This window comes from Rhagoletis zephyria, unplaced genomic scaffold (assembly GCF_001687245.7).
Source record: "Rhagoletis zephyria isolate East Lansing unplaced genomic scaffold, Rhagoletis_zephyria_1.1 Rzeph_scaffold_00299, whole genome shotgun sequence".
NCBI lineage: Eukaryota > Metazoa > Arthropoda > Insecta > Diptera > Tephritidae > Rhagoletis > Rhagoletis zephyria.
In genome coordinates, this window is record NW_016157383.1 from 105628 (window position 1) to 177716 (window position 72089).

A 72089-nucleotide genomic window follows, 5' to 3' on the forward strand; every position below is an offset into this window, starting at 1 on the left:
TTTGGCTGCCAAAACTTGTGGCCAACTTGAATTTGAGAGTCCTGTTTGAAAGGGCCCGGATGGCTGCTTGGCTATCTGAAGAGAATTTCGCGCAGTTTAAGATTGAGGATATTTCAGCCTGAAACACCGTGGGCCATTTGCCCATGGGAATTGCAAATTTGGTGTTAGGTCCAAAGATGCCTGCACCCGCTCTGTCCGCCATCCTTGAACCGTCTGTGTACCAGTGTAAATATCTGTGATCAAGGGCAGGGAGCCCGTTTCCCCAATCTTCGCGATCGGGGATTATGACTTGGAATTTTTTTGCCAAAACAGGCCTCCTTAGTCATGGAATCAGAGATTCCGCATGTTTCCAATCCTGGTATCTTCCCCAGAATGCCTGCATGAAGCTTCTTTACAAAGAAGCCGTCGTTAGATATTCAAAGTTGCAGTTCCCCGTGGCTGCTGTTTCCTGGATAAAAATATGGAGAGGATGGTGACGTATAGACATGCCAATCTTTGCAATTTGTTAAGGCGAAGTATGGCAGTTTTTTGCATTGTCTTTTGCCACCACGCTATGGATGCATAGGACACAATGGGACGGATGATCATACGGTAGAACCACTCAATCAGCCTTGAGCTCAAGCCCCATTTCCTACCAAAAAGTCTTCTGCAGGCCCACATGAGTCGTGTGGCTTTGGCAACCGTTCTGTCAAGATGGGAGTTCCAATTAAGTCTCTTATCTAGCGATATCCCCAGATATTTGACCTCATCGGAGTATTCGAGCACTGTACCTCCAAGAGTGACCCAACCAAGGTTCGGTTTATACCTTTTGTAAACGGTACCAGAACAGCCTTCCGAGAAACCGAGGTAGAATCCGTTGATTTCGCTTTAACATTCGCGAATTGTGCGTGATGTAAAGGAGTGAAAGTGTTAAGTCCCTCCCTAATATGGAGGTCTAAGGGTCTCTCTAAAGTTTTGAGAGTGAAGGAAGTTAGGCTAATAGGTCTGTATAATTTAGCCAACCCCCCTACTTATTATGAATTTGTACGATGCACGATAGACGCTTGCATTATGTTATTCTCTATTACGAATCGATGTGGTCATATGAAATCCGATTATTAGCTTAGCTGATTTATGCTGGTTCACAATAAGAAGTGAACAAAACCACAGCCATTCACAACAATACATCTGTCGGGCGTATGAATACGATGATATGAGAACTGATTTCATACGATACGCTTGCACGCGTTTATCGTCTATCGTATGAAAATTCATAATAGGGGGTTAAGTCAAGGTGCCTGTTGCCCGATTTTGGAATAAATAAACGGACACCTGCCTCCAAGCATACGGTATGTATTCCCAGCAATAACTAGCCCTGAATATACAGATCAGGGGATCAATTATATCCTCAATACTTTTTTGCAGTAGTGCTGTGAAGATCCCATCACCACCCGCAGCTTTGAAAGATTCAAAAGACTCTACCACCCACCGTACCATATCCCTGTCAAAGATGGAGCCAGATCATGCTCCACCAATGAGCCTGGGAAATGCACTTGGAGTAGTTGATTTAGAGTCTCCCTGTTATTATTTGTAAAGGTGCCATCTTGCCTCCTTAGCAGGCCTATCCCATTGGAAGACGCCTTTGATAAAATTTTATGCAGACGCGAGGCTTCAGGCAACGTTTATACTGTTTCACAATGTCGTCTCCATGAATCCCTCTTCAAGCGCCTCATAATCTTTTTATAGTAAGTGAGACAAGCCTTATACTCGTCCCACCGATGTGTCCTTTTGGCCTTGTTGAAAAGATTCCTGACAGGTTTGCGCTTGGCATCCATTTCCCCGTTCCACCAGGGAACCTTACGTTTCATCGAGGTGGAACAAGTAACTGTGCAGTTATGGAAGGATTCCAATAGAACTCTGTTAAGCAGATCCGCTGCGACCTCCATTTCGTCGATTGAGTCAATGGTGGTTAGCAACGAGTCTGCCCTAATGTTTACTAAGGTTTTGGAAAGGGCCCATTCAGTTTTCCTGGGCTGAAAAGTCAGGCCTCGAAGCTTAGATCACCCTGGGATCTCGAAGACTATGTGTTGATGACCCGAGAGCGATGCTTCTTCCGAGACTTGCCAATTCGAAATACAATCGGAAATTGATCTGCTGCAGAGAATGAGACGTCCCTGACGTCAGTAATAAATGTGGGTTTGCAACCCATTTTCGCAAAATCTATGTTATTTTGTAAAAGATATTCTAAAAGGTACTCACCCCATTCGTTGATATCGGAGCTGCCCCACACCATGGGGTGGGCATTCGCATCGCAACAAATAATGTACTGGCAATTTGTACGTCGACAGAATTCGACGAGCTGCTGCACCTCCAATGGTCCTCCAATGGTGGTATAGTGGGGACGTCACCAGAAAAGTAGGCGGATGCGAGGACAATTGCCTGCACCCCACCCATCGTCGACACCTCGACTACAGCCGCTGAAAGGGTATGGAAATAAAAGGAGTAAGAGGTGTGTTATTGACTTTGTCGTTAATTGAAATGGCGGCGCAGGGAGTAACCCCAAGCCGGTCGTAGATTGACCTACCTGAACTACCCTGTCATCTTACTTGGCCTCCGCTAAACCAAGGTTCTTGCAGCAGACCTATTGCGAATTTCCGTTCGCTGGCTAACCTATCAATTATGGCCCCCTTGGCATGATGTAGGTTAGCCTGTAGCACCCTTAAGATGCTAATTTCTTCCGCTGAAGCGACGCTTTAACGAGACACTCCTCTTTGTCTCGTCGGGACCCCTTTTCCCTGGCATCGCAGGTCCGTTTTGGTCGTACGGTAGTGGTGGGTTTGTTGATCCCTGAGCTGGTGGTTGTGGTATTCTACCACCTGAGTATGCTGAGGTGACACTCAGCAGAAATGGCTGGTGGGCTAATGCTGCAACTGCCCCCGTCCCGTTAAAACCCTGGCAGGCCTCAGAGTACGTTCCAACTCCCGTCGCCGTTAAGTTGGTGGTGTAGGTGCGGTTGAGATGGCTCCCGTCTTTGCGCTGGTCGGCTCTGAACACATGACCCCATAAGGGCATGTGTCAACCCTCGCCATAGTCTTGTCAGAGGTAGCTATGGGACCATTTTAAGGCGACTACACGCTCGGGTTTTGGATAGCGGCTCTGAGTGGGGACCCAGTGAAAAATGAAAAATGAAAACGCAAACACAAACAAAAACAAAAATAGCAATAAAATAAAAAAGAGTTCGAGCGGTGGCGGGGAGTCCAAACCGACCCCCAAAGCTGGCTCATCAGGGGGGGTTTCCGCACCACCCACGGTAGGCGAGGCGAAACCGCCCCGTCCTATCTATCGTATTTTTGGGGGGTCCTTAACGGAAAGTCCTTCGGGAGGCAATAGCGCGTCGGAGCCGACGCATGCAACTGTTTCTGGGGGGCAGGTGCTGTCACAAATGGGAGGGCAGAAGTGCCGGAACCGGCTTCTGCGCGGGTCTTTAGGCAGGGGGCAGGGGTGAGTGAGCGGGTAAGGGGGGTGCTTGGCGGAATCGCCAACACCAGTTCGGGCTCCTCACCTAGGGTCTTTACACAGGGGGCAGGGTTGAGTGAGCAGTTGAGTGGGGTGCTCGACGGAATCGCCAGCACCAGTTCGGGCTCCTCACCTAGCTTTCCTGGTGCGTCCTCGAAGGCTCCCCAAAAGCAGCCTACTGAAAATCCCAAACGGCAGGCTTCCTCGGGTCGAAAGGCGTACTCAGACAGACGCATGGCAACCAAGATTTTGGCACGCTACGGCGGTCAGGATGTTTCTCAGTTGTCTGAGAAATATGCTAAAACGCTCGAGTGGGCCAAAGGGGTGCTACGTGGTCTGGATGGCTGTACAAAGGGTTCGACCAAAGGAGATGCGAGTGCATCTCGTGCAGCCCCTAAGAGACAGAGGTCTCAAGAGGGAGAAAAATCAGGGGCAAAGAGACCTAGGACTGGGGGTGCACCTGTCCTGTTTAGCGAAATCGCTAAGCAGGCGGGATCAATTACCCTGGGGGTCATTGATAGAAGCAGGGAAGATGGCGCCATATCCAGGGAAAACTGGAGGCGCGTGGCAACAGCCATCTCCTCTGTCTTCTTAAGGGTGGTTAGAGGAAGCTCTGGACCACCTCCAAGATGCGAGAATGCTGGATGGCATCACGGCATCCATAAGAAAATTGTTTGTGCCGACGAACGGTCGGCTTCAATGTATAATTTTACCTAATTTCAGCAATGAGGACATTGTGACGGTTAGCTTGGAGGACGGCGCCAGAGAGCTCTGGCTTGTTTCCGCATATATGGCGCATGAGGACGAGGTGGAACCACCTCCACTATTGCTGCGTGAGACCATAGCCGAAGCGAGGAGACGAAAAGTCGATATTATCATTGGATCCGACGCAAACTCGAGGCACTCGTGCTGGGGAAGCTCAACAACAACGCAAGAGGTGAGTCTCTTTTTGATTATATTCTAAGTGAGGACTTAGGTATTTGTAATAGAGGTAACGAACCGACCTTTATCATTGCGGCCAGAGGTCCTCGACCTTACCCTTGCTTCGTCTTCTTTACTATCCCGTATTTCCGATTGGAGGGTTCTTCAGGATCACTCCTTCTCGGACCATAGATATATTCAGTTTTATCTGGACGAAGAACAAATTGGGACCTCTACAGCCAAAAATTGTGGGAACTACTCCCAGAGGCCCCTCCGGTAAACTTAAGCACTGAAATCTCGAATGAGGACTCGGTAGAGAAATTTACATCAGCCTGTAGGTGTGCCATTGAAAGCTCATGCCCGCTGAGCAGGCCCTTGGGCAAAGTCCGACCGAAATGGTAGACGATGGAGGTCTCGGAACTTAGGGCGTCGAGCAGGCGCCTTTTCAACAAAGCCAGGAAGAGTGGACAACACTCCGACTGGGAACTCTACAAGGTCGGACTGGGTATATATAAGTCCGAGATAAGAAAGGCCAAAACTGAGTCGTGGAGAAATTTCTGCGAAGTAGTAGAAGGTTGTCACGAATCATCTCGATTTAGGTGAATCCTTGCGAGGAGTCCTGTACCTTTGGGATTCTTGAGGGACGAAGAGGGAAACTGGGCCATGAGCGGAGGTGAGTCGCTTAAGCTACTCCTTGACACTCATTTCCCAGCAAACCCCACACCGTGTGAGCCTACCGGTTTCGGTACGGTTGGCTGCCCAACATTCTCCGGTGAACTACTGGAGAAACGCCGACTGCTTTGGGCGATTGACTGTTTCACGCCCTTCAAGTCCCCCGGACCGGATGGCATTATTCCTGCGCAGCTGCAAAATGCTGTCGAGGTCTCGTGTCGCTGGCTCACCCCAATCTATGCGAGCTGCCTAGAAAGGGGGTACATCCCGGGGGCCTGGAGGAAGGTGAGGGTCACCTTTATCCCCAAAGCAGGAAAAAGCTCTCATGTGTCTCCGAGGCACTTCAGGCCAATCAGCCTCTCCTCCTTCTTACTGAAGACTTTTGAGAGGCTCATTGACCTGTATATATGAAACAGGATTCCTCGAGAGCGATTGAGCCTCTCTCAGCATGCGTACATAAAAGGTAGATCCGTGGAATCTGCCTTGCACTCAATTGTTAAAGTCATAGAGGAGTATCTTAGGAACAAAGACTTTGTAGTCGGGGCCTTCCTTGATATCGAGGGGGCTTTTAATAATGTATTACCTGGGGCGATAGTAAGAGCGCTAACTAAGCTTGGAGTCGAGAGCCACTTAGTTGGGCTCATCTCTCGCATGTTGTACGACAGAACTGTCATAGCGGAATGGGGAAATGCCTCTGACCAGCGTAAAGTGAGCAGAGGCACCCCGCAGGGAGGCGTCCTTTCCTCCTTTCTCTGGATAGTCGTAATAAACGACATCTTGGAGGAGTTGAAAAGGAGAGGATACCGGGTTATTGCCTACGCGGATGATGTGGCCCTCATCGTCAGGGGAAAGTTCCTGGACACTCTGTATGATCTCATGAAAGGGTATCTGAATTTGGTCACAAACTGTTCTTCTAGCTGTGGACTTGCTATAAATCCTGGAAAGACGGAGCTCGTACTATTCACCAGGAGGTATAAAGTGCCTCATGCCCTCGATATGAGGTGTTTCCCTTGTTCTTTCTGACAGGGTCAAGTTCCTGGGCGTGATCCTGGACAGGAAGTTATCATGGAAGCCTAACAATAATAATAATAATAAAAAAAGGCATCAGTGGCTCTCTCCAAAAGTGATATATTGGCTGTATGAAACCATAGTGAAGCCAATCATGTTATATGGGGCCATTGTCTGGTGGAATTCACTGGAAAAGTCTACTCTTGTTAGGAAGCTAGAGCGCGTGCAAAGGGCGGCCCTCGTTGGAAACAGCGGGGCGCTCCGGACCACTCCAACTCTAGCACTAAACGCTATGCTCAGCGTCGCACCTGTTGACATCGCGGGAAGAGTAACGGCGGTCCGCTCGGCCATCAGGCTCAAAAACTCTGGGTTCTGTTTGAACACAGCACACGGCCACTCGACGATTATCAAAAGTTTCGATTTCCTTCCGGAAGAATTGGACTGGCGTGTTCCGAGGCTGGCCCCAAACGGATCCTTCTCCACGCACATTCCTCCAAGGAGCGAATGGGAGAATGGCAGTCTCTGGAACAGGAGTCCAATTAACCTTAGGATTACCAATACCCACCCGGGTGACCTTTCAGAATTTCATTTCTTGATTATCCAGCAAATTTTTTTTTTTAAATTTAATTTTTTTTTAAACTCGAAATGTGTATTTTTATTGACTTTTTCATTTTATGAACGCCGTTTACCGATACCCACCCGGGTTACCACCGTATATTTCTCCATATGCATACATACATATGTACATACNTCTCGTATTATGTTATGAGCTGCTTGGCGATTAATTAGAGGAGGGTGCTTGGACCACTTCGTACCGTCTTTAGAAGAGAAAAAACGTTCATCATCGGAAAGAGCTGATATTTGTTCATTTGTGGTTTCCTCCTCATCGCTGTTTGTCTCGTCATTTATTTCTACTTCAAACGGTCCCACTTCCATATCTGAGTATGCATTTGATTCAATATGTACACTATCCTCCCTATCATCATTTTCAAGGATTGTATGTGCTTCATCCGGCTCAGAGTCAGCATCAACCAAATGACGATAATATGCTTCCCTATCTTCGTACGAAAGCCTATGATCAAAGAAAACAAAAATGTTCACTTACCTTGCAATAGATATATTCGCTTACCTTGCAACAGCTGCTGCAGAAAGATATTTAAATATAATTCCACTCATAATAAATATTTATAAATCACTTTCAAATGTACTATATTTTTATTAGCATATATAAACTCACTGAAAATAACGGCTTCGAGTAATTTTGCTCATTCGGCCACTTTGAATCACTTTCATAAATAATAAGGAAAATAAGGAGAGCGAAGTTAAGACAATAGCTGATTAAATCGCCGTGGCCTTATGAGTCGTTTCCATTGACCAACTTTAGCCTTAGCATAAACAATATCAAATTTTTCTGATAGGTTTCCTTTGGCGTTAAGTCCGCTAAATACCTTGAAATTTTTTTGTTTTTGTAGGCTTAAATTCTGCAATATAGTTTCGACTTACAGGAAAATAATATAAAATCCACTTCATTACTAATCGAAGCTTTCAGTATATAATGAAATTATATATTTCAGCGATTTCAAATCAAATAAATAGTCATAATAATAAAAAAATTTCCGCAATAATAAGCTATAGCACATAAGTATAGTCCGGAACACGAGCAAAAGTGTATGGGTCACCCGGGTGGGTATTGGTAAACTTCGTACAAATAATCTTTGGTAATCCTAAGGTTAACATATTCACGGACGGATCGAAGCTGGACGGGAGAGTCGGTAGAGGGGTCTACTGTCGGGAACTCTCGATAGATCTTATGTTCAGACTGCCGGACCTCTGCAGCGTCTTTCAAGCTAAGGTGGCCGCTATAAAAGAGGCAGCCGATTGGCTACGCACCAACCCCCTGCCAACAAGGAGGGTGAATATCTACTCTGATAGCCAAGCGGCAATTAAAGCGCTGGGATCGCTTATGGTGCGATCGAAACTGGTCGGCGAATGCCTGACCTCTCTCTCAAGTGCCTCGAAATACTTCCAAATCAAGCTGATTTGGGTACCGGGACACAGTGACATCACTGGAAACTGCAGGGCTGATGAATTGGCTAGGCAGGGCACCCTCGAGGCCATTGCCCCGGATAGGAGGGCGTAAGAGTTCCGTTGGCAACCTGTGGCCTGCTTCTGGATAGATGGGCTCACAGTCGGCTCAGCGAGCGCTGGGCAAAAACCCCGACATGCAAAGTTGCAAGGTTGTTGTTGTAACAGCATACAAATTCCCCAAAGAGATTTTGGGGAGTGTTGCTGGAGTGACAGTCCTTGGCCAGATATAAATCTGGGTCGTTCCGGTTACGTAGACCCGACTGTCGTGGGAACGCAAAGTTGCAAGGTCCTTCTGGCCGGTTGTCGACCGCGGGCGATCAAGGGAGCTTCTGCAGCTGGCTAAGCGCCACCTCTCACAGGTGTACTGACCGGACATTGTCCTATAGGAACCCACGCGGTGCGACTTAACATCGTCACAGATCCCTACTGTCGCAGCTGTTTGGAAGATGAGGTGGAATCATCTGAGCACTTCCTTCTCAGCTGCCTGGCATTCGCAAGACTAAGGTTTAAGCACCTCGGTGCTCATTTCTTCAATACTCCAGGAAACATCTCCGGAGTGGACATCAGCTGCCTGCGGAACTTTGTTCTGAACACCCAGCGCTTCTCTTATTTTCTAACACAGAATATCTTAGTTGCCGTTCAAAGAACTCGTGTAAATGTGGTAACGCAATGGACAACCCAATTAATGTCTAAGTGAGACCCCTGGTGGGGTCTGCCACAATCAACCTAACCTAACCTAGTGGTGGGTTTTACTGGCTTGGAAGCCACGTCTTCTTGTCGCCCAATGGTGGCAATCAACGTGGGCTGTCGAGTCACACTCGAGGCCACGGATCCAGTAACTGTTGAGGTAACACTGTTGCTTGAAAGTGATTTGGATCCTTGTCTCTAAGGTACCTCCCCAGCACAGGTCTCCGTCTGCGAAATTGGTTGGGGAGCTCTCACCCCGGCTGCTTTCTCTACTGTCATGGCCGAGTGCCAGCTGCCAGCATGCCCGGCGGCCCCGCTGGTAGATGGCAGCACGTCCAGCTCGGGTTCAGCCTGGGCAGAAGCTTCCCCAGCCTCCTCCGCAGGCTCTGTGACATCCGCCTCTTTCGGTTTCTGGTATTTAGCTCGCAACAGCAATTTAACGTGCCCATATCTGTAGGCGATCCTACCTTTAGCCGCAGTAAGCTTTACCATGATACGATTCGATGACCAAGTGCAGAAATTTCTCCTACGCCTGTATTCATGAAACCTTCCAGCACGCCGTTGAGAGATGGTTCTGGGCTGCGATGGTGGCCAGAACCTTTTCGTCGGTTAGCTACTTTCCTCAACGAGTGAAATATCAAGACCACTCTTGGCCTTGATATGTTCGGCGTGTAGCCCTAGCTATGTCGCGGTTTGTGCGTTCGAGCAGACGACAGGAAGCCACCCAGCTCGAGGGACGCATCTCTCAAACTCTGGCTTTATATCAGTGCCCGATCGCTCAATCACGACATCTATTATCCAAGTTGTTTGTTGGCGGGGTCAACGGGAATGAAGCCCAGTTCGACGCTACTCGCCACCTTACTGTAGGCAGCTTTCATTGGCCCCATATGAGCCTGTCGGGGCTTCTGGCTCCTCGGAGTGCACCCGTTTCAGCTTCCCGTCAGAAGTTGAGATGTTTTTGGCTATTTGTAGAGCCTACTCCCTAGACTTGCCACGGTCTAGAGCTCACTTAAAAACTCTCCTTTCTCGAGAGTTGAAGAGTACGAAGCCAGATTAGAGTTACTCCTTGCACCAATGTGCCGACTTCGGTTAGCCCTGAGGCAGCAGAGCATACACTGATGTCGTCGAGGATAACAGTGCTGTCAGTCTCTGAGTCCGAAGAAGCTTCGGTCACCAGACTTCCAGCAGTAGAGTTCGACAAAGGTCCGGCTACCAATTCCGGAACTCCTGTTAGATAGGAGGAATTAATAATCCCAATGGCTTCCGAAGACACCTCTGAGCCTCCATTTGCGTTCCCAATGGCTCCGCCGGAGGTAGCCACTGACCTAGCCGGACCGACCTCAGCCGTGCAGGCTTGGTTCGGAAGTGATGGTATTGGAGCTCCATCTGGCTCATTATTTGGGTTTTTCTTATTTTGTTTTAACATGTGATTCCCACGAGTAAACGGGAAATGGGAAAAGTACACCGCGGTAATCCCGATCCCACGGCAAGTCTGGTTATAACTGGATGACGACCGGTATCCAGAGTCCGCATACTAGGAACCAGGCACCCGCTTGGCCATGCATCCTTCGGCATATGCTGTTCCACCTTGGAGTTGGGGTAATTTATGGGAAAGAGAGGCATCTCAGAAGGCGATACGAGCAATGGTGTGAGACCAATGTCAGACGCATCACCCCGACTGTCATCTAATATCAGCCTCTCCTCCCCAAGAGTTTTCTTCTCTCCGCCCGACTACCACTAGCACCAGCACTATAGCCATAGACATGACGGTAGCTATTGCCTGTTTTCAGCCGCCCCCGCGTGGAGAGTGTAGCCTCACTTCCGGCCGTGCATGCGGCCGACAGACACCCCCAAAGAGGGACGACCTTTCGTACACCTGTCGGCTGACGGCCAACATATAAGTGGGCACAATAGGCCTTTTTAGAGGCGTCGCAGAATCCATGTAGTACGACTTTTTGCTCCGGGATATATTTAATCCATCGTGGAATTTGGATGGCCGATATTTTTGGTAGATTTTTGGAAACTGCAACCATTTGGTGAGGCGTATGGGTTTGACCTGCTCATCCCAATCGGTTCCACAGGTCTTGCATAAAGCTCTGAACACATCAAAAACGACATCACCTCACGACACGACATTAAGGTTTTATCTATATAATCTAAACGCCTTGTCGACAGCGACATGATTTTTTTGAACGCGTCAGCGAAACATGCATTTTTTTGAGTTTGACATAAAGAAAGAGGAATAATCTTATCTGTCGCTAGAAAAATAGAAATAGATCCAATCTGGCCATAGTTACATTTTTGGCTAGTCGCAGTGTTGTCGTGTCGTCGCCAAAATAATTATCTACATAAGAGTACGTGTTAAAATAATTTGATAGCTGTGGTCCGTAGCCCGTCGTTTCCAATGTGTTTCAAGCTTAAGGATTTTGGCTTGCGACAGACGACAAAATCCGCTTCACTAATATTATGAAGGATGTTTGGGTGGTTTGCCGTAATTTTTTTTCAAGGGGAAATCCGCAAAGCGGAAGGCCTGAATGACCTGGGATAAAGATCTGATAAGATATCGTCAACATACGTTTCGATTTTCAATATGGGTGTTGCTTTTGGATGGGTGGCGTATACGTCTTTGGCGAGCTCGTGAAGAGTACGTATAGCCAAGAAAGGTGCACAATTTACACCAAAAGTGACAGTTTTCAACTTGAAGTCCTTTACTGGACTGTTTTCGGAGGAGCGAAAAATGATTCTCTGGTAGTCTTAATCATCAGACTGTAAGAGTATTTGGCGGTACATTTTTTCAACGTCGCCATTGAAAACGTATTTGTAGGTGCGCCAGTTTAATAACAAAATTATCGGTGCATAATATATCGTTAAGTGAGTGGCCGGAACCTGATTTTTTTCATGCATTGAATAAAACCTGACAGAGTGTTCAGGGAGGTAAAGGAATAGTATTTTGTGCCAGCAAAGTGTGGAATATTTTTTCGATGCTATCTAGCATTATTTGAGCTATGAGATCACTGCCTAATACGATATCAATTCGTCAGAGAGAACGGCAGTTTTGATCCGCTAATTTTAGATGAGACCATTTTTCTCTTTGTTCGTTATTCAACTGGAACTTTGGGAGTAATCTTGTGAGTCGTGGTAATACCTGCCCAGCCTGTTCTGCAATCCGATTCGAATCGGAATCGGATTTATTTCCGATTGTTGGGTGTTCTACATTCCGACAATTCGATATTATTTCACTCCGAATCGGAATTCTATCGGGAGGTTGATGTTGTGCATTCCGAGTATCAGAAATTTTTTTCGTAAATATTCCGATCAAGTAAAAGCCAGTGGAATAGAAAAAGAACAAAACTAAAACCAAAAACATAAATGTAAATGATCAAAGGATCATTTTAAACTTTGGCGAACAACGAAAAATGTAAGTAAACGAATTAAAATTGACAATAGTTATAATGAAAAAAATATTTTAAAAAAACTATACTGCGACAACAGCTTGAGTTGCAGCTAGAGCGTTTCGAATTTGAAAATAGTAAATAGTCCTCAAATGTTTTTTTTTGCGTAAATTGTTTATTGTTTAATTACAAAACTCGTTTTAATTAAATAAGGGTAATTTTATTCGCAACTTCGTTTCCAATTATTTGTGCTTCACTTTTCAAATAAATTTCTGTTGGTGCTTCACTATCTACATACTTCGCTATCTTTTTCTTCAACTTCTTCATAGTCAAATTCAGAACTGTAGTGGCGAAAAATGTTATGCAGGCCAAGGCATATTTAATAAGGGAGAAGTGAAAACTAGCTCGAACTCTCTTGTAGCTAGTTATAATGTGAAAAAACTGTAAACAAACAAATTAACCGTTTGAGGTTCGAATGCTATGTTTGGTACACACTAGCATCAATTGGAAAATATCAGCATAAATACATACATATGTATGTACGTATACTAACTTTAAGAATTCTTTCAATATTACCTTCAAAGAATTTTGATTGCATTTGCATCTTATATGCACATATGTATACATATAGACAGAAACGAATAACTCGTAAATAAAATGAAAGAAATCTTTTATGGAACTGTTTAAACATTTTTTTTGTGTTTATTCGCCCAATGTTTTTGCGCGTTTAGTTTCTTATTTAAATATTTAATTCTAAAAAACATCCGGCAGCTATAAAAAACTTATTTAATATTTTCTTCTAAATTTATATGAAGACTTAACTCTTAACAATTTCTTGATAGTTTTTTTAACTGCCCTTTAGTAAAAATTTTTTCAAGGGAGGCTTGTAAAGACTTAGCCGATATAGTGTCTTCCATTGTCTTAATTTGTTCAGGTATATTTCCGTTTTGAAACTTCATTGTATGGAATCATTGCATTGAATTCATGTACACATACCCATGAATGTATGTATATTAGTGTAAATCTAGGTCCTGACGTGCTTTTGTGAGGATCATTTTGTAAGAAACTATTTATTTCTTGCAGTTTAGGTCTCACTTCTGAACTTTCGTGTACTTCAGGAATTTCAGGCAGCTTGGTATAAAGCAGCGATGGGCAGAGAGAGCTTTTACTCAGAACGCGCCTATACAAAATGTATAAAACGCTTAAAAGAGGTTTTCCTGGGGGGGGAAGGCAGCGCCCATAACTGCTATAAAGGCATACGCTTAAAGATATTTGCCTGCAATGGGCAAGTAATAAAATCATTCGCGTTGAAATGGTTTTCACAGACATGGAAAGAATCTTCCAATTGAACACCGCAGCTGTTCTCCCATCGAAGCTGTTCTAACTTCGCAACAAGCCGCCTTAAAGTACAACACCACTTTAACTTCTTGGCTCTTGCCACACACAGCCCAACGCTGCCAGTTCCTGCTCCTTTCCATTTTTGTATAAATATGTATCTATAAATGGATGTGGTCGAAGAACAAAAAAATTCACAGAAGTCACAGCACGCATTTTGAATTTTTGATGAAAAATAGAAAATGCCAACTTGAAATGGGTTAAAAGTTATTCATCATTTGACATTATAGTCGGTGTTCAAAAGAGAGATGGCAAAATCACGTCTACCTCATTTAATATGCCTCCATGCAGGCAACACATTTATTAACTATATTCACAACCTCTCATAGTTTGTACTGCAAGGTTACTAATAAGCACTGAAAACGACTTTTAAGAACTCCAATATTACGTGCCGAAGAATGTGTTTGATTAAATGCGCGTTGGCTAGACCGTGGCTATGGATTTATATACGGTGTCAACAGACAAGGTTCCAGAGCATACCCGCCATCGCCCAATAACCACGAATGGTGATCACCATCTCGATCCTTAATCCACAGATAAACATCCTTATACTATGTCTCCACTGTGAGATTTGATGAAGATTTAGCCCTCTGAGGAGATTAAACCTTGAATCTTTTGGGATTTACCATATCAATTTACATCTCGAAAGGCAGTAGATTTAATTTAAATCTTCGTCAAATCTTCAATAATATTGAACAATAAATGCATTTGTTGGGTGTGGCAACCACAAATTCACATGCCATAAGTCAAATGACGTTGTTATTTTCAGTATACAGTTGCGGACATTGAAATCTAGCCTACTAAAAAAAACATGAATTTTCATAATTTTAAGCGTGTTTTTATATTTTGAATGAGTTTAAAGGCAAATGTTAATATTTACATAACTGTGGTTGTAATAAATTAAGAAGATATTATTTTAAAAACAACAAATCAGAATATATATTTTATGATAATATGCTTTCTATAAATCTTTTACGTACTGCGACATAAAATTTATAAAATTTGGTAATGGTTCTGCTTCGATAACATTACACCAAATATCCTCTAGAACTCAATCCGACTCCTGAAATGCATTGGCAGTCATATTTGCTAGCTCATGATATGCCAATGGTCAACGATTGGATTTTCGGTTCCCTCTTATGAAGAAGAGAGTTTATTTCCTCAACAACTCTTTAACAATTTTTATTTCTGCAAATGTTTTTCTATTCCGTTTTGATATTTTTTCTTAAATTCAGGAAAATGATTCGGAATTACGTACCATTCGTTACATTTCCCAAACTATATATTATACATATTTACCACGAATAAGAATCCAATAATATTATAAATTCACATAATGAAATTCCGCTCCTGGTATCTTCCTTTTATATGTCTGTATTTCCATTTCCGCAACTGTATTATAAAATCGTACGTAAGCAAACGTCAATTATTTAAAAATGTGAACGTCAAACATATCTCGTTGTGACAATGGAGACGGTTGTGATTTAGTAAGGGGATTTATCAAATCTTAACGGGTAGATCTCTCAGTGGAGACAAAGCATTACCTACATCACTGACTCCATGTACACAACATTGTGTCGGTAACGTCGGCAATGGTACGGTGCTCCCTCCCAAAGCGATGTTGATCCATTCGCTTTGCTCCCAGGAATGGAACTTTTTGCGTAGTCACCCAAAATCTTGAGGAGAGCAATAGAGGTGTAAAATATAAATTTATACTTTGAAATAGAAAAAGAGAAAACAGTTATTTGCAGACTACTTACGCAGAGTCCGATAATTATATGGGATTGCTGCGATCGCGCAAAATTGTTTCTCACTTTTTCATTTGTTTGCTGCTCATTATTGAGCAAAACAGCTAATAAACCATTGAAATCATTTTAGTTTTCACTTTTTAATTTCTTCAAATGAATTTTGACACTTCAGAACGCAATTGACAAGTAGGAGATTTGTTCCTTTTTTTCTACAATCGGATTCGATATTAAGTTCGAAACAAAAGTTCCGATCGGATTGTGGAACACTATTGAATTCCGATTCCGATGCGATTCGGACTCGGATTGCAGAACAGGGCTGTATAGCTTTGGCTCTAATTTTTATATTGTGGTCGTTAGAGATTAGTATCAGTGAGCAGTTTGTGCGAAGTTTGAACAACTCCTTCTCCCACGCCCGAGATTTCAAAGCTGGAATGCTGACATAGAAGTCCCAGCTTGGTCTGGGCTCTGACTGAGATGAAGCTGCGTTCAGACCCTTGGTCAATTAGCGCCCTTAGCTTGAAGAGGTCACCTCTATGCTCTACTGATACAATGGCGCTGCGAAGGAGTATTTTGCTTATTTTGCTTTCATTTTCAGCAAGAAATGATTATATGTGCGTTTTACCTGAGGAAGAGGGCTGGCCATTAAAATTTGCACTTCACTAGAGGGCTGCATACATGGAATGCTAGAAGAAATTGTTGCTACCTGGGACGTCGTTCTTTGTGTTCTGGAACTCTGGGCCGGATGTTCACTATTGTGAAGCGTTGTTTTGTGACGCTCTTGGCAGTGGAAGCACGTTCTTGTACTGGGGCAATCATTAAGCATGTGGGCCTGCGATAAACAGATTTCACGAAGTCGATTTTCTCTCACCATAACTTTTTGAATCGAAGGCAACTTTGGAGCATGTGAGAAGAATTTTTGTACATTTTGCAACCATACATTTTTTGTTGCTCCGCCATATGGGAATTTACCTGGCCGAAAAATCTGTTGTGAGGTGTTTGGGTTGCCCGGGTTTGAAAAAGTGTTGATTCTGCTAGGCGGCGGTCTGGAGAAGTTGGTGGTAGGAGGATTTTGTCGGGATTTGGCTAGGTGCCATGGATCCACCCTTTTCGCCACTTCATACCGAGTGGTTAGAAACTGTTCATTTGCGCCAGTTGGGAAGGTCTTTCCGCAAATTCAGCGATTGCTCTCATAAAGCAACAGCATTTTCAGGAAGTTTCGAGGTTACCAGGTAAATTAATATGGGGTTTCAACTTTCTGTCGAGACTTATTGGGTTGCTAGTATTTGGAGATGGTTGTTCACGGATGGCTGCAGTCTTTGGATTTCCTCACCGTTCTCCGTTAGTATGGGCTTTAAATCCATGAGTACTCGTTTGTTATCTACAAGAACCCTTTTATTCTCATACCGGGATCTCAATGCTTCCCATGCCAAGTCAAAGTTATCGTCACTGAGTGGGAATTGTTTTACTATCTTACCTGCCTTGCCTTGCGTTTTGTACCGAAGGTGGTCAAAATTTAAAGCTTTTGAGAGTTTTGGGTGGTTAATGTAGACCGCCGTGAACATGTCACGAAGGGACGGCCATTGCTCATAACCCCCATAAAAAATTTGAGTGTCGCAAGGCGACACTTTTAGATCCATACCGAAATATTCTTGGGGCTGTGGTGAACTTATGGGAGAGGCGGGGATGATTACTTGCTTAAGCAGTTGGATCTGGTCACCAATCTGTGCCTGTGTATCCTCATAAGTGATGAGACAAGACCTATATTTGCCACAGAAATTATCTATGTTATCTTGGATGTGGGTTGAGCGAAAACGAGTGCAATAATCCAAGAAATTGTCAGTTTCAGATATGAATTTGGTTGGCGGGAGTGCTGGTTTGGATTTCTTTACCACATTCGCACCCCCACGCATGGGGCGTTAGGAGTCGGAAGAGGTGCCTTGCATTTTCTCTTCGTCACTGATATTATTTGCAGGACTTTTAGACTTATCTTCCACCTGTGCTGTACCCACCATTTCTTAAACGATTTTTTTTAGTAACTCCTCAAAACTTATTTATTTGATTTTAATCAATTTATTTATTTTTAGGTGCGTATGTGTCACTCTTGCTCTACTGTAGCCGCTTTGTAAAATAGAGTTTTTTTGGGCACAGTATTGCTCTTGAAACGAAAACCAGCCTATAGTGTGAGATTAAATTTATAATTTAAACCACTATTTGTCCCACTGTAGGCTCTTTGTGTGCTTGTGCGTTTGTTTACTAGGTAGCACAAATATTCAATTTTTTATATTGTGTGTATGTATATAGGCGTATATGTATATGTGGGTACAAGTTAGCACAGTTAGCCTTTTTTTGTGACTGCGATAATTTTATTTTTTTTTGTGTACATATAATCAGGAGCAATTAAAAATGGCGCAATTTAAGAGAACTACATATAGTATGAGGTTATAAAGTGAATTTTGTTTTTTTTTTTGAGATCAATAATTAATAACAATAATCGCGATCCGCAAGAGTTAGTTAATGATTTTTCCTTACTCACGATTTGTATGGACAATTTAACTAATGTGTGAAATGTTTTAATTTAAAGGTATTCACACACCTATGCGATTCTGTCGGTGCGAATCTGTTCCGACAAAATTTACAACAATGCCGACCATAGTTTTAAATGAGGAACCACACACGCGATTTTGATGCAGCGATTTATTCGAACATTCACAGTTCTTCTTTTGGTCGTGCCGAAATCGCAGACTCCGCGTTTTGAGAACAAAAAAGGTCAATAGAAGTATTTTACAATACTAAAACAAAATTGAACGTAAGAAAACAAAACATATTTGCTGTAGAAAAGTTAAGAATTTTATTTTTTGTTTTAATATTTTTTGTTTGTCTATAAATTGACAGTTTTTACTGCGACAAAATCGCACAGATGTGTGCGTACTTGCGTTTTCGAAGCAGTAACGTCAGTAGCATCAAAAACGGTGCGGATTCGTTGCGACAGAATCGCATAGGTGTGTGGATGCCTTAATGCTGATTCTTTATACTGGCCAAGGAGGAACAAAATGACGGCGGGTGACATTGTACGGACTCCTTGGCGTTGGCTCAGATGACCTGGATGCTGATCCGGCCAGCTTGCTGCCTGACTTTTCTTTAAGTAACCGTTTCGGGTTTAAGATTAATTTTTCGTTCATCAATTACAATTCACGTTTAGTTCTCTAGGGTTTTGTTGGCTTTTCCTTTGTTTTAAAAGTTTACTAATTCAATGTACTGGTTTTCGCGCACAAATTCAATTTGCTCGCAGCTTTTGGGTATAGATATAAAACCGAAGTGGAAGTAAAATAATGGCACTCGATATTCAGAAGTAGTAACAAATGCTGCCATTAACAATATTGAGGGATTTTTGAGCAGCCACACGTCCAACTACCGGCAACCCTTTGCGCTTTGTTTACATTTCTACTTCGTACATCTCAACACATACTGCAACTTGAACACATATTGGTAAGTATGAGAATTTAATAAATAAATACAATAGGTTCAATCAAATAAACTTTTTCCTTAATTCTAGGTTGGGACGTGTGGTTGCTGATATCGCGTAGACACTAACAAAGCTATTTTATTCGAAAATAGTGCAATCATTAGAAATCATAAATATTGAAGATAATTAACTTTTCAACGACGGGGTAAAGTACGAAAGGGTAAGTTATTATTTTTTACTTCATCTTTTATTACCTGTTTTAGAAAGTAACACCGAATTTAGCAAGTGTGGCAAATTTCAACATCCTAATTCAGAGTTAGCTGAAACTCCAATTGCAGGTAATCGTGAAGTGTATAGTGATGTGAATAGTATCGAGTATCGAATAGTATGTATTTAATACTGTTGAGCAATTTGAGTATTCGATGAGTATTGAAAAAATTATGTCGATACTTTGATACTCAATCATCATCGTTAAAATATATTTTCATAACAAGCGTCGCCGAAGGTTGCGAAATTTACAATGGTGGAGTAGAGAATGGTTGAGGAGCAGTGCATAAACAGGTTTCAAAATGATAATTTACCGGAACACAACGTGGATCAAACAAACGGCAATTTTCTTTGCAGTAATTTTGGTAAAAAATCTAAGTAAGCTCACAAAAGTTTGTTAGCGTCTGTCATAGTTGAGGGTAATCAATATATTCAAGAAGATTTATTGGAGAGACATCGAGATTCGCTCGCGTGGTGGAAAGAAAGGGAAAAATATATTCCCAAATAGCTGAAATAGTTAAAAATTATTTATGTTAAATATTAAAGGTAACAATATACCTAGAACTCCATAGACAAGCGTATGCGTGTATATACGTATGCGCGCGTTTGACAGCTTAGTTGTATACACATGTTCTTATGGGATGAACCCCTGAATTCAACCCCAAAAATTCGAACATGCATTTGAATGCGCACAGAGTTGAATTCTCTCTACTTTCATGCGTTTGCTTGCATAGGTAGCCAACTTCAAATTGTTTACATTCGTGGCTTGAGTATAGATGCATAAATACTACATTTTGTTAGAGAAATTTTGCGGCTTGGTAAATATTTTGCGATTTATACTACAAATGTGTTATCATATTTACATAAATTTTGAAGATGATGAGTGACGAAAAATTAATAAATTAGGTTCGTCTGTATAAAAATTTATACAGCAAAAAGGAACCGGATTATCGCAATAAATTGAAACGCTGGCGTGGGCTGCTATAAGCACTAAAATGGAAGTACCTGGAGAGCAAAACTTTTGTTTATTGCAGTTGGAATTGTATTTGCAAAGTTTATGCTGGCTGCCATGGCAACCGTGTGCATTTAATTGTCGTGAATTTACAAATGCAACGAATATGCAAATGCAAATGCATATGCACAAGATTCTGAACAGTGGCTGGAAAACATCCTCTTTGCTTCATTCTCGGAAAACAAGTAAGTAAACCGTTCTTGTTTTTTGTTACGGTTGCTGGTCGAACTGTTTAATTATCGAAGGGATATTTTAACATAGTCAACAGGACTATAAGTAGTTCGACAGCAATCATAATACATAAAGACGTCCTGTTAAATATTAGGGTGGGTCGAAATTAAGTGGACTATAGGCCGTTCTGAATCGGGTCTGTGGAAGTAATGCCGGAATTTACTTCCATGGGGCAAACATCTATCGATGGTAGTAATTTCACGAGATAATTTCCATGAAACTTATGTCCATGGAAGTCATGTCAAAACCCCGGCTGGACTAGGTTTTTTGAAAACCTCTTTCATATTGCATACAAATTACCTCTAAAAAGTGGCTAGAACTGATTCTGAAAAAAGGATCGTTTCCGAAACCAAACTAGGAATTCAAAAAGAATTTAAGGAAATTTTGGGTTTAATAGTTGATCAGCCCAAACCGGGTTTTGGAAACACAAACGATGGTAATACAGCGAGACTCTTTTTTTTTAACTGCAGAAAAATCTTCTAAAATAACCGCATTTAATATAAATTTAATAAAGCAAATACACGTGTTGCTAATTGTAGTGTCTAGTAGGCACGAAATTAAGAACAAGAAATTTCGAATATTTGCACAGAAAACTGCTAAACTTTTTGTTGAGTTATATCCATGACACAATATGCCCCCACTTTGCATAAATCAAAATAAAAATTTCAAGAAAGTGTAGTCATTTAGTCACGTAAATAATTATTTGTTATAAAAAACCGTACCATGTCAAAATTGCCTTATTATTTATCAGCCCTCATCTTTTGTAAGCGAACTGCAAAAGAACGCTCCAACTCGGTTAACTATTTTGTGGCAGCACTACAACATTTCAAGTTTAATTTCAGAGAGGGTCAATTGGATGTTAGAGAGAGTCAGTTGGATTTTAGTAGTAAATTGATTTTTGGAGGCGTAATATGGATTTTAGAATAGCCAACTGGATTTTAGAAAACGTCAATTGGATTTTAGAATAGTCAAATGAATTTTAGAAAACGTCAATTGAATTTTAGAAAATGTAAAGTGAATTTTAGAATTTTTGAGTGACCATCTTTTAAAGAAGTATTTTTGGATCGTATTTATCAGAACACCAACCTAAGCGATTTACAGCGTTTCCACTATCTTAAGACTTCATTATCGTGTGATGCAGCTCATGACATCCAACACCTGAGTTTGCTCGCTGAAAACTACCATGAGACGTGGGAAATGTTATCCAAACAATACGACAATAAGAGGATTCTGTTCATGCACTATATGGATGTGCTCGATCAGCAACTCGACATGGGTCACTGCGATCAAATATCTTTATAACATTTTACACAAACCTTTAGGTCATGTCTAAGTTCAATAAAGAAACTAGGTGTAAATATTGATAGCCCAAACCAATTTCTTGTTTACTATCTGTTAAAAAGTTGCCGAAAAATTTGCGTGTGGAGTGGGACCGAGCTATGGGAAAGCAAAGTGATATCCCAACCTTTGATAAATTCTGTAGTTTCTTAGATTAACAGCACCACATGCTAATCACATCGAGCAAGGTAAATATAAAACAACAACAATCGGAGTCTTACAATCGGAGTCTTACAATCGACACAAGAATGAAGGTACCCAATCAGGTGACAAAAGGGGAATTAAGTCAATGTACGCGGTTAAAAACTCGGTCACGTGTCCCGTCTGTGATCGATCTGACCACCCAGTACGAGAGTATCCTACGTTTCTCGAGATGAACATACCTAATGAAAATGTGCAACTACATAATAAGTATCATTAAGAATAATATCAACTGAAGAATTAGCTAAAACAACTCTTGTTAAACCTCCAACTGTAAATAGAAAAACGAATCCTAAAGTAATATAGCTGGAGAATAATTTAATTGAGTTCCGTGTAATGTAGCTAGTCAACTAAAATTTTTAATACCTGTTGGTACAGCAATAATTATAGTTGCTGAAGTAAAATAAGCTCGTGTATCAACATCTATCCCTACTGTAAATATATGATGTGCTCATACAATAAAACCAAGATCAGGATCAAAGAATGATGTATTTAAATTTCGATTTGTTAAAAGTATTGTAATAGCTCCTGCTAATACTGGTAAAGATAATAATAATAATAATGCAGTTAATACAACTGCTCATACAAATAATGGCATTCGATCAAATGTAATTCCAGTTGATCGTATATTAATAACTGTTGTAATAAAATTAACTGCTCCTAAAATAAAATAAAATTCCTGCTAAATGTAAAGAAAAAACAGCTAAATCAACAGAGGCTCCTCCATGAGCAATAACATATGAAAGAATGGGATAAACTGTTCAACCTGTTCCAGCCCCAATTATGATAGGTATTACTATAAAGAAAATTATAACAGAAGCATGAGCTGTTACAATTACATTATAAATTTAGTCATCACGAATTAAAGCTCCTGGATGTCCTAATTCAGCTCAAATTAAGATTCTAAGAGAGGTTCCTACTATTCCGGCCCTAGCTCCGAAAATAAAATATAAAGTTCCAATATCCTTATGATTTGTTGAAAATAGCCATTGTCGCGATTAAATGGCCGAATTTAGGCGATAGACTGTAAATCTATTTATAAGAATTAATTCTTTTTAATCAATTAGGCTTTATAGTCAATAATGATAGTAGTCTGCAATTCTAAAGGAGTAAAAATAATTACTAAGGCTTAAAAGATTTAACTTATATTTATAACTTTGAAGGTTGTTAGTTTTTTTAACTTAAAACCTTTTATAAATATTTAGATAGCTAAATTTATTTGTAATTAAAAAGTAAAGTAAATTAAAGAAATTAGGATCAATCTAAATGTTAAAAAAAATAATATACATTTAAATGAATAATTATTTATTTGTATATTATTGATTCAATTATTTTCAGAATAATTTATTATAAATGCAGCAAAACATAAACGTAAATAAAAAATAATAATGTAATTAAAGATATTATAGTTATTATTGTTATTAAGATATGTGACCTGGTCTACGGAAAGGGGGCTTAGGTGTCAAAAAATCAATTTTCACTTTTTGGTTGATTCGGATGGAAGATGAGATGCTTTTTCACGTGGTGAAAAGCAGAAAATCCTAACTTGCTTAGAAGTGTACTAAAAATGTAGAGAAAGAAGAGTAAAAATACGACAAAATATAATTTATTGGTAATGAACAAAACCGACCAACAACAACACTTACTGGACCAACAACAACACTTACTGGACCAACAACAACACTTACTGGACGTCCGGCGCGGAGAACAATTAACGAGATAATGAGAAACTGACGAAACGAGTTGCTTACTTTTAACAGCTTTTTCACAGAAAACTAGTTTTCGCACGTAAGCTCCCTTTTCGTAGACCAGGTCACATATATTGATTCTTAACAATTAAAAGTTAAATAACTAATCATTTTGGTAATAATCCAATAAATGATGAAAGTCCACCTAAAGATAACAAATTAAAAAATTAACAAAATTTAAAAATTTTCGAATTAAAAAATGAATTAAAAACTTGATTAATATGGTATATTTTAAAATTATTAAATATAAAAATTAATCTAAAAGATAAAAATGAATATGTATATGGAAAAATAAATTAATCAAGTTGATTCACTAGCTTGTATAGCAGTTAATATTCATCCTAGATGAATAATTGAAGAGAAAGCTATTAATTCACGAAGATAAATTTGATTTAATCCTCCTAATGAACCTGTTACTGTTGAAAGAATAATTACTAAATAAATACAATTTCTTCAACTAGTATAAGAAATTAATACAAGAGGAGCAATTTTTTATCATGTTATGGTGCTGCTCCACTTTTTAATAATAAAGATGAATAAATAATTAAATTATTAAATATTAAATTATGGTAGCGGTCAGTGATCGGGAAGGGTTCAAACTACCGGGGAAAGTTATATCGGTAAAAAAAAAAGTTATACGTGTCCCGGCGTTTCGCTGGGTCACGTCTAGGAATCGAGATATATATATATAACTATTATATAGGGGAAATTGTCACCTTTGGTGGTCTTTTTTTGACATAACTCGAGAACCATTAGTCCGATTTTGCTCAAACAAACTTAAAAATTACAATTCCTTTAATCTGTTCATATAACGTTTCTCTATGTAATCAACAGTTTTAAAAAAATTTAATATTTTAAGCAAAAAATATTTTTTTTCTTCATACATTTATTTTTACCGGCAAAACTGTTGATTATATAGAAAAACGTTATATGAACAGATTAAAGGAATTGTAATTTTTAAGTTTGTTTGAGCAAAATCGGACTAATGGTTCTCGAGTTATGTCAAAAAAAGACCACCAAAGGTGACAATTTCCCCTATATGATAGTTATATATATATCTCGATTCCTAGACGTGACCCAGCGAAACGCCGGGACACGTATAACTTGTTTTTGACCGATATAACATTTCCCGTTGGTTTCATCCCATCCCGATTTTGACTGTCGCATAGTGTTATAATACAGCTGATGCAATTGATTGAGTTAAAATGTACTTAAGGGAGGCTTCTGTTGATATTAAATTATTATCTCTTATTAGGGGGAAAAAACCTATTCATGCACCTAACCAAGAATTAGATGAGATAGTAATCATGATACAAATATTTATAAGGTACAATCGCTGAGAGCCAACTTTAAGAATTTTGACGTTTGCTAGCATTTTGAAAATTTCTCTCGCCGTCATTTCGCATTTTCTTCGTTTTTATTTTCAAACAAACTAAAGAAATATATTTCTGTCGAAACAACAAAATTTGCATATTCATGCATATGTAAATAAATAAACGGAAGCAATTGTCTGTAATGGACTTCTGCCCGCATGTTAAGGCGAAGCTTTTGGCATGCATTTGAAGATATTTTACCTTAACGGCACTGCACTTTTGCAAAGAACTATCTTGTGCTTACATTGGGTCAGGTGGTGTGGCAAAAAATGAGTCGAGCATACATAGGGGCACTTTGGCAAATCCGTTTTCATAACACCACAAACCTCGTTCAATTTTTGCTGTATATACGATAGTTGCGGGAACTTGAGGATCTTTAGATTGCTTTGCTTGCAGAGGAAAAGGAATTTGGGCAGCCGTTAAAGCAGCAACTAATTTTTCGTTTCGAATTGTTTTAGTTTTCTCAACTTCTGAATAAATGAATATTTCAAATCATAAATTTTCATTTGTTTATTTTGAATTTCTTTGACATTAGAAGCATTTCGAGAGAGAAAACTCAAAATGCTAGCAAACGTCAAAAAAAAACCCAGTGGGGGACGAATTGAGCGAGCGGTTTTCCCTTTAAATATTTGTATCATGATAATAATTATTGTTCCTATTATTAAAATAAAAAATAATATAATTTCAGCAGAATTATTAATAAATAAAAAGAAAAGGATTATAACCTTTATAAATGGGGTATGAACCCAGTAGCTTAATTAGCTTATCTTTTCATATTTTTGTCTATGATGCACAAAAGTGGTTGATACTTTTAGAAATAGTTTAATTCTATTAAATATAAATTTATAATGCATTCATATTATTACATAATTTACCCTATCAAGGTAACCCTTTTTGTCAGGCAATTAATTGAAAGAAAATAACTTATTTCATTTAAAAAAGATAACTTTCAATTGAATTTTTTATTAAAGTAAAAACTTCTTTAGCGGCGGGAGTGATTTGAAACTCGATGAAACGAAAAACGTGACAACAACAGCAAAAACAATAGGCATTTGTACGAGATTTGCCTTTAAGTGTGTAGTTATGTATTTAAGTATGCTCATAGAATTCCAGCGAAGTCTCGAAGTCAAATTGAAGTGATTTTGTTTTTGTTTTCTTCGTTTTTATTGTCGCTTTGCCGGCGGCGCCACAATGCAGCCATACGTATGTATGTACATTAGACTGCATCACCAAAGTAAGTTGCAGTTTTTCCGCCGGGATTACAAAATTTATTATATTTTAAGGCGTCCACCGAAATATTTCAGAAAAATATTAAGATTTAAGCTATCTGGGCCGATTTGAAAATACCTCCATAAAGGGAGTTTTTTATGAATAAATATAGTTTCTTAAAGAAGTTTTTGAAAAAGTACCTTCAGATGACAAAACAGATTGGGCTTAAAAAATCTGCATAAAAATATTTAAAAATCTTTTCAACGGAATCGTAATAATGAGATTTTTGTTGCGGTTTTTAAACTTTTTTCAAAGATTGATTTACGAAAAACTAAAATAACTGGGCCAAAACTATTCTGAGACTTATGGGATCTCGGTAGAAAGGTATTTTCCCAACACATCTTAATTCAACTTTGAATGATGTTCATTCATCCTACCTTTCTCTTTTATCCTTTGAATGAGTTTATTAGCATTAAAAAGGGTGAGAAAATACCTTTCCAGTGATACCCCACAAGTCTAAATCGGAAGAGTTTAGGTTCAGTTATTCAAGTTTTTCTTATACCAATCTTTGAAAAAAGTTAAAAAACAGCATAAAAAATCTCATTATTACGACTCCGTTCAATTTTTTTTTATATTTATAGGTTAATTTTTAAGCTTAAATCGTTTTGTCATTTAAGGAGATTTTTTCAAAAAACATCTTTAAGAAACTATTTGTATTCATAAAAAAACTCCATTTTTAGAGGTATTAAAATATAATAGATTTTATTATTCCAATGGAAAACAGTACAGTTTTTTTTGTATGGGGAGTGAAGCAGTCAGCTAGCCAATGCGCGTTTGTGTGTTTATGTGCCGACGTAGAGTCTACGTGCGTAAATCTGTCAGCGCATAGAATTCAAGCGACGGGTCACATCGAAGTGAGGCTGACTTCCAAAACGTCAATTGCTTTGCATACGTACAAAGTATAATGTCCCATAACGCCGAACTACAAAACGTTGACAATGTATGCTTTTCCAAAACGCATTCGAAAAGTTATCGAAACGCATCGCTAGAGCAATCAGCGCATCAGAAACAAAGTTGATGCTTCGTTTGTTTTTGGTTACCATTGGTGTTTTAAAAATGGAAAATTCAGAAAAAGTGTTCATTGCTAAATTGAATATTTAAAATATGCAATGTATAAGGTTGCAATGTGTCGCAACTCTGCATGTACAAACAGTTTGAATACCGCAGTATAAAAGTTTCCAAACATTGTATTGATACGTTTTGGAAGTCAGCCTGATTTTGTTTTTTTTTCTTCGCTATCCTCGTTGCTTTGCCGGCCGCTCATATGTGTGTATGTTTGTACGTGTCTTAAGCTACAATGCAAAAACGCGACTAGGTACTCCATGCACTCATGTAAAGAGTATTCCTAAAGTTCAAGGAGTATCCAAAATTAACTAAAATACATATAAAAAGGTGGTCCAATCAACTTTGCGATGTCCTAGGGCAGGACCATATACTCCAGCTCTGCATAAATGACACGAGTTGGGCCGCTACTGCATCACAGAGGAACATTTTGTAAGTGTGTACTGCAATATAGCATAAATGGACCACATTGTCCAAAGATTTTTGCAGAATGGCCAATAAGCTGATAAAAGTTTGTGTAGTGTGCTCGTTTATGGCTGGAATTCTCTGATTCTCCCAAAACTGGCGAACAAATCATAAGACAAGCAGCGGCATCATTACAAAAGCACAATCTTTCTCCACTGGTGATACCAATAGATCGCAGGACATCCTCGATAGTCGGATGAAACCGTAATGGTAAAGTGTGACCATTTTCCTCTGGTATCTGCGTGTGCGATAACGAGGTCATTTGGTGAGATCGTATACGCTCAACAGCTTCTGTACGTCGAATTATTATGAGTAACATCGATTCAAGGGCTACATCTCGTTTCGAAAGAAAAAAATAAATAGAAGTATAGAAAATTTTATCATGGTCGGTGTTGCCGATAATTACAAAGTGGACTGTAACTATGGAGTGACGTTAACTACACCGAGACAATGCAAACACAAGTCAACTGCTTGGTTGATAATATGCAAATGATTTATTGTAACAGACTAGAAAGGGAGAAATAAATAGAGTACTTCATATAAAGGACAGTGATGTAAACTTGGAACATTTAATGGGGATAAAACATTAAATAATACACAACTTTAGACACATCATAAAATCAGAACATTCTCCCGCCTGATAAGAGACACCTTACTCCTCAGTAGGAAGATTGCATAATTTAGTAACAGGGCGCTTTATCGAACCATGAGATGTTTTAATTGTTGCTACGCGAACCAAATTGTCTTTGCCCGGGTGCACGTCAGTAACTCGACCCATTTGCCAGCACGGTGGTGGAGCGCGTTCTTCATATATCATGACAATTGCCCCAGGCTTTAGATTTTGTTTTTCTGTATACCACTTAGCTCGCTGCTGCAGTGTAGTGAGATATTCACGCTGCCAGCGACGCCAAAATTCTTGTTGCAAGCGCGTGAGAAGCTGCCATCGAGAGAGTCGGTTCATTTGAATGTGTTCGAGTCCAGGTTCAGCTACTTGTACCAGTGCCTGGCCAATTAAAAAATGACCCCATGTTAAAACATTGATTTTGTCAACGTCGTCATCATAAAGAGCTGTGAGAGGCCGAGAATTGAGTTGTGCTTCGATTTCACAAAGTAAGGTAGCAAATTCTTCGTAAGTGAGCCTTGTTTCGCCTAAAACACGTCGGAGGTGAAATTTCGTTGCTTTAACGGCCGACTCCCAAATTCCGCCGAAATGGGGTGCACCTTGGTGGGATTAGATGCCAGTTGATGAATGAAGTAGCCATATATGACCCGACATCTCGAGATTTGGACATCTATTTGAAACTTTTCATTAGCTCGCGGTTGGCGCCAATAAAGTTTATGCCATTATCGCTGTGTATATCGGATGGCAAACCTCTTCGGGAGACAAATCTTTTTAACGCTGCTACGAAAGCGTGTGTAGTCAGATTTGAGACAACTTCAAGATACATTGCGCGTGTAGCAAGGCATACAAAAACAGCGAAATATATATCCTTTGATTGGAGCAGCATTGCGACTTTTGTGAAAATCAAAAAAGGGCCAGAAGAGTCTACGCCAGTGCGAAGAAATGGTCGCGCTAGAGTACTGTCCTTTGACACGATGATTCGATCTTTAGTTTCGATGTTACAGTGTGCATTCCTAAGTCTGCCGCCGACCCGGAGAATTGACAGTGAATCGATGAATGGAGAAAGCTTAGCAATTGAACTTTTAGTTGTAATAAGCAATGTGTACAAGCCCTAAGGTATACACTCTAGTCTGAATAGGCCTTAAGTATTACACTAACGAGTTTTGTTACATCAAAGATTTTAACACAGTTGTATTATATTACAAGAAATTATTAACACATCAACTATAAGTAGGTTTATGAATTATGTTACATCAAAGATATTAACACAGTAGTATTATATTACAAGAAATTATTAACACATCAACTATAAGTAGGTTTGTGACATGATGCAATAATACAAGGTGTTGCCAGTTGGCAACTTCTCCCTCTAATTCCGCCATATTGACTACCTTACGTGAAACAGTGTTACTTCTTCCACTATTCTTTGCCCATTAATATAGTTGAATGCTTTTTATTTTTTCTCAGTATACACACTTTGTTTTCTTAAAAAGGTATTTTACCTTATTTTATTTCATTTCATAACGAATATACTATAAAAAAGCAAATTTTGTTAAGGAGAAAATGTGAAATTTTATATTTTTCCCCCATATGGGGATTCATTTCTTCCCGTTTTTCTTCTCATTCTACTGAGCTAAGGTAGTGTCAAATCGAGCTGTCACAACTGATACCACCTTGTATTATTGCATCATGGGTTTGTGATATGTAAAGATGATCTCGCTCACTTCCGACTAGGATAGAGACCTGAAAACTTCAATAAACATTACCACGCGGAAGCTACGGAATCTTATTGACTTATTACTTGGTGTCAGAATCGGACCTTTGATTATAACTATGGCTGAGAATAGGCTGCCTCCCGAGCTGGATTGCAGTAATCTGGCAAAAGACTGGCCAACATGGAAGAGCACATTTTGCATGTACTTGAAATCAAACGGAAAACTAAAAGAAAGGGAGGATGTCAAAATTGCTACATTCCTATGGCTGGTGGGACTGAAGGCAGTTGAAATTTACAACACCCTGTTCCCAAATGATGGGTCAACAGAGCAGGTGCTTGCTATGGGTAGATCCGCGGATACTGACCGTGATGGTACTGGCGGTGAGAGTACACGTTCGATAGCGCACGTGCTCAACGCCTTTGACGAGTACTGTATTAAAAAAAAAAACGTGGCTATGGAATCGTTCAAATGCAACACGATTACCCAAAAAGAAAAACAAGCGTTTTCTGAACTTGAAACAGAGTTGCGTACCCAAATTCGCTATTGCGAATTCAACTGTAGCTGTGGCAAATCCTATAATGACCGCATGTTACGGGACCGAATTATTTTGGGTATATACGACAAAACACTGCAGCTTAAATTGCTTGACGGAGAGGATGAGCCGCTGTCTCATATAATTCAAAAATGCAAGGTGTACGAAGCGGCAAATGCCAACAAAACCCTTTTGGACCAAGGAACTCCAAGATCCGTCAATGCAGTCACTCGTTTTTGCTACAACTGTGGGCAACAATTTTCGCTCGGACATCTAAATGTGTGCAAAGCCAAAGACATAGTATGCAGAGGCTGTGAGAAAAAGGGCCATTTTGTTAAAATGTGTCGTGGTAAAAAAAGCCAGCAAGCATCACAAGTCCCGGATAAGAAGACATCAAGCAGCGGACAGCAGACATCAAGCAGCGGACAGAAGACAAACCCAGGATCGTACAACAAACAACATGGACAGGTGCACTCAGTGGGAGATTATTATAACTGGAACGAAGAAGGTAAACCTAACTGTAAAATAGAATCAATAAGTGGATCAGTAGATTATACTCATATTTATAGAATAAATACGAATAATAACGAACTAGTAAGAAGCAAGTGGACTAAGAAATACTACATACAGAATATCCCGATTACATTTAAAATAGACTCCGGATCCGATGTGAATTGCATTCCTATCAATTACCTTTCTAAACTTAAAATTAAAGTTAACAATAAATTTGATGACTATCCAATATATGATTACAGTGGCAAAAAAATTAACATTATTGGTACAGTAATACTGAATTACATTGATCCTGATTTCAATACAGAACAAACGGCAGAATTTGTTGTTGTGGACGACACACATGTTCCAATTCTAGGGTTAGAAACTAGTGTAAACTTTCAGATAATAAAACGTATCCATATTAATACAATAAATGTTAGAATGACACCTTTACCAAAAAAATAGGGATGACTTCATTAAGCAAAACATTACTGTCTTTAGTGGTTTAGGTAAATTTCCAGGGACTGTTTCAATACCATTGAAAGATGGGGCTACTCCTTGTTTGCACTATAAAAAGAGAATTCCATTGAGTTTGTTAGAGCGTTTCAGATGTAAGATTGAAGAGATGGTGGGCAATAAAATTATATCGCCCGTCAATTATCCTACGGACTGGGTGCATAATGTACAGCTGGTGGAAAAGAAAAACGATATTCGAGTTTGCCTGGATCCAAAAGCATTAAATAAGTGCATAAAACTTGAACATTTTCTGATTCCGACCTTCGATGACGTTGCCAGTCAATTAGCTAACAAGTGTATATTTACTGTACTCGATCTTAGCAGTGGGTTTTGGCAAATGGAATTGGACGAGCCAAGTTCGAACTTAACGACATGTATGACATGGTTTGGCCGTTATAAATTCAATCGCGTGCCCTTTGGGTTAAATTGCGCACCCGAAATGTTTCAAAGAGAAATGGTCAAACATTTCGGCGATATTCCAGGGGTCATAATTTATTTTGATGACATGGCCATTGTGGCAGAGAACTTAGAACGGCATGACGAAACGCTCGCAAAAGTTATTGCACGAGCAGTTGAAAAAGGCATAAAATTCAATATCGCCAAACGGAAATGAAATTCATGGGCCGTATAGTTTCAAAAGATACCATCAAACCGCATAGTAAAAATTGCGAGGCAATTCGCGGACTTAAGAAACCAGAGAATAAAAGCGATGTCATGCGATTTTTAGGTATGCTTAAGTTTTTAGCAGCATATATCCCTAACTTATCAAAACAATCGAAAAAGTTACGTGAATTAACACATAACGATGTCCGGTTTCAGTGGACGGATGCTCATGAATTTGAGTTTCAGAAACTCATCAGTATTATTACATCTGGGCCTGTGTTAGCTATTTACGACAAGAAAAAGCCTATTGTTATTCAAACGGACGCTTCAAAAGATGGTCTAGGTTGTGTGTTACTCCAAGAAGGTCACCCTGTGGCCTATGCTTCTCGAACGCTGAGTAAGGCAGAACAGAAGTGGGCACAAATAGAGAAGGAGGCTATAGTTTATTTTTAGTACAAAGTGATCACAAACCGCTAGAATCACTTTTGAAGAAAGAAATCGATGAGGTAAGCAAATGTTGGTTGCTGACTGTCTCTCTAGGGCAGCCCTATGTGAGACTGCTGATATTGACGAACTAAAGGGAGTTATTCACACCCTGACGAGAAAAGTTTGTATGTCAAAGTACAATTACGACATATATTGCAAGCATATAGAAGAAGATGAAGAGTACAAAAAGTTGTGTCTATTTGCACAACAAAATATCAACAGTTGAATGAACTAACAAGAACTACAAGTCAGAAATACACTTTGAAAATAACATGTTGTTCAAGAACCATAGATTAGTAGTTCCCACGGCGTTACAACCACAAGTTTGCAAGAGGCTACACAGGCCACATCTCGGAATAGAAAAGACACTGGCAAAAGCCAGATCTTTGTATTTTTGGCCGAACATGGGTAAACAGATAAAAGACTTAATTACGGGGTGTGTTGTGTGTGAAACTTTCAGACGCAATAATGCAAAAGAGCCGTTGAGGCAAGACGACGCCCCTATGTATCCTTTTCAAACAGTGGGGATTGATATTTTTGAATATGCGGGTAGATATTACATTTCCCTGATTGATGCATACTCGAACTTTGTGCTAGCAGAAAAGCTGGCAAATAAAACTGCCAGCTGCGTGACTGATACACTGAAACAAATATTTACGAGGGTCGGTTATCCAACAATGATACGGTGCGACAACAACCATTTTAATTCGGTAGAAATAGAAAATCTTTTAAGTGATGCGAATATTGTAGTTAAGTTTTCAAGTCTTAGATACCCCCAAAGCAACGGATTGGCTGAAAAAGGAGTAGCGATTGTGAAAAATCTGCTGAAACGCTGCCGTGAGGCGAATGAAAAAGATAACTTTCAATATCATCTCCTGGAATATAACAATTCCCCAGTCGCAGACATGCACCTTGCTCCGACACAATTATTTTTCGGCAGATTAGTAAAAACAAAGCTCCCAACAGCATAACTACTTTTGTTCAGGAATTCAGTTGACGAATCAGACGTACAGGAAAGAATTAAAAGAAAAAAGGAAAAACAAAAATATTACTTTGATCGCAATTCAAAAACATTACCGGAATTACTAATAGGAGATAGGGTAATTTTTAAGAAAAACGGGAAAGAATGGCATTATGGTCAAATTATGGAGAAAAAAAATGGAAGATCGTATATAGTTAAAGATAATAACAATATATATTTTAGACGTAATCGAAGATTGATAGCCAAAAGCAAAAATAATATAAAAGATAATACTGAAATGTCATTAGAAAAACTAAACGAATTTAATTACAGGAAACTCGATGATTTGTTACCATCTTCACCACAGCTTGAACTAAATAACGAGCCAGAACCAATTGTCCCTTCCACTTTGTCAGATAACATGCGTAGTGAAATAAGACATGATAGTGAATTGACAACGGCGTCAGACACTGAGCTTTTAACAGGTCAGAATAAAAACCAACCGACATTTTCTTCACAGCAGCACTATCATACTGTATGGTTTTGATGATTAAAAAAAAATAGCATGTAATAAACAATGTGTACAAGCAATAAGGTATACACTCTAGTCTGAATAGGCCTTTAGTATTACACTAACGAATTTTGTTACATCAAAGATATTAACACAGTTGTATTATATTACAAGAAATTATTAACACATCAACTATAAGTAGGTTTATGAATTATGTTACATCAAAGATATTAACACAGTAGTATTATATTACAAGAAATTATTAACACATCAGCTATAAGTAGTGTTCAAGAATGATAGAATACAAGATTGCGCCGTCCTGGGCGTTGACATTTGTGTACCACAAGTAAACAAAGAATAGAGCGAAAAGAAGAACGAGTTGAAACTGCCAAAGCAGTTCACTTTACAGCGAAAAACGTGTTTTAATTTTGCTAAATGTGAAAATATTGCATTTTTCACCTAATCTATTAGAGAACAGTGAACATTTTAGTGCACTCCATTGCGTTGCAATTGAGGCTGCTTCAGCAAACGTTTTAGTGCACTTCATTGCTTTGCAATTAAGGCTGCTACAGAAAACTGCGGCAGTATCTCAGCGGGATTGATTAGTTAACTTGCTAATGGAGCCTGCTTGGGGCAGAAGCAAAATCATTGTGAGAAAATGCTGTTAATATAATAATAAAGAAAAATTTCGGGAACGGTTTTGCCGTGCCCCATGTACACAAAATGCAGCGATTCGTCCCAGTGCTACATTTGCATCTACGCATCTTGCATCTTGACCACTGTCGCAATTTAACACACAGCACTTCATTTTATTAGTTTTTACGCAGTCTTCAACTCAAAAATCACTCACAAATGGCAAATTAACACAATTTAAACTGATTTTTCACTTATATTCAAATTTCTCTTTCGCTGATTACAAGTTACCACAACTGTCAAAATCGGCAAAACCAAAGTAGCGGTACCACTGACGGCGCCACCTTTGTTCGCTGCACCGTGAGTAGTGTTAAGAGCGAAATACAGCACACAAGCGGCTTGTCAAACATACTTTTCCCATTTTGCCATAGACCATGCAAACATGAGTCGTTCAAGCACAGAACTTTAGTTTTCTTTCGGTTAACAATGTAAAACATTTTAGTTTTCTACCATTATTCTCCCTTACGTCTTCACTTGGTGAAATTTCAGTTGCAATTGAGGCGATTTTACCATCCACATCGCAAGCGGTTTGATCAAACGTCAACATGGCGGCCAGAAAATCAAAAAAATTTGATTTTTGCTCAAATTTCCCTCAAGCGGTTTGTCAAACCTTCAAACACCCCATAGACAGCACAAATGGCTTGAAGCAAAGGGAAATTTCGCTTGGTTTGTCAAGCCGCTTGTGTTGTGTATTTCGCTCTTACAGGCTAACCTAATGTTAACGCACGCCGCCAATTTACTGTCAAAAATTTCTCATGCACATACAGCTTGTATGGGACCAAAACCTNCAATTGTTACGATTATCCTCGAAACCTTGAGGGATTACCCAAATATACTCGGGCTCGTATCGCTGGATTGTTAAATAAATGCTAACGATGACCGAATTGTAGTACAATTAACTTTATTGTACAACAAACAATTTACAATACTTGCTAATACAGTAAAAACACTTTACAATACTTGTTAAAGCAATAACAACGCTTTACTACTTGTTAACACAATTAAACTTATAGCTTGCTTATTCGCAACTCACTTCTCCGCTCACTTTACTTGTAGCTTGCTGACTTGTAACTGACTCACTTCGCTGTGGCGGCGCCCTTATATACATGCGCTCGTACTTATGGCAACTCTAGAACGTTCTGAAGTTTATCGCTCATTCTCTTTCTCTCGCTGTTCGCAGTGTTCATCCAACTTGACGTTTCTCTTTGTGGAACATTCTACGTCATTCCTCGAACATTCTGCCTATTTCTCGTTGTTCGCTTTGTGTTGCCGCAGTATTCGTCACAGTAGGTTTGTGATCATGATGCAATAATACAAGGTGTTATCAGTTGGCAACTTCTCGCTCTAATTCCGCCATATTGACTGCCTTACGTGAAACATTGTTACTTCTTTAAGTATTCTTTGCCCATTAATATAGTTGAATGTTTTTTTATTTTTTCTCAGTATACACACTTTGTTTTCTTAAAAAGGTATTTTATCTTATTTTATTTCATTTTATAACGAATACACTATAAAAAAGCAAATTTTGTTTAAGAGAAAATGTGAAATTTTATATTTTTCCCCCATATGGGGATTCATTTCTTCCCGTTTTTCTTCTCATTCTACTGAGCTAAGGCAGTGTCCAATCGATCTGTCACAACTGATACCACCTTGTATTATTGCATCATGGTTTGTGATATGTAAAGATGATCTCGCTTACTTCCGGCTAGGATAGAGACCTGAAAACTTCAATAAACATTACCACGCGGAAACTTCGGAATCTTATTGACTTATTATGATGTTTGTGCCTTGATAGTTGTTGTATCTCTGCGGAATACTATTGCGCTTGAGACCACCGCACGCTATGCATGAGAGCCTTATAAATTTCTACTGCAGTATAGCTTGTTGGAAATGTAGTGTTGCTCTCGCGCCTTCTTTGGACAACACGATTCCACGCCGAAATTGTAAAAAGTACCTTGTTTAGTGTCGAGAAACGATTAAAAAGTAAATTGATGACATCAATATGCTCAGTGGTCAGGAAAGCGAAGCAAGTATTTTTTCGTTTCTCAGCCGCAACTTGGCTATTAATATCAGGTGCATTGTGAATGGAACGGCCAGGTTTGCTCTGGCTGAGCAAGCCAAATGGGTCCGTGCGACTAAATATTGGAATTTAAGAGCTTTTCTGGCTCCAGGCCACGAGAAGCCACATCTGCTGGATTGTCTGCTGATACGACGTGTTGCCATGATGGGGGAGGGAAGGATTCGATGATTTCGGCAACCCTTTTCGCAACATATGTTCTCCAGCGCCATGGATGTTAAGATAGCCAGCTGAGTACAATCATCGAGTCTGTCCAAGCTATGCATTCAACATCGCCGAGCTCCATTGCGCCTTGAAAAGTTTTGCAAGTAACAACGCGCCCGCCAGTTCTAATCTTGGAAGAGACATCTGCTTCAGTGGAGCAACCTTTGTTTTGGCAGTGAGCAGGAACACCTTGGCGCCCTCCGCTATTGGAATGCGGCAGTATACTGCAGCTGCATAGGCCATCTGTGAAACATCTGAGAAACCACAAAGCTGGAACTTATCTCTGGGGCTAGTGTGCACCCATCGCGGTATTCGGAGCGAGTTTAAGCAAGCATAGTTCTGCCGAAATGTAAGCCAGCTCTGTGATAACAAAACGGTAATATCTTCGTCCCATTGAATATCGTGTAAACAGAGTTGCTGAAACATGGTTTTTAGTAACACTGTACAAGGTGACAGAAAGCCAAGTGGGTCGTAGATTTTAGACGACTCGGATAGGATAACTCTTTTGATGCAGGCATTCACGACTGGCGCGACTTCGAAGGTAAAACTGTCCTTTATTGGTTGTCAATGCAGGCCCAGAATCTTCAGACTGCTCTCGGTATCAATTTCAGAAATGTCCACATCATTTGATCATTTGAAACCCATTTTGAGAGCGGGAAACCCCTACTAGAAAGCGTCTTGGTGATATCTGCTTTTAAGACGATGGGTTCTTCTACGCTGTTTGCGCCTGCAATGAGATCGTCAACATAAAAGTAATTTTTGATAATAAAACCTGTGTGAGGCTTGTCAGCTTCTTCGCCCGTAGCGTAGAGGCAGCGTTTGGCAAGGAATGGTGCGGTAGCTGTACCACAGGTGGCAGTGCGGAGTCTATAGTGTGATATTGGTTGAGCAGCGCTATTTCGCCACAGAGGCCGATACGATATCGTCTGAAGTTCAGCAATAACGATGTTAAATCACGCTGGATTGTAGGGCCGACTGCAAGTAAATCGTTCAGAGCTGCACCTGATGCTGATTTGGCGGATCCATTGAATACCACTCTGCATTTAGTTGATCTGCTATCTGGCTTTAAAACTGGATGGTGCGGTAGGTAGAAAACCTTTTCGCAGCTCTTGTTGACCTCTGAGGCAGGGATTTTTTCCATATGTTCCAATGTAATGTATTCCTCCATGAAGGCCTTATATTGATTGAAAAGAGATTCATCACGTTCAAAGCGCCTTTCAAGACTTGCAAATCGCTTGCGAGCCGAAGCGTAAGAGTCATCTAGGCGCGGTGAATCATCTCGGAAAAGGAGTTTTACAATATACCGACCAGCATCATCGTAGCCATGCGTTTTTTGGAAATGAGTTTCGCAAAACTGTTCTTCCGGAGTATAAAGTTTTCTCAACACTTGCGGCTCATTCTCTGTTTCCCAAAAGCGACGTAATGCTTGATCCACTTTGAAGTCGTTAGTTGAGGCAGTAACAGAGTATGCACAGATATCTTCCCCGCCGTTATGCACTTTGCCAGTAAGTACATAACCAAATATAGTAGGGGTATTCTCCAAATCTTGCAAAGCCATTGCACGTAGCACGGATTGTACGGATTGCATAAATTGCAAACACACAACAAGAAAATTCATGGGAAACAACATTTCCTATCGCTGCAAAATATGCAACGTCGAAACCCATGTATATATTTTGCAAAATAGCATAGCAAGATAATAGCGACCCTGTGCTAGTTGTTTTGTTGTTGGAATTGCTACATATTTCTCTCATTCCTCTCATCTCGCTCACTTAATTTTTTTTTGCTGTCTCTTGTTATTGTATTTGATACATAATTTCGCTGCTTGCTCCCCATGCATGCTACCACTTTGCAATGGGGTGTTCTCGTACTCTTCGAAATTTGGAATAGTATTTTTGCATTTCGTGCAATCCGTGCATCGTGCAAGACTTCGAGAATACCCCTAGTATTTTGGTTGGTTGGAAATCCTGTTTTGCTGGTATATTTTCCATCAGTAAGAAAGTCGAAGAAATGTTGTGAGCCAATGAGAACATCTATTGGCTGAGAGATAAGCGAACCGTCATCTGCCATTTTCAGGTTTAGTGGAAAACCGCAATGGGACGTATTGACCGGATCTGAATTATCTTGGTGTGAAATGCGATTCAGAATAAAAGCATCAATGTTGACTGACACGTTGCTGTCGAACCGTGATGTGAGCTGCAGTGAGACGATACCTCTTGTACTAACTGATTTTGCTCTTCCGATTCCACCAACCTTGCTGCGCCCGTTTCTACGCGAGAGCCGCAACCGTTTTACTAGATCTTCAGACACAAATGCTCCTATTGGTGCTGAGTCCATCAGCACCTTGTAGACCGTCGCTCCGGTAGTATTGGTATTTGAAGCTTTTACAACCGCTGTAGGAAGCGCAATTGATTCACCATCTCAAGTAGCACACTGGTGTATGACTTGGTGTACATTTACAAATTTTGGTATAAATCTGATTAATTGTACCAAAACTCACAAATTTACACCAAGTTATATACCAGTGTGCTGCTTGGGATATTGCTTTGTATTAAAAATGTGGATAAGGGAGGCTAACTGTTTGATGCTTCACTTATACAAGGGGCATCTATGTGAAGGCATGAATGATGTTGTCGTCCACACAGGTAGCATTTTTGCTTAGATGTGCAATTGCTGACTTTGTGCTCCCCGGAGAGGCAATTGTAGCACAAGTTATGATCCTTCACGAATTCTCGCTTTTGAGTTACACCCAGCGTTTTGAATTTAGGACACTTGTAAAAATTATGCGCACCGTCACAGCTGGCGCACGTAGCAGGTATGTGATTAGAATCTGTCGCCATAAAACAGCGAGCACGAAGAGAAGTGGAAGCGCCGCTCTTATACGATTTCATGCACTCAAGAGCTGACCATCTTTTGTTTAAAAATTCTATAAAATCTTCCATTTTTGGGTGATCGTTGGACCCTTTGTCGCTTTCTGCCCATTACCATTTTGTGTCATCATCCAACTTTTTTAATAACATGAATATTATCCAGGGATCTCGGCTTTCTGCATCTGCTCCTAACGATTTCAGCCGTGTGTTATCAGCTAGCGTGCGGATTGCCACAGCTGACGGCTCAACTACGCTTTTGAGCTCGAAAAACGATTTTATGTAGGGGATGATTATGGGTTTTTGCTTGTCATACCTATCGCATAGCTTGCTCCAAGCTCTGTCGTATGCTTCATTTGAGCAAACAATACCCGAACTCACCGTTTCAGCGTCGCCTTTCAGATACATTTGCAGGTACTGGAACTTTCGAGATTTAGATAGTGTATTTACGTTGTGTACAGTGTTTAAAAACAGATCTTTAAAAGTTGGCCACTTGCAGTACTCCCCATGGAAGGTAGGAGTGTCCAACTTTGGTAAACGCGTATCGCAGCTGCGAGCTTGGTTAAGCATACAGCGCTGAGTTTCTGTAAATCGCTTGAGGGTTCTATTTAAATCTTCCACTCCAGTACTTGAGGTGAGTGCTGGTGGGGTGGAGCGAGTGGCTAGCAATACGAGAAAGCGTTCTTTGAGGTCCAGATAGACATCTTCCTGCGAAGAATATTCCGACACTTGATCATCATGCGATGCGATTTTGTTGTCGACATCTACAAATTCTTCCCATAAGGAGTCAAGCCGGTCACATCGGATCTTCAGCGCCTCATAACATGTAGACTCATTTGCTGCTAAAACATAACTTCTATATTTTGTGAAAGAACCTTTTATTTGCCCGCGCCTACGATTTGTGACCTCCATTAATTTGCGTTTGGTTTTGTTTAGTATGTGAATTTTCGCCCAAAGCCTTTTTTTTTAGGGATCAATTTTCATTTCATTTATTATTATAAAGAAAATTAGTACAATAAGATCCCAAAGATCTTTTTTAGTAAAAAGTGCATAGTACATCATGTCAAACAAAGCCTGAAAAAAAGCACTCGGCAAAACTTACTAATCTATATAAAACCAAGAGAGGAAGAAAAAAAAATAAGTATAAAAAAAGTCAATAAATAAATAAATATTAAAAAGAAAAAGAACGACATATAATTTTCAATTAGCCTATATCTAAAAACATACACATTTACAATTTATATAGATAGCGAACCTCAGCTGATAATGAGTTAATAAGTTAACGAAAATACGAGTACAAAACACTCCTAAAGTTGCTTTTATTTAGACTGTTGCGAATATGTCCTGGAACCGAGTTCCAGGTGCGAATAGCATTGACGGAAAATAGTCTTGCAGATGCTAGATAATTGTACCTAGGTATAATCAGGTCAGTAAGGCGTGAAGACTTTGAGAAGGATAATTTTTCGTATAGATATCTAGGATCTTTATCCATCATTAGGCGAAATAAAAAAATACAATTTCTTGCTCTTAGGTATTCAGAGATACTGCAGCCCAACAGTCGTGATTTCCAATCGGATATTCGCTCAAATTTCGATAGCCCAAAAACATATCGAGTAACATGATTGAATACTACATCAATTTTATGGGAAGATTGAGAATCTAGGCTGCTGTAGACTAGCTCAGAATAGCAGATAATTGGCAATATTAATTGAATGGCCAGTTTATGTCTAACGACTAATGATGTAAAAGTTGCAGACATTCTTAAATTTCTTAAAGTATAATAGTATTTGCCTACGACAGAGTTAACATGATCAGTGCATGTTAGGTTAGTGTTTATAACAAAACCAAGATTAGTCACTTTAGAAACAAATTTAAGAGACTTATCACCAATGTACAAGGACGGAATAATATCAAATTTAATATTTCTTTTACATACAGGCAACACAAAGGATTTATCACAGTTGAGACAAAGACCATTTTTCGAAGACCAAGACGATATAGACATTAATTCTCTATTGAAATTCGCGCACAAGTTAGCCATGTCTTCAAAAGTTCCTGACAAATAAATCTGTATATCGTCCGCGTAAGCATGCATTTTTGCATATTGGCAAGTACTGAAGATGTCAATAATAAACAAACTAATATCAATAGCCCTAAAGTAGAGCCTTGGGGTACACCCGTTAATAGTGGTTTTAGTTTAGATACTTCAGCACCAACTTTTACTCTCTGGGTTCGGTCGGACAGATAGCTCTTCATTAACTGCACGGCAAAGTCACTAAACCCAAAATAGTTTTTGAGTTTGAGGCATAGTAGTTCATGGCTAACTGAGTCGAAAGCTTTGGAGAAATCCAAAAGGCATAATAGTGTCAGGTGGTTTTTATCAAAGGATGTCCAAATGTCGTCAAGTATTTNATCTGTATATCGTCCGCGTAAGCATGCATTTTTGCATATTGGCAAGTACTGAAGATGTCAATAATAAACAAACTAATATCAATAGCCCTAAAGTAGAGCCTTGGGGTACACCCGTTAATAGTGGTTTTAGTTTAGATACTTCAGCACCAACTTTTACTCTCTGGGTTCGGTCGGACAGATAGCTCTTCATTAACTGCACGGCAAAGTCACTAAACCCAAAATAGTTTTTGAGTTTGAGGCATAGTAGTTCATGGCTAACTGAGTCGAAAGCTTTGGAGAAATCCAAAAGGCATAATAGTGTCAGGTGGTTTTTATCAAAGGATATCCGAATGTCGTCAAGTATTTGAATCATAGCCGTGGAACAACTGTGTCTAGCTCTAAATCCGGACTGGAACGGGGACAATAACCTAAATTTGTCTAGATGGACCTCTATTTGTTCAGATATAAAATACTCAAGTACTTTAGACAAGATAGGCAACATACTAATAGGACGAAAATCACGAGGACTACATGCAAATTTATTTTTAGCTACCGGAATCACAGTTGCAACCTTCCATGCGTCAGGGAAACAAGAGGTGGTGAAGCAATGATTGACAATATGAGTCAAGGTAGGTAAAATAAGCGGTAAAATTATTTTAATAAATCGTATTGGAATGCCGTCTTCGCCTATTGCATTGGACCGTATTTTATCGATACATCTTACTACATCACACTCAGACACAGCACTAAATTCAAGCATTTGACCAACAGAAGGACGAGGACACGAAAATGAAATGTTTGGGGCGAGTAAGCAAGGGGAAGACGCACGGCTCACAAAGAAGCTATTTAGAGTTTCAGACTCGAATAGGCAGCTAGTGCTGTTACTGACATGTACTCGGAGATTTTTTTAGGTTTCGCCACAGGACATTATTGGGGAGTGAGGGATCCAACTTTTTTCCAAAGAACCTGCGCTTTTCACGTTTAATTACTGAAGTGGCTTCATTCCTAACTGCCTTAAATGCAGACCAATTTGCATCTGAACGGTTCTTTTTCCACCGAGAATAAGCCTTATTACGCTTTCTGATCATAGTTTGGACCGCAGAGTTGAACCAAGGGCACGATGAGGATCTGTTCTCAAAAGTGCGTAGCGGGACATGAGCTCTAAGAGCACTCAGAACGTTGTCATTCAAAAAGGGAAGCTTCTCATTCACTGCGCAAAGTCCCCAGCACTTAGACCAATTAATGTGTGAGAGGTCAGTTAAGAGATTATCAACGTTTAGAAAACGGTAGTCAAATGAGATATGGCTACTAAGTTAATACGTTCAGAATTAAGATGCAAATCAAAAGAACAGAAAATGAGATCATGGTCTGATATAAAGGACAGCTGATCCAATTTTAGCACACTTTGAGGGCCAGACACAATAAAATAATCAAGCAGACTTGGACAACAGTTATTTCCATACCTTGTAGGTATAGATGTATTAACAAACGACAATCCAACAGTAGCGACGACATCTCGTAATCGAGAACTGTAGGAATCTTGGCTAAGCAAATTAACATTGAAGTCTCCACAAACAATAATATTTTCATAATCAACAGCTAGAGGGGACAGAACATTAAAATAATCACAAACTCTACAACATTTATTAGGATTGTAAACACATGACAAAAGTACTTTACATACAGAGTTAGACAGCTCAACAAGCAAGTATTCAGTATTACCATCGATTGATTGAGAAATCAGCTTCGTATTCAAGTATTTTTTACAATATATCGCTACCCCCCACCCTTTTTTCCATTTCTGTCAGATCGGAAAAGTTTATAATTTTTAATATCATAGTGGAAGTCACTAATATCAGAGTTGAACCAGGTCTCAGAAACGCAGATTATGTCTACGGATGAAAATTCAAAAGTATTTCTAACCACATCCATTTTTTCAGGATTTAGGCTGCGCGCATTAAAGTGCACTATATTAAATCCGCTCTGGCGTCGGCATAACACATTTAACATAGCAAGACTACAGTCATCAACGCTAGTCGATTCGCTGTTGTTTACGTTCATAGTGGAAATAAAGTAAGCAACTTTAAGACAACAATAACAGACAGCGAAGTTAGACAAAAACAAACAGCATAAGAAGAGGTGCGCTATCTTAAAAATATTAACAAAATATACGTGGTTGAAAAATAATAACAATAACAACTAGTGAAACTACGCCAAGTCCCCTTTACACATAATCTTTGTCGCCAAATTATTTTTCCCCTTCTCTTTCTGAACATGTACATAGCCACGGACTGTGCGTACAGACGAGAGTTTACCTTCTCTTCGCATTCTAATGGCCTCTTGCAGTATGCGCCGATTCTCTGGAGTGAGACTCTCAAAAATATGGAATGTACCATCAAAACCAATAGGCATAAGGTGGACCGCGGATTTAACTCATGAACGGTACTCGCTAAAGGCACGTAGAGTGCGTTTACGATCAAGCGGTGAGTGAAATGTTATCACAGTAGCGCTGTTGCGGCTGGTAGAGGAGGGCTTCGTTCGAAATATATCGCGAATTTGAGGAGATAGAAAGTCGATTGTGACCAGTGGTCGGCAAAAGTTAAACTGTGTTTGTGTTGGTAAGCACAAGAGAACTGCTTCGCATGAGCAACCCAGTAGGAAATTACGAGAAGTGAAACAAAATTTTTAACTTATCGGTCTTCAATAAAAACACATAAATACGTATATTTAACACATACATATGTACATATATGTGCATCGCTCATTTACTATAAAAGTATCATAATCCCAATAAAGCAAAAATCGGGTTAAGTATGCAAGAATGTACATTAGCTCTTTCTTATGATGTGTAAAAATTTTATGGATTACTAGTAGCTCACTAGAACAAAATCAACCTTATCCTGACTTTAGCCCGAAAAAAAATTTACCCGAAAAATGTTCATCCGCGCATAGTAAATTCACGGAAACAAAAAGTGAAAAGTGAACCGGCTTGGAGAAAATGAATCTCATGACAAAGCTGAATATGTATTAATTTTTCCCTCGGGAGTATATGTAAATTCAAAACTTTAAAACTGGTTTTCTCGAGTTTATAGTTTTTTGAGTTATGAAAATATTGAAGTAAAACTCAAATAAAAAATTTAAAAATTCATTTGGATTCATCAACGCCAAATATTGAAAATTTAAATAAAAAAATTGAAATTCATGTTCATCAAAATTTTCCATATCATTATGAAATGATTAAAAATGTCTTTTAATCTCATATATATTCCCTTTAACAACCACCCTTTAATTCCTTGGGAAAAAAATTAACTTTTTTTCAATAAAAAATCGTTGTGTTTCTTCTTCATCAAAATATTTCCTTATGAAAAGAATCAAAATGTCTTTGAATAGCATATTCTTTATTTTTTAAATGACCTGTAACACAAAAGGCATTGCATGTCACCAAAAGCATTTTCAAGCATGTAATATTTCTCTCAAGGCATTTTTGCATTCAAGAAACAAAGCGCAAAAGCCAAACACGATGTTGATTCGTTGCTTGCTCTGCGACGACTAAACGAAAGAGCGTAACAAATGCGTGTGATGAGAGCTTGTACAATTGTACTATGGCGTGCCGACCATTGATTGAGACACAAACTTGGTTGTATATACTCTTCAGATTCTCCCATTTTGTAAACGGTATCCCAAACGTAACAGCATCAGAAACGAGGTCCGGAGCGGGTTTGTTTTGTAGCGCACTTGCTAGTTGTAATTGCAAGCTCTCAATATCCGACTCTGCTTTTTTCATATTCGCCTCCAATGAAGCAATGCGTGCAGTCTTCTCAGCCACTTTGTTAGACAGCGCAGCAATCTCCTCATCGATACGTTTTGTTAAATTTTGTTCCAGTTCAATCAGCTTCTGAGAGCCACTCTCGACTACTGACATAACAGGCTAACCTAATATTCGCGGCTTGCGTTTTGGTACGCATGCCGTCGAATTTGTTTTTTTGCGTCACCCGAAATTGACTTGCATGCGTTTGCATTTGATTTCATTGAGCGAAACGTCAAATCAAAATGTCACGCAGAACAAAAATTGGAAATTGAGTTAGCTTCATACGCACGCCGTTCAATTTCGGTTGATCTCATACAAGTTGCATGTGCATGAGAAATTTTTGACAATAAATTGGCGGCGTGCGTGAATATTAGGTTAGCCTGTAAGACGGTCGGTTAGCTGCTGGAATTTCCCCTCCATTTCTTTTAGTTTAGCAAAGACAGCGGTGAGGGTAACGTCTTCATCCAGTTTAACGGCTTTAGCAGCCGGAGAGCCTTTGCTCAAACGACGCTTTTGGGATGAAGCAACACTAGTAGGCGACATTTTCCATTGTTAAAATTTTAAGATTTTGCAGTTTTTGTATTGTTTTTAATTTATTATTTTAAGAAGATAACACAGACCATACAATCAGCGGCACGCGAATTATATTAGCAAGCTTTTACCAACTCCACGAGTGTGCAAAAGCACGATAAAAACAACTTATTTAACACAACGATAGCCAACAAAAGCAAGAGCGAAATTTATGCACGTCCGTTCAGCTCAACGAATGAAACGCCATTTGACAGATAAATTATATGAGAGCGCTCTGCGACAACAGTTAGGCTGCGCTTCTTTTCGACCACTTGATTATATACTACAAGACGAATTGTTGTTTCTCAAATTATCGTTCACAGTAACAACGGCTTTTACTTTCGTATGTCATGTCGGATAAATAGGAATAGCTTTTGAGTTTTTTTGGTTTGCCTTTTGAGTGCTTTATTTTTTATGTACTATTTTTTGCGGGAGGCGAATTAAGAGTGAATTGAGGTAAGCGGCAGACTGAGGATAACTGTTCAGGCTATACACAATAGAGCTCTTAATTTTAGTTTTGTCCGTACACGACCTTTTCGGTAGGTTGGGATGTCTCTTTTTTCCATATTTTTGTTTCAAGTGGTTCAAAGCCAATCGGGCTCGAATTACCAGAAAATGTTGCCGATATTTACAAGTTGATTACACCGAGACAATGCAAACACAAGCCAACTACTTGGTTGATAGCACGAAACTGATTTATTGCAACAGATTAGAAAGGGAGAAATTAACAGAGTACTTCATATAAAGGACAGTGATGTTAACTTGGAACATTTAATGGGGTAAAACATTAAATAATACACAACTTTAGACACATCATAAAACCAGAACAGTCGGAGAGCAACAGTATCCACAACTAAGTTGCATGCTGAATTTCAAAGGTTGCATCTGAATCGAATTGAAACAATTGAAAAATTATTATATGATTTTATAATGCAAGGTTGACACTGTTTATCTTCAATTGCTAAAGTTTACGCGTTCACGTACAGGATCTTCAATTAGACAGAATAGCATCATCGTCGAATTTTCTAATCTTTTAGAGGCGTGGGTAGATAATGAGAAAGCTTTAGACATTCCTAATATTGATATAGTAATTCAATTTAAAAGCCTAATCACGAGAGCAGCTCCTGTAACAAATCATAACACAAATGATGGAGCTCGTATAGTTCACCACAAATAGAACTCAATGCACAAAAACTGGAATAAATGTATTTTCTAAATTGCTTGTGAAAGCAGTTTGGACCATGAGGGAACAGTTATATTTGTGGCAATTTATATTTCTCCCAATCAACCAGTAAATAAAATTATTGAATTAATTCACGAGAGTTTAATAAAATACACACCAGAAGACTACAATAAAATTCTGGTGATTTTATGAAGGTTTCACTTCTACCGGGTGTGCACAGCACACATATGTTTTTTTTTATTAAATATAATTTTTAAAATTCTAAATATAATTTTTAATATTATATTATAATATTATATAGTGTATAAAAAAATTAATTTTTTAATATAGTTTAAATTAATAATAAATAATTAAAAATGCCAATATATCCATTTCCGAGAGTTAAAAGATCAATACGTTAGCTTAATTAGTAGATGACCATAAAAGGTTGGCCTTAACATACATCTATATAAATGTTGAACGTCAGATTATCTTATCTACTAATAAATATAACAGAATGTTTATAGATCTATGAATCATACCGTTTTTGTATTAGAATATACATAGATACCTATTAATTAATTAAATATTTATATACAAATATTAATCAATTTATAATAGGAATATATATAATAAAATATATTATATATACATTAGATCTAGAAACGGAATATATATAATATATTAATAAATTAAATATTTATGTGCATATATAATATATATAAATATTAACACCTAAATAAAAGATATATTAATATGTAGTTATCAGTATATTTGGTATTTATAGAAACAATATTTATTAAATATACATGCAGGTATGGCTACTAATTACTAAATATACATAAAAATATCTTCATTTCTATATATCTATTAATTCATAATATATTTATATGTATAAATAAATATTTTATATAAGATATTTATACTGAAATATTTATATTTATTAATATATGAAAATAGACTTTTATATACATATATATATAAATAAAAATATATTTATATTCATATACATACATATAAATATAGATATAAAATTTAAAAATATGAATTATGAAAATGAAATATGAAAAAAAAATCAATTAATGTTATTCTATGAATTTTAATTAAAATTAATCTATAAACTTAATAAATTAAAAAAATATATATATAAATTTAATAAATTAAGAACTAAATTATTTTATACATTATACAACATTTTGCATGAGTTTCAAGTGAACGCGGGTTACTGATCCATATTTTGAGATAAAATTAATTTACCTATTTGGGAGAAAAGTGTATTTTCAATGTCCGTGAATCACCAAAACAAAAAGAGCTTAATACGTTCGTAATGCATTCCGTAAAAATAACGAAATTTTTTAAACCGAAAAATTCTGCCCGTCTGGCTGCCGAATTTGCGCAAACTACAGTGACAGCCGAAAATCTACCTGACCTGTATGAACTAGCGAAAAAATTAAGACGCTCTGACGCTGAGGACCTTAGTGCACCTGATTTTAGAGTAAGTCACCGAATCCCACAGTTCCAGTATATAATGATGAAATAGAGAAAAATCCTATTGGAATTTTACTAACATGTATGAATAGATACTAACGATTAGGCGGAGTTTGGTTAAGGCCCAAAAATAGTCTCTTCTCTAAGTTTAAAAAATTGTTTACCACAATTGTTTTCAAGATATCGGTGATTTCACGACCCTTTGCGTCCCGCAAATCAAGTTCTACATTCCCTGTGACCTAATTTAGATATTCACGTTCTTGGAGGTTCCACTTAATGATGTGTAAAATTTTTCTCGCGGTAAACTAAGCTGTAACAAGAATTGTGAACTCTTTGAAAATCCGTGTGCACCGGATGCTGCTTTTAAATTTCCGCCTTCGACCAATCGTAATTTAAAATTGCAATTATCATGTGTTAAAATTTGTAAAAGGTAATATTCTACAGAGGTCCACAAAACAATAGGAGTGCGATATTTTGATCAGTTTTTACTATTTGTCTTTTGTTTATTTAATGATAATTTCCTACAATTTCAAACTTTCTACAAAAGTCCAGCTGGTTATACAAAAAACACCAAATAAGCTCAGACTTCAATCAAATGATACAAATTCTGGAAAATTTCACCAAAATTTCAAACTTTTTAATCAGAATCTTTAGAAAATATTTTGGTATGAGGTTTTGTAGCCCATTTAACTTTAATCTGATGAAGTGCAAGTTTTAAGCTGCTAAAAAATCCCTTTGATCTTTGGCCATTTGTTTTTGCTGGCAGTGTCCTCTATGTATGTACTTATATAAAACAAAATTGTCGAAAATACTGTGTATGGAAAGAGGTGAAACACCTTCAACCGAAAAAAATATCAGAAATCAACGAGATTTTTTACCAACTAGAAACTTACCCTTCGCTATACTAGAATTAAATGAGTTACAGACAAGTATATCAATTTTTTTCTAAAGATTCTGATTAAAAATTCGAAATTTTGGTGAAAAAAAAGAATTTTTATAATTTTGGTAGAAAGTTTGAAATGTAAACTTATATGGTGTTTGCTGTAAAACCTGCTGGACTTTTATAAAAAAAAAAAATTAAATAAACCAAAGACAAATAGCCAAAATATTGCATTCCTATTATTTTGTGGGCAACTGTATGTAAGCACTCGAATTATTAAAAAAAAATATTTAAAGATAGACATATTTGATGGAATTGATTATATGAAAAAAAAAAATGTAAAACCCCCCGAAGAAAATTTCTGCGTTCGCCCCTGGTTCGTATAATTACCCTGCAAATCTTTTTTCAGAGTATTCTGAATTGTAGAAAAATTTTAAAAATTCGTAAAGATCTCATCCGAATTTTTGCCCTATTTTCTAAAATGAAATAAACTGTGCACACTTCGATTCTTTTACGAAATTTTGGAAGAAAATCCGTAAAGCAATGAAGATAATACTGCAATATGAAAAATTTCCTCCAGTTAAAAGTAGACTTGTCTGCATTCACCGCGTAAACAGACAAAAAGTAGTAGCGGTGTAACTGCTGCTACAATCTCTTCTGGAAATTCTTGAGTTTGACAGACTTTTGAAAAGGACTTGCACTTGCCATGTCTAACAGCTACTTAAGCGTAGCAGCTTAAGGACCTTCTGCGAGAACATCCCATCTACTCCTGCAGCTGCTAGGCTTCATAAAGTCTTGGCGGGACCAAACACAGGGACCAGGCTGGCTATTAGCTACCTAATTTTCTAAAATGAAATAAACTGTGCACACTTCGATTCTTTTACGAAATTTTGGAAGAAAATCGGTAAAGCAATGAAGATAATACTGCAATATGAAAAATTTCCTCCAGACTTTTTCAGAATTTCCTTATTTTTCCCACAGAATTTTTTTTCGACTTCGTGTCAAACACTTCACACAATTTTCGTTGAAGATTCGTAAAAAAAATCGTTACAGAAATGAGGTACACCTAAAGGTTTATGTTTTAATGTATAAGACATTTTGTGGCTGTTCAGTGCACATTTTAGACGGTTTAGAAAATTTTATTTATTCATTTATTTTTTTTATATGCATAAAAATGTCCGGTAATATAGTTAAAAGTGGACTTGTCTGCATTCACCGCGTAAACAGACAAAAAGTAGTAGCGGTGTAACTGCTACTACAATCTCTTCNAATTGTAGAAAAATTTTAAAAATTCGTAAAGATCTCATCCGAATTTTTGCCCTATTTTCTAAAATGAAATAAACTGTGCACACTTCGATTCTTTTACGAAATTTTGGAAGAAAATCCGTAAAGCAATGAAGATAATACTGCAATATGAAAAATTTCCTCCAGTTAAAAGTAGACTTGTCTGCATTCACCGCGTAAACAGACAAAAAGTAGTAGCGGTGTAACTGCTGCTACAATCTCTTCTGGAAATTCTTGAGTTTGACAGACTTTTGAAAAGGACTTGCACTTGCCATGTCTAACAGCTACTTAAGCGTAGCAGCTTAAGGACCTTCTGCGAGAACATCCCATCTACTCCTGCAGCTGCTAGGCTTCATAAAGTCTTGGCGGGACCAAACACAGGGACCAGGCTGGCTATTAGCTACCTAATTTTCTAAAATGAAATAAACTGTGCACACTTCGATTCTTTTACGAAATTTTGGAAGAAAATCGGTAAAGCAATGAAGATAATACTGCAATATGAAAAATTTCCTCCAGACTTTTTCAGAATTTCCTTATTTTTCCCACAGAATTTTTTTTCGACTTCGTGTCAAACACTTCACACAATTTTCGTTGAAGATTCGTAAAAAAAATCGTTACAGAAATGAGGTACACCTAAAGGTTTATGTTTTAATGTATAAGACATTTTGTGGCTGTTCAGTGCACATTTTAGACGGTTTAGAAAATTTTATTTATTCATTTATTTTTTTTATATGCATAAAAATGTCCGGTAATATAGTTAAAAGTGGACTTGTCTGCATTCACCGCGTAAACAGACAAAAAGTAGTAGCGGTGTAACTGCTACTACAATCTCTTCTAGAAATTCTTGAGTTTGACAGACTTTTGAAAAGGACTTGCACTTGCCACGTCTAATAGCTACTTAAGCGTAGCAGCTTAAGGACCTTCTGTGAGAACATCCCATCTACTCCTGCAGCTGCTCGGCTTCATAAAGTCTTGGCGGGACCAAACACAGGGACCAGGCTGGCTATTAGCTACCTAATGGGAGTTTTTTTAGGTACTGAACAAGAAAGGGCACTCGCCCTGCTGTCGGCCCACTTCCCGGACGCCATTCCAGCCTCTGGACATACGGTAGGGATGGCGCACAGTGGGCAAAACCTGGGTTTTTTTTTCAAAATCGTAAAGCTTTGATTAGGAAGAAGATACCACAATAAAACTTATGTGAGCTTTAAGCTAATTAGTCATAGAATAGAGGAAAACTAAAGAGAGATCGCAAAAATAGCGCTTTAACCCCAAAAAAATCGACCAAAATTTCATTTTTTTAGAAAAAGTATGATCGTTGGTGTTTCACCCTAAAACGGCTGGTCCAAATTAAACAAAATTTAGCACACAAATAGTTTGTAGCCTGCATTAACTTAAAAGGTATTTTTGTAGAGTTTCCACCTATTTAAAAAGTTTAATTCAATTTAATAATAGCTCGAATGAAATATTACAATATTATGATATGGGTGTCAACCAATAGAGGTATAAAAAAGTTTTACTTAGAAAATATTTTTGAACATGGTTGCCACCTGTTTAAAAAAATCTAAGTAAATTTAATCATTAATTGAAATGAAATATGTCAGTCGCAGCATCATACATATTTTCACAAAATTATGTTGAAAGCTTTATAACATGTCCCCACCAAAAAGTTAACCATCACAAATCGAACTTAACCACATCACTAACTATTGCTGTCCACACTGCGGTTTGAGGTCTATAAAGCAGTACAAATGTAGAGAACAGTGTTCGGATCTCCAAAACTCGATTCAGGACTAAAAATCTGAGCAAAAAAAAATGTTTCGTACTAGATTGAATTTTTTATTTTCGTTTCTGACATTAATTGTTTGACTTAAATATTTTCTATTCATGCAAAAATAAGAACGCGAGGCAATGTAAGGCTAATATGTTACATATTTAGGTAATATTTAGCATTTTCTATAAAGTAGAACGTTTCTAACACTTAATTTTTTAAAGAGCAATAGGATCTAAACCTTTTCTCCTTTATATAAATTTTATTCTACATATATTTTTTAACAACTTAAGTATAGTTCTGCATCCGCCAATTTCTACAGCCATACATAAAAAAAATAACGAAGTTACTTTATTGACGCATTGCTATGAAAGAGTTACTTTTTAACAGTGAGATTTGGCTAACTTTCAATTTTTTTTACTGAAACCGGTGGTGAACACTCAAAAAACGGCCCCAAGAGGGGCATAACATGAATGAAAAAAAAAAACGGAATAGATTTGAAGTCAAGCGGATTAGGTTAAAATTTTTTTGAAAAACCGGAGTAAATCTAATCTGATCTTAGTTAAATCCAAACACTAGTAAGGAACGAATTTTTTACATTTTAACGCTAATGACCCACAGATGGCGGGAAAACGCAGGGTTGTATCAGACTTTCGACGTGGTTTCGAGTTGGTTAGCTTTTAACCATCTCAGTGAAATGGTTAAGTGCTGTAATTTTTATATGGGGAACTACGCTAAATGAAGTGGGTTATCGGGATAACCAACTCAACAGCCATAACTACGTGGTTAGCTCCGGTGGGGACATGGTATTATATAATGCCTTTCTAAAATTTAGAAAAGTTTTTTCTATTAAGGTTCAATCAAACAGATCATGATATTGATATCAAATAAAAAGTGCTACTATAAGGTATTATATTTGGACACATTTTTGAATAGAGTTTTCACCTATGAAAATATTGATTGGCCATAATCAACAACGTCAACATCTATTAATTTGTTATGAATCAGACTACGATTGTTACACTTGAAAGTAAAACGTAAAACCGAGTAATTATTACGATCTCTTCCCGTGGGCACGAATGACTCCTACATGCCACAAACTTCTAAAACATGACATGCCAAAATTTCACAGGGCAATTCATTGAATAAGGGTAAACTATTTTATAATTTAATATATTTGTTTTATTATTTTCCATAACTCAATGATAGTTTGATTTGCAAGTGAAATTGTATACATATTTTATTTATTAGCTCATAATTAATTAATTTTTAAGACAAAGTCACGACAGCCAGAATGAATTTACAGATGTTGAAGATACTGATGAATGTAGTGATAATGAGTGAGAAAAACTGCATTCAATATTTTCATACGTGAAAATTCTTTAAAGATATATCCAATATACGAGCTTATACAGGGTGGCGCAAAATTAATCATACAATTTTATTTTTCAATAACTTTTTTACTACATACAAAAATGATTTTGTGTGATGGAAATCTTTATTTGGACCTTTACAATTTTTTCCGAAAAGATGATATCCGTTAAGTGGCTGCCGCCAGTGTAGATACACATTTTTGCCCATTTTATCGCATTTTCCATGACTTTCCGCAAGATTTCCGGTGATATCTGTTCGCTTTTCAGTCGAATATTCTCTTAAGCGCTGCGATTGTCTGAGGCTTGTTGGCATAAACGCGCGAATTCCATTATCCCTAAAAAATAAATGATTATATTTCTCTGTTGTTTTCCTCTATTTCATGACCAATTAGCTTCAAGCTACAAAAGGTTTCATTGTGGTATCTTTTTCCAAACCAAAGATTTACGATTAAAAAAAAACCCAGGTTTTTTCCACTGTGTGGCGTCTCTCCAGTGTTTCTGAAGCAGGCTCCTACTTCCCATCTTGTGGATATTATGAGGGACAGTCTAGCACAGGCCCACATTCCCATGGTGTAGCAGAGGGCCCGCGTTATCTTTATCCCGAGGGTAGGCAAGAGAGATTACTCTCTTGCCATTTAATTCAGGCCAATAAGTCTCACCTCCTTTATTTTAAAGGCTATGGAGAAAATTATCGACCATGACATCACGTTTAACACTCTTAAACTATCCCATCTGTATTCCAGCTAGCACGCGTACAGAGTGTTCATGTAAGGTGTGTATGGCCCTAGACTGAAGCTTTCGGTGCCCCTTGAACCTTCCCCTCTCATCCTTCTAATCCTTCAAATGGAGGTATATGCCATCAGTCTGTGTGTTGAGATTAACATTCGAAGAAATTATGGACGCGAGAGGATAATTATTGGGAGCGATAGTCAGGCGGCTATTAAAGCTCTCTCATCATTCGAGATCAAGTTCTCCTTAGTAGGGACACGATTTGAACCGAAAGTATCCATATAGTACTCATTTAAATTAACGCTGTAAAAATATCGGGTACCCATTAATATCGAGGAAAAAATACTCGGTATTCCAAATGTCGATACCAAAAAATTAAATCTGAATATTGGTCTCAAAATAAAAAATAAATTCGGCATAGAATTCATGTTTTATTTGCGTTAAGAATTAGTTTAAAACAATATTAACAAAAAAGTTGCAACGGAAGTTTTAGTAACGTTACCTCAACGGCACGTCAGATATTTCGGCTGATAAAAAATGATAGATTTTTACATTTAAGAACTTGGCAAATTGACCGTTACATATGCGCTTGCTTGTGTCTTTAAGTCTCTACTATCAGTGGTTGTATTTTTTTTTACTAAATAATAGGCTACTTAATTATTATGCAAATATAGAATTTTAAAATTTTTACGTTTTCATATGCACTTTGCCTTAAGCACATCAAAATGAATTTAGCAAAAGACTATCACCCTTATTCTAGAATCCGAACGAAAAATCCACATGCTGCAACCCTTGCGGAAACATGTGCAGCATTGGCTATCAGTTGTTTTTCGAAGACAGCTGTATGAAGAACATCAAAATGGAAAGGAATTAAATAACACCCATCATGTGCCTATTTATAATAAAATTGTTTGATTTTAAATATTTTGAAGGAAAAGATGGATTCAATTGCATTTGCAATTATAGCAGCGGAGTAAGATCGCGCTATGGAAATGAATAGTAACCATCTATGTCAGCCTCTGGTTGAATTGTTGAACCACAAGCCATAACTCCTCCAATGCCTGAAGAACTGGTTCTCAATTCAGTTAATGCAATAACAGCTTCTTCCAAGCCATTGAAAACTTGCACTTTGATAGGTCCACCACCTGTTGCGCTTGCTTCTGCCTTCGGCCGCGCTTAGGGATTAAAACCCTACCAGTGTTGCCAGAACTTTTTGGGCCGACCGGCTAGATTGGCAAAAAAAAGCGGCTAAAAACGGCTAAAATGTTTTAGTGAAATTTCACATAGACTCTGGCAAAAAACGGCTAAAATGTTTTAGTGAAAATTCACATGCTTTATTTAAATAAATCGCAAGAAACGAAAGACTAGTTAACACCATTAATATATATGGAGTGTATATTCCTCATGATCAAATGAATCACTATTGTATATATCACCTGAATTCATTAATTTTAAGAGATCGTCATCTACAGTAAAATTATGGCAGCATTTTTCTTCACGTTTTAAACCGTATCTTATATATAAAATAGCGTTTAACGTTTTAACGCACATTGGATTTCTTTGCTTAGTTTTTATTATATTCATTGAACTAAATATTCGCTCTACTTCTGCATTACTTATAGGCAAAACAAGAAAACTAAAAACTAGGTTGCAAAGGTCAGCAAAAGGGTTTTCTCCTAGGGCATTTCGAAATTGATAAACTTCGGCCCAAAATTTTACAGTTGAGTCTAAATTACTCCAGGTATGTAACGTTAACCGTTGCCATTGCATCTCTATGGATGTTATTTCGTCGGCATTATATTTGTGTTTTTGTTGCTGTAGTTGAACAAATACTTTTGGTTTAATTACTCTTAATGCATTTCCAACCGAAAAAAGTCAATTTTTTTTAGTGTGGCAATATTTGTAGGGAGGCGTTGGCGTAATTCCTTTATTAAAGTGATAATAAAATAGCGACCATTTTCTCGAATTATTTTCTCGGCTTCGTGGTCAAAAGCGTTTGTGCTTACTTTTGTTTTTAAATACTCTTCAAAACTGTGATAAAACTGAGGAAATGGAGCAAGGTATGGTTCCAACGGGGAGCATATAGGATCAAATGTGTCCGCGCTAATAACCACTAGGGAGCATAGATGCGAAAGTAAAACATTGAGTTCATTAAAAATCTTCATTGGGTCTGCATTATTGCTTTCGAACAACTTGTTTACTTTTTGCACCTGAAAATTAGGCAAATAGTAAAATCGGCTAAAAACGGCTAACTTTTTTTTACAAACCGGCTAACAAATCGGCTGCCGGCTAGATCGAATTTTCTCCGGCTAGTTGTTATCAAAACCGGCTAAATCTAGCCGGAAAACGGCTAAAATGGCAACGCTGAACCCTACTAAGTAGAATTCTCCTTTCTGTGTTGGCGGAGAAGAGGGTCTTCCGCATGTCCAAGGTATACAACATTTCTTGTGCATATACATAATTCCGGCTACGCCAACCACAGTATTTTTGCGCAGAACCCACATCGAAATTTCGAAGAAAGTGCATAGTGCAAACCGAATTTATTAATAAACTAGTAGAGCTGGAAAACTATCGATGGCACTATCGATAGTATCGATGGTTTTTGGCTATCGAAAACATCGATGGTTTTGTAATCACTATCGATAGTTTTCACTCAAACATACATTAATCAGTAAAACGATGTTTCCACGCTAAGTGATTCGCTCTCCCATTCGTAATTCGCTCTCTCATTCGTGATTGCCGTCCCAATTACGAACCGAATTACGTAATTCGCCATACAAAATTTTTGAGAGCGAATCACTTCATTCGTAGGTGATTCAGATCCAATCACTATGCGAATCAAGAACAAATCATTGTCTTCCCTAATTTTTATCGATAACTTTTACAATAACTTTTCCAAAGTGTCAATTAAGTTTCAAATCGGTTAAAATAACGCAGTATCATAAAATTTCAAATTCCTTAGAAGTACGGAAAAAGACACATCACTAATTTCAACCAACCGGCAGTCCTATAATCCAATGTTAATGAAAAGTCAAAAGTGCAAAAAGAGCGTGAACGGCATTTTTTTTTACAAAAATTAAAGTGAACTAGTACGGAAATTTGCAAAACAAAGTTAGTTTTAATCGGTAAAATGGCTTGAACATCGGCAAGCTCATCCAGGAAACAATTCCGATCCGATGACTATACAATTTTTTTAGTTGGAAAATGTGAAAGTGAACTCAAAGGCGCAAAGTTGCCGAGCATGAAACAAGATTTGCAATTATTTTTTTACAAAACGCGAGTGGAATAAAATTCGGTGAAAGTCGGTGTAAAAAATACAATTGATGCTACCATTGATTTTTATCAAAAAGCAAACATTAATACGATGACCGCAACCAACTGTGTGAAACAATTTTAATGCCGCCACCTGCTAAGATTTTTCTATACCGAAAAAAGTTATACCCCTATTTTTTTTTTTTAGAAATCAACAAATTTTTAGAGACTGCTCAAAAACCTCCAAGTATGCCATGTATTTTATATGGGGAAAAAACAGATTTCATAGAAATGGTATAGAATTCTTGAAAATCAATATTTATCCATCGGAAAACTCTGTTTCTCTTTAGGAGATTCCCAATAATACCCAATTGTTTATTTAAGAATTTTTTAATGGTAATAGTTACCAGTTTTATAGGTCCTCTAAAAACCCTAGATATGAAATGTAATCGGGGACCAATAAAAAATCGTTAGTATTAAAAAATAGTTAAATAAATAATTGGATATTATTATTGGAAGTCTTCTGAGGAGAAGTAGAGTTCTTCGATCAAAAAATATTGATTTTAAAGAACTCTATACCGTTTCTACGAAAACTTATTTTTTCCCAGTATAAAATACCTGGAACAAATTTAGCGCTTTGAGCACTCTCTAAATATTTTTTGATTTCAAAATAAAAAATAGGGGTACATATATTTTATCCGGTATTTAACAATCCTAGGGGGTGGCGGCATTGAAATTCTGACTTTACTTTATTTTGGGCCACCCTAACGTTCATACATATACATATACAGGGTGTCNTAAAAAATACAATTGATGCTACCATTGATTTTTATCAAAAAGCAAACATTAATACGATGACCGCAACCAACTGTGTGAAACAATTTTAATGCCGCCACCTGCTAAGATTTTTCTATACCGAAAAAAGTTATACCCCTATTTTTTTTTTTTAGAAATCAACAAATTTTTAGAGACTGCTCAAAAACCTCCAAGTATGCCATGTATTTTATATGGGGAAAAAACAGATTTCATAGAAATGGTATAGAATTCTTGAAAATCAATATTTATCCATCGGAAAACTCTGTTTCTCTTTAGGAGATTCCCAATAATACCCAATTGTTTATTTAAGAATTTTTTAATGGTAATAGTTACCAGTTTTATAGGTCCTCTAAAAACCCTAGATATGAAATGTAATCGGGGACCAATAAAAAATCGTTAGTATTAAAAAATAGTTAAATAAATAATTGGATATTATTATTGGAAGTCTTCTGAGGAGAAGTAGAGTTCTTCGATCAAAAAATATTGATTTTAAAGAACTCTATACCGTTTCTACGAAAACTTATTTTTTCCCAGTATAAAATACCTGGAACAAATTTNGATAGTGGACATGTTTCCCATGAGCGAGCGAGACAGATAGTGACGCCACTTTTACCAAAGTCAACAAAAGTAAGTAAAATTAATAAAATAATGAAAAATCTTGACCTAGTTTAGTTTAGGTTTATTGGAATAAAAGTCAGATAGGGAAATAAAAATTTTTATTACAATAAATGTTCAAATTGTTTACTATCAGCCTCAATACACGCCCAACATCTTCTTAAAACNCGAAAACTTATTTTTTCCCAGTATAAAATACCTGGAACAAATTTAGCGCTTTGAGCACTCTCTAAATATTTTTTGATTTCAAAATAAAAAATAGGGGTACATATATTTTATCCGGTATTTAACAATCCTAGGGGGTGGCGGCATNTGTCCTCAGCAGCTTGAGAAATTCGTTCACGCAGCTCGGCTACGCTCTCAATAGGCTTTGAATAAACTTTTTCTTTGAGAACGCCCCAATAAAAAAACCAGGGGATTTAAATTAAATTCNGAAAAATCAGAAAAAAAATCTATCCCATGCAGTTTGAAAATTATGGGCATTTAAGAAAAACCTAGAAATTTCGTCAAACTGTAACCATTTTTCGGTTGTTGTGGTTAATTTTTATTATTTTTGTTCATTTAAACTTTGCAACCTTAACCCTAAATAACATTTCTAGAACTTATGTCAAAAATAATGACACAATTGCCCCAAATTTTCTAGAATTAAGACTATTTGTTAAACTATGAACTTAAAATTTTTATAATTTGTCGACTTTGATAGGCCCTCCTTTAAAAAAAAAGTACTAAAGTGCCTTGGAAAGTGCCATTAAGGGCCGTTTGCACCATGTCTAGTTAACGCTAACTGGAGGTACATCCTTCAGTTAAGCACATCCACTGCTTTATCGATCACATGTTATATGATGGGTGTCGATAACGTCGATAAAGATGTTTAACTGGGAGTTAGAATTAACTAGACATGGTGCAAACGGCCCTAAGAGTTCGCGCATTTAATCAAGATTGTAAAATGGTACAATACTTATTAGTTTCATACCAAAAAAAAAACTAGTAAAAAAATAAAAACCTCAAATAACCCATGGTACAATAAAAACAGGTAGAAGCCAAATTGACATCGAACCTACAAAAGTCAAAGTTTTCGGGAGAGTAAAAATAAAAATGAGCGTGTGTGAGGAAAAATAAAAAATTACATTTCGCTGGTTGACGTTTTTGAGTAAATTTGAAGTTTTGTTTCTATTTATTTATTTTTTTAGTTAAAATTTGTTAATTTGTATGTTGTTTTATGTTTTTAATTTATGAGTTGCAGTGTTGTTGGAGGGACTTTCCGGCATAAGGGTCATAGGAACAGCACTTGGCATCAAACGTGCCTTTCCTGTACCTCCCGGTGCATTTATGAAATCTGCTGCTTTAAAATGTTTAACGCACAGCAAGGCATTTCGCTGCAGCTCTGGCCCACAGCTGCTTTCGCAACGCTCTTTACGCGAAGGACATTGAGGCACGTTAAATGGTATCTGCTTTATATTTAACACCACATAAAAAACAACGCTTCGGTGTTGCATTTTTAACACATACATTAAGTATAAACTGCACAACACTACAAAAATTCAAATGTTAATTAAAATTTGTTATTAACGAACATTAAAAAAAAAAAAAAACAACGATATGACATTCAAAGCGTAACGAAATATAGGAAATAAAAGAAAAACAAGTTGAAGTTTAAAGGTTTGGTTCTCATGAGAGCAACGTCATTTTGGCTTCTACCTGTATTTATGTGCCTTGCAAATAACCCGATTTTTGCTAACCCATTTTACTCAGTTCAAATGTTTTTTATTCGCACAAGCTCTTGGTAGGTTCTTAATTTTACGGCAAAATGATGAGAGATATGGATAGTGGACATGTTTCCCATGAGCGAGCGAGACAGATAGTGACGCCACTTTTACCAAAGTCAACAAAAGTAAGTAAAATTAATAAAATAATGAAAAATCTTGACCTAGTTTAGTTTAGGTTTATTGGAATAAAAGTCAGATAGGGAAATAAAAATTTTTATTACAATAAATGTTCAAATTGTTTACTATCAGCCTCAATACACGCCCAACATCTTCTTAAAACAGATCTACTTATTAGCCGGGCATATCCTCGAGAGCGGATGTCCTCAGCAGCTTGAGAAATTCGTTCACGCAGCTCGGCTACGCTCTCAATAGGCTTTGAATAAACTTTTTCTTTGAGAACGCCCCAATAAAAAAACCAGGGGATTTAAATTAAATTCTACGTACATTTTAAATAAAACATAATGTAGAATTTTTCTAATATATACATAGTTAAAAAAAGAAAAGCAAACTCAAAGGAATTGGTGTAATTTCGACAGTTTTGGTCGAAAAAGCTCAACCCGGAACCCCTAGGAGCCACCTGAAAGCTTTTAAATCAATTACGTATTTATTTATATCCCCAACATCACATTATTCTGTGCGAAAACTTTTGGATTCATGCATTTAACATTTTTCGTACAACATAAAGGCCACTCTAATGTACACGCCGATGTCTTGGCCGTGACTTATTTACGTACCCCGCGGGGAGTTAGGTTAGGTTAGGTTATTGTCGCAGTCAGTTCAAGTTACCAACTCACTTAGACCTTTTGAAGGTCCATTGTAGTACCACTACAGAACACGGGAACCTCGGTGACTATTCTTCAGAGAACCAACTTGAGGCTCTTATAAAGCGTATAATCGGTTTTATTCCTACGCGTGATAAGTCCGTAAAAGGCTAAAGAAGGGCCTGCCTAAAAAGCCTGCTCTCCTCTTGGCCAACGCTGGGAAACTACAGAAGAAGTGCTCTACGGTTTCTTCCTCTTCCTGATCTCTGCAACTTCTGCAATATTNAACTGGGAGTTAGAATTAACTAGACATGGTGCAAACGGCCCTAAGAGTTCGCGCATTTAATCAAGATTGTNTGACCGGTTACACAAGCCGTGACCTTCGCAATATCCTCTCTTGAGAGGCACAGCAACTCTTTCGTCTTTTTCTTTTCTATTTGCGGCCAAAGTCGCCTGGTTTTTCTACAAGTGCCCTCCTCTAGCCATGACCTGTTGGTCTCATGGATCATGCTATTTCGAAGTTCTAATTTGCAGGTTGCCATGGGTATCCCAATAGTGCCCTTGTTTTCGCATAGGGGTAGATTGGTACCTTTCCTGGCTAGCTCATCGGCCCTGCAGTTTCCTTTAATATCTCTGTGTCCCAGAACCCATATGAGGCTGACCTTGAACACGGCGCTAATATCGTTTAGAGCTGCGAGGCATTCCTCCGCAACCTTCGATCTCAGCATTACCATGTTCATTGACTTAATGGCCGCCTGGCTATCCGAGAAAATATTAATCGTAGTCTTCGTTACGGCATGCGTACTAAAGTGCACGGCCACCTCCTTTATAGCTAAAACTTCTGCCTGATAGACACTGCAGTGGTGCGGAATTCAGACGGATAGTTCCAGTCCTAGTTCCTTAGAGAAAACTCCGTAGCCAACCCTATTGTCTAGCTTAGATCCATCTGTGAAAAAATTCAATTCCCCCCGTATCCATGGTATTGGTGTTTGTCATTCTCTCCTTGACGGGATGCTCGTCTTCAAGAGCCTATCGAAGATTGGTTTGGGAGCGGAGTAGTCAACATCTTGGTTGTAACTACGCAGAGTGTGAAGTATGAAGGCGTGACCAAACTGCCGATCCTTCCATAGCACCATACTTTTTAGTCTGAGCGCTGAATCGGCGACCGCGTATATTCCCACCAGGTTTATTGCGGGAAAATTGGTTATTATCTCCAGCGCCTTATTTAGGGTGGTTCTTAAGGCACCTGAGATGCATAAAAACGCTGTTTCTTGGACCTTACTCAATAGTTTTAGGTAACTTGCATTTAGAGTTGCTGGCCAGCATACAAGTATATAAGAGTATTGGCCTGACCACCGAGGTGTACAGCCAATGTGTAGTACGAGGTGTTAACCCCCACTTGATTCCGACCGCTTGTTTCCAAGTGTATAGTGCAATGTTGGCCTTCCTTACTCTTTCCTCTATATTAGGTTTCCACGTATGTTTCCTGTCTAATATGAGTCCTAAATACTTAATATTCTCCTCCAAGGATATCTCCACACCCATAAAGATTAGCGGGGAAACTATGGAAAGCCTGTGTTTTCTTGTCAAGAGAGAATTGCTTCGGTTTTCTCGGGGTTTATTCCGAGTCCCCTACTCTCTGTCCAGTTTCTAAGCGTGGCCATGTTAGAGCGCAGAATCTCCTCTCTTGGGTATTTGCCTTTAACGGCAATTGCCAGGTCGCACAGTGCCGCCTAAGTGGGCAAAAATCGAAAAAATCATCGTTTGCAATGTTAACGTGTTTGGTATTTTTGTAAAGGTAATTTATCCGCTAAAAAGAATTAAACAGAAATGTCCCTATAAAGTAAATTATATGCCGACAGGAAGCCACTAAATTGGACAAATTTTATACTAAGAATTTTAATAAGAGCATAGCCATGCGTAAGCTTTTCACGGAAACAAATGTCAAAAATACATTCTTTGAAAAAAAAATGTTGGTTTGACGTTTTTTGTTTCCATATAGATAGTAGAGAACTGCAGGAATAAAAATGTTGGAATAATATTAAACACAGGGTGTCCCTGCGGTATTCCAGAAAAACTTTTTTTTTATCAATCAATTTTCCAAAAATGCCCGATGACTGGAATTTAAGTGTGCTCTGCCCAATCCACAAGAAAGGTAACCCCGCCATTGGCGCCAACTACCGCGGGATCAGCCTTCTAAGCATAGGTTACAAGGTCTTATCGAGCGTATTGTGTGAAAGACTGAAGCCCACCGTAAATGAACTGATTGGGCACTGATAAGGCCTGGTAAATCCACCATAGACCAGGAATTCACAATACGCCAAATCTTGGAAAAGACCCGCGAGAAAAGGATCGACACTCACCACCTATTTGTCGACTTTAAAGCCGCTTTTGACAGCACTAAAAGGAGTTGCCTATACGCCGCTATGTCTGAATTTGGCATCCCCTCAAAACTCATACGGCTGTGTAAAATGACGTTGAGCAATACCACCAGCTCCGTCAGAATTGGGAAAGACCTCTCCGAGCCGTTCGTCACCGAACGGGGTTTCAAACAGGGCGACTCCCTTTCATGTGACTTCTTTAATCTGATGTTGGAGAAGATAATAAGAGCTGCAGAACTGAACCGCTCAGGAACAATTTACTACAAGAGCGTGCAATTGCTGGCTTATGCCGATGACATCGACATCATCGGTAACAAAAACCGCGAAGTCTGTTCTGCCTTTTCCAAGTTGGATAAGGAAGCAAAGCGAATTGGTCTGGTGGTAAACGAGGACAAGATGAGGTATCTCCTGTCATCAAACAAACAGTCAGCGCGTTCGCGCCTTGGCACCCACGTCACTGTTGACAGTTACAATTTCGAGAAAATAGAGAATTTTGTTTACTTGGAAACCAGCATTAACACCGAAAATAATGTCAGCATTGAAATCCAACGTAGAATCACTCTTGCCAACAAGTGCTACTTTGGACTGAGTAGGCAATTCAGGAGTAAAGTCCTCTCTCGACGTACGAAAACCACGCTCTATAAGTCACTCATCATGCCCGTGCTGGTATATGGCGCAGAAGCATGGACAATGACAACATCCGATGAGGCGGCTCTTGGAGTTTTCGAGAGAAAGATTTTGCGGAAGATTTACAGGCCTTTACGCGTTGGCGACGGCGTGTACCAAAGACTATAGAACGAGGAGCTGTATGAGCTTTAAAATGACATGGACATAATGCAGCGAATTAAAATACAGCGGCTCCGCTGCTCTGAAAGTATTCAACTCGGAACCCGCTGGTGGTAGCAGAGGAAGAGGGAGGCCCCCACTGCGATGGAAAGATCAGGTGGAGAAGGACTTGGCTTCACTTGGCGTCTCCAATTGGCGGGTTTTTAGCTTTCGAAAGAAGAAATAAAAGCCTGCTAAGTTTTTGCACTTTTGGAATTAATGGGTTTTTTGCTAATGCATAAAATAATTTTTTCATTTTTTGTCAGTGCTATCAGATCTGCACGATTCGTTCTATTTTGAAAAATGAAGTGTTACATTAAAACTCTTGACCTGTGGTCAATAGAGGTTTATATTTTTTTTAAAGAGTTGCCTCCTGTTGAAAAATTGAATGCAGTTTTTTTAATAAATTGAATGAATTATTAAGAGATGGGTATCAGTCGAAATGTGTATGAATAAGGTTTATTTATTAACTAAATGTAGAGGGTTGCCACCTGTTTAAAAAATCAAATTCCATTTGAATTAAAGGAATAAGGTAGTTGAAATAGATAGGTATCACCATATGGGAGTCAGACGAAAGAGGTTTAAGGTTTTAGCTTGCAAATATTACGGAGAGGGTTGCCACCTGTTTGTGAAGCCAAATTTAAACTAAAAAAATAATAATACTTGTGTGAAGCCAAAGGTTTACCACATCGTATTTGGCATTTTATTACAAATGCATACATTGTCAATCAGTGATTTGTTCTGATTACATACGTTTTAAATTACTGGACTATTAAATTAACTCAGGTATGTTTTTACTCTACACTATTTCTTGCTAAATACGCAAACATTTTTCTTATGTCTGCTACCCACATTTATATACATATTTCAGTTAACTTATTTCCTTAATTAAAGTGAATTTGATTTTTTAAACATGTGGCAACCCTTCTCCGTGCCGTGGAGAAGTAAAGCATTTCCAAAGCCATTTAAATTGATACCCATATTGTAATATCTAATTCATTTAACTTATTAAATAATTTTAAGAACAATTGTAACAGGCGGCAACCCGCTAAAAAAAATTAAACCTTATTGCACATCTACAGGCCAAGATCTATCATTTGACACCTCACGCTTGAAAATAGAACGAACTATGTATATGTACAGTGTACATACCTATGTAAATCCCACAAGAACCCAAATTTTCAAATTCAAACTGCATTTACAGTGTAAGCAAGAAAGTTATCCAAAAATAAATTGCAATTTTGAATTTAGCGTCCTCAATTTTACTAAGAAATTCATTTAAATCCGTCCATAATTCTATTTTTGCCCACATTTTATATGGAAGGGAAGCACTGTGGGCCGTCAGCATATGCTGTGACGTTGCAACCCCCCTCTCTAGTGCCACCAGCAGAGAGTTCACCGCCAAATTCCAGAGAAGAGGGGAGAGAACCCGTCCCTGAGGAGCGCCTCTACACACCTTTCTGCTTATTGTGGTGTTGCCAAGCTTAGCGGTTATCGTCCTGCTGACAAGTATAGACTCAATCAGCACCGCTACATTCTGGTCAACTCCAAGCTCTTCTAAGGCACCCATTATGCCGGTTGCGTTACTACTGTTGAAGGCGCATTCTATATCTACAAAGGCAACCAGAGCATACTCTTTATCTAATAAATTTTTTTCCACTAACCCGACGAGCGAGTGTAAGGCGGTTTCCGTGGATTTGCCTTTCGTATAGGCATGCTGCGCTGGGGAGAGCCTACTTATTGGTATCACGCCCCGTACATAATCATCCACTATCCTCTCTAAAATTTTGAGAAGGAGAGACGTAAGACTGGTGGGTCTGAAGTCCTTGGGGTTGGTATGGCAGGACCTGACCGCCTTGGATATGAAGGAGACTTTTGTCTCTCTCCAGCCTAGCGGAATGTAGCCCATGTTAAGACAGCTTCTTATAATAACCACAATGAACGGAGATAAAATGCCCCGTGATTGCTACAGCTCTAGGAGTTAGGAAACTAGAAAGAGCGCGAGCACGCTTCAAGCACTCCAAGACATTTTTTCCAACTTGAGATGGCCTGACCCCATGCGCCTAATTAAGGGTTAAGTCTTACCGCAGTAATTCCGGAAAGGCGTTTAGCACCAATCAAAATGAAAGTAAACAAAATAGCTTGAGTGTGGCATAGACCAATGCTCAAGTTTGCGCGCCAAAATTACCGCGGAATGTCTCCCTTTTGTGCATATCGCTTTAAATACAAATTTTGGACATTTTATTTGCGAGGGCTTAAAATCGCCTTGTTCGCCCAGCTTGCGAGGGGTGGCGCTTTTAAATGAGTGTGTATTTAAGATTCGATACGATACAAAGGTTCTGGTACTCGATTCCAAAAAGTATCGAATAAAAAGTGTCGGTATCAAATGGCAAAATAATCGATATGGTATCGTATCGTATCGAAATTCGTGTCCCTACTCATTGAATGGAGTGTGTAGAGAGACTTAATGCGCTGGCTGAGATTAATGATAAAAGGTATGTTCGTTAAAACTCTCCAGTACAAACATCCAACAGCCAAATTCAGGCGAAATATCATCTGTTCTCTCATAAGAGAAAAATATTCAGAACAGTACGCGAACAGAAAATTTGCAGTTAGACGAACAGCGAATAGAATTTTTGTTTACGTTCAAAAGAGTAAAATTTAAAACAAAACTTTAAGCGTGGGCAACAATGATGTTTTGTAATTAAGGTAGAATTGAATATGCGCTATCTGGGAATACAATACCTATAACATTTATTCTTGGCACTATATCCAAACATAAATGCGTGTTAAGCAAGCAATGAAACAATTTGTTATTTTCTAAGTTTGCGAATACAACTTCACACTCAAATTTAAGTCATTCATAACAAACATTTTATGAAGAAAATCCACGTTACGGCCTTCTTTAGAAAAAATATATTCGTTTAAAATAAAAATAAGCGAAATCGGCCCAATTTTATATAACCCTGCCTCAGCGATAAGGCTAGTAGCAATTTCTAACAGATTTTGGATCGCTTAGTCAAAAATGGAAACACATACAAATATATATTTGAATTTTAAGAAAACAAGGTAAATAGCAAAATCGGCTAAAAAAGGCAATTTTTTTTTACAAAACGGCTAACAAATCGGCTTCCCGTTAAACCGAAATTTCTCCGGATGTTTGTTATCGCAACCGGCTAAATCTTGCCGGTAAACGGCTAAAATGGCAACACTGGTTGCCAGTTGCCATCGGTTATATCATTTCGGCAACTAGCAACGCAACTGAAGTTCGGTTGCTATCGATAATCGACCCATTATTCTTCTTCGATTTTCGAAACATTTTACTAGCAATGAGCTCCTAACAGAGAACTATTTAAGTAGTACAAAATCTAACTGATTTTGATAAAAAAACGCATGAGTCCTAGGAAGTCGTGAAATTTGATGTGTAAATATATGCGTACGGCTCGGAAAAGCATACAAGTACGTTTACATATAAATATAATCTCAATCAAAGCTCGTTTGTTAATCACTTCGTTTACCCAGGCGCAATGGAAATTTAACATTCATTTCTTTTATTCATTTTAATTTTTAATTCTTGTAATACATGAAATTATCGGTATGATTACTAAAATATGATATATGTATGTATATACCTATGCACTTTTGACTCAAGGGTGTTAAAATATCTTGAAAATACTGCATGAATTACTGTTGTTGAGCTTGTAGTTTAAGCATTTCTATTTGTACATATTCCTAAATTTAGTTTTTCTTTTAGGAATATAATCTGTGGTTCCACTTCATCTGTCGCAAAGTTTAGGTAGAAGTCATGAATATATATAACTAGCATCCTCCAATGGAAATAATTAATTTATCTTCACGAATCATGAAATTTCCTTTAAAATACCGTTCAATCGCTAGTGTATATTTTGCGGTAAATAAAACGCGTTGGAAGAAAAAGGAACATTGTTTGCTTTTTATTTATCCGGCTGAAAAGCTCCTTAAACTACCCCAAAGGAAATTGAAAAACTGTCCTTAGAGACAAAACAGTAGTTGACTAACGCTTTGACTAAAGGCTAAAAACATTAAGTCGGAAGTCCTTTTCTAAATTCTGACTAATTAGTCATTTGGTGAAGTCACTTAGTGACTTCCATTTTCAGTGCAGTCACAAAAATATTTGTAACAAACGACATGTAATAATTAATATCAGCCTGATATCGGCTGAGGTTGGGGATTGCGTTGTATTTAATGTAGGCCCTTGTAACATTAGGATAGCGGTGCAGCATGGTTATCGCCGAAGACTTATCAATCATGTACGCTATAAATTCGTTTTGAATAGACTAGTGCGATATATTACCCTGTAGGCATGGCTCTTCTAAAAAAAAAATGTTAAAAGTATTTGCCAAAAAAGTTAATTACAATTATGTACTACAAAATTGGTAACACCTATTAAATAAAAGTATATTAAAATTACTACCGCTCTCCTCCCATTTGTCATCTCGTTCCATGTCGTTGGTATTGAATTCGTTTACCACGATACTTTTGGGCGTTGATCTCGCCTATTTTTTCATTTGTAACTGATGGATTAACAGATCGAATAAATTTTAATTTAACTTCAGGACAATGCACTGAAGCAACAATCAACTTCAGTTTACTTAGGTTAGGTTAGGTTAGGTAAGCGGGCTGCCTCCACATGTGCACACTTGGACTCGACTAAGCTGTCCGTTGTGATGCCCTTAGAGGTGGGGAAGGGGGGAGAGAAAGAGGGACGCAGGGAGGGTAGGGGGAAAGAGGGGGAAGCTATGGGAGAAAGAAAGACGATACCTATGGCTTTTTGCCGGAGAAACGCTCCGTGCTCACAACGAAGCACTTCAGTCGACTGATGTCCACACCCGAGAGCTCATCGGGTGCGACACAAGGTGCTCAAACCTTAGGCTCGCAAAGGCAGGGCACCAGAGCAGCAGATGTTGAGATGAGTCCACCTCATCGTCCTCCATGCAGCTGGTGCAGTAAGGGTTATCCGCGACACTCAGCCTTACCGCATGGTTACCAATCACACAGTGACCAGTAAGCACTCCCACCAATAGTGAGAGATGCAGCTTGCTTAGTCTTAAGAGCTCCTTAGACCGCCCCCGGTCCACCCGTGGCCAGAAAGACTTTGCCACCTTGCACTCCAAGGTGTTGGCCCAGCGCTCGCTGAGCTGACTAAACGCCCATCTGTCCAGAAGCAGACAACACGAGGTCAGAGGAGCCCCCTGACCCTCCCTATCCGAAAGTAATTCCTCGAGGGTTCCCTGTCTTGCTAGCTCATCAGCCATTTCGCTGTGACCTGGAACCCAAATAAGCTTAATAGCAAAATAGTTACACGCGGTCGATAGGGAAGTCAAACACTCCCTCACCGTTTTCGAACGCACCGTCAGGGAACCAAGAGCCCTGATGGCAGCCTGACTGCCCACCTTCCCATCCAGCTTCGATCCATCTGTAAATAAGTTTACAGGTCCTTGGTTCCAGATACTGCACCCCTCCCAGTCTTCCCTCGCCGGAATGTGGGTGGTAAAAGATCCATTCGGACCCAGAACCGGCGTGCAGTGGTCTGTCCGAGTCGGTAGGAACCGGAAGTTTCTTAGAATTTTGGAGAGCCTATAGCTCGAGGTGAGCTCGAAGCCCACCCCTCTTAGCCTTACTGCGGCACGCGCAGCGGAAACCCTGCCAGCTATGTCTATAGGCACAACATTTAACATGGCATTAAGCGCAAGAGTAGGTGTGGTTCGAAGTGCCTCACTGATTGCAATTAAGGCAGCTCTTTGCACCTTCCTCAGCTGCTTGACGATGTAGGCCTTGTCAAGTGCGTTCCACCAGACGAGTACCCCATATAATATGGTTGGCTTGATTATAGTCACAGTATATACAGTAATAAACCTTTTTGAGTACTCCTCGGGGGTAAAATCTGATTAGGGTTGATAATGGGAAGGAGCATGAATTTTGCCGATTCAGAGTTGCTTACAAATTTACTGTGGTATGAAAGGGAGCCACAACCGTACTATGGCAGAGTGGACAGGTAATTTTGTAAACGAACCTTTTCTTATAATTTTGAAGAGATAATTGCTATTTATTTTTCAATATTCCG

General features: G+C 38.4%; 1 long non-coding RNA gene across 1 annotated transcript; it reads left to right on the forward strand.

The window, feature by feature from the left end:
- Window positions 1–1168: 1168 nt before the first annotated feature.
- LOC108358820 (uncharacterized) lies at window positions 1169–26355 on the forward strand. Its single transcript, XR_001846835.1, has 3 exons — window positions 1169–1267; window positions 26177–26189; window positions 26344–26355. It is a non-coding gene; the product is annotated as an uncharacterized LOC108358820 (long non-coding RNA).
- The last annotated feature ends 45734 nt before the right edge of the window (window positions 26356–72089 follow it).